Source organism: Tachyglossus aculeatus, chromosome 5 (genome assembly GCF_015852505.1).
Source record: "Tachyglossus aculeatus isolate mTacAcu1 chromosome 5, mTacAcu1.pri, whole genome shotgun sequence".
NCBI classification, from domain to species: domain Eukaryota; kingdom Metazoa; phylum Chordata; class Mammalia; order Monotremata; family Tachyglossidae; genus Tachyglossus; species Tachyglossus aculeatus.
The window spans coordinates 39,873,940-39,945,716 of NC_052070.1; the positions used below are offsets into that span (position 1 = coordinate 39,873,940).

Consider the following 71,777-nt stretch of genomic DNA (forward strand, 5'->3'; position numbering starts at 1 on the left):
TGTGACTTCGGGCAAGTCACTTAACCTCTCTGGGCCTCAGTTACCTCATCTGTAAAATAGAGATTAAGACTGTGAGCCCCCCGTGCGACAACCTGATCACCTTGTATCCTCCCCAGTGCTCAGAACAGTGCTTGGCACATAGTAAGTGCTTAACAAATACCATCAATATTATTATTATATACATATATATGTATATATGCATATTTATAGATATGTATGCATACATATACATACATATGTATATACATATGTATATATTTACCTCCTGAGGTTATATATGTCTGAGATATATGCGTGTGTGTGAAAAACCCACAGAGACACACACACACACATCAGCAGGCTGAAACAGCTTGCAATAAGCCCTTGACACCATCCGTGCACTGAGCCATGAGAAAAACTCTCCAAAACAGCCATAATTACTCATTTACACTTCAGCCCCTTGGCTTCCGGACAGCGTTCCGAGCGGGTCCTTCAAGATAGGGTTGTGTAATAATTCACAGCAACTTTTAATCGGCCCTAGGGGTCAGCGAGCCTCCAAGAGGGGCCAGAAAGCTAAATCAACATGACCAGTCACTCCACCACATCACACTGAGTCCAGGCAGCCTAATCCAGGAGACTTAACACCTGGGGGGGGCCCACAGGTGGATGGAGCTCTCCAGACTAGACTGGGGGATGAACCAGCCCTCGGGGCCCTAATACTGCAGCTGAGCCCCGGGGCTTTCAGCGGTGTGGGTTGGGGGTGGCTGCTGTGGACACCCCTGCCACCCCAGACCTCTATGCCCTGCAACTCTGCTAGGGGAAAGCTTCAAGAGAGTGAGAGAGGTTGTCAAACTCTGAATAACGGTCAATGTTCCAGCACTACTGAGATCACATCTAAGACCTTCTTCCATTAAGCCCTTATTTCCCCTATTCCCTCTCCCTTCTGCATTGCCTATGCACGGAGATCTGAGTCCTTTAAGCACTTGATAGTCATTCATTCGTATTTATTGAGCCCTTACTGTGTGCAGCGCACTGTACTAAGCATTTGGAAAGTACAATACAGCAATTAAGAGAGACAATCATTCCCGCAACTGGCTCACAGTCTAGAGGTGGGGGAAGACAGACATCAATACAAGTAAAACAGGCATCAATATAAATAAATAGAACTATAGATATATACATAAGTGCTGTGAGGTGGGGAGAGGGGGAAGAGTAAGGGGAGTGTGTCATGGTGATGTGGAAGGGAGTGGGAGCTGAGGAAAAGTGGGCTTTTGTCTGGGAAGGCCTCTTGGCAGAGGTGTGCCTTCAGTAGGGCTTTGAAGAGGAGAAGAGTGATTATCTGGAGGATCTGAGGAGGGAGGGCATTCCAGGACAGAGGGAGGATTTGGGTCAGGGGTCGGCAGCGAGACAGGCGAGATTGAGGCATGGTGAGAAGTGATAATCACCCCACCCTCAGCCCAACAACACCTGTGTATATATCCATAATTGATTCTTTATGCCTGCCTCTCTTTCTAGACTGTAAGCTTCTTGTGGGCAGGGACTGCATCTACCAACTCTATTGTACTTTCCCAAGCACTTGGTTCAGAGCTCTGCACACAGTGAGTTCGATAAATATCACTGATCAACTGAGAAGGCCATGCTGAGAGTGTTATTTTGTTTTCAAACCTCGGCTTCACAGACTCTGTCCTCCCCACTTCTAGGGACATCTCTTCTTTATGATCCGTCTGGCTTTATCATCAGAAATGTCTTATCAGACTCTATCCTCAGTCACTATCAACCAAAGTCCAGGGAAAGCAGCTAGATGGATAGAGACCATACCAATTATAATGGAAGAATCTTTAGAAAGGTTAAGGAAAATGGCAGAAGACAGGATGTTCTGGAGAAAATATATCCATAGAGTCACTATGAATCGGAAACGACTCAACAGCAATGATAATAATAATAATGTGGCCCCTCTTCTGGCTTTGTAGCACTCATGGGGAAGGGAGTGGAAGTGAGTCACTTTGGACCATTCCACCTCCCCCATCCCTTTCTTTCCCTTCCTTTAAAGTCCATAACATCCACCTCTACCACCCACTCCAGATTCTAGTAGCTGTCATCCACTACCCGCCAGGTCCCACCACAACTTCTTTAACCATTCTTCCTCTATTCCATCCTAATCCTTCTTGACCTCTCAGCTGCCTTCGACACTGTGGACCACTCCCTTCTACTGGAAATGTTAACCGACATTGGCTTCACTTACTCTGTCCTCTCCTGGTTCTCCTCTTATCGTCTCTGGCCACTCATTCTCAGTCTCCTTCGAGAGCTCCTCCTCTGCCTTCCCCCCTACTAACTGTGGGGGTCCCTCAGGGTTCAGCTTTGGGTCCCCTTCGATTCTCCATCTATACCCAGTTCCTTGGAAAACTCATTCACTCCCATGGCTTCAACTACTACCGCCACGTGGATGATACTCAAATCTACATCTCCAGCTCTCCAGTCTCGCATTTCCTCTTGCCTTCAAGACATCTCTACTTGGATGTCCTCCTGTCCCCTCAAGCTTAGTATGTCCAAAACAGAACTCCCTATCTTCCCACCCAAACCCTGTCCTCCCTTAGACTTTCTCATCCTTCCTGTCTCACAAGCCCGTACCTTGGCATTATCCTTGACTCCTGTCTCACATTCAACTCACATATTCAATCCATCACTAAATCCTGTTGGTCCCACCTTCACAACATCACTAAAATCTGCTTTTTCCTCTCCAACCAAACTGCTACCACATTAATACAATCAATCAATCAATCAATCATGTTTATTGAGCGCTTACTGTGTGCAGAGCACTGTACTAAGCACTTGGGAAGTACAAGTTGGCAACATATAGAGACAGTCCCTACCCAACAGTGGGCTCACAGTCTAAAAGGGGGAGACAGAGAACAAAACCAAACATACTAACACAATAAAATAAATAGAATAGATATGTACAAGTAAAATAAATAAATAAATAAATAGAGTAATAAATATGTACAAACATATATACATACTAACAAAATAAAATAAATAGAATAGATATGTACAAGTAAAATAATAAATAAATAAATAAATAGAGTAATAAATATGTACAAACATATATACATATATACAGGTATACAGCTGCTGTGGGGAAGGGAAGGAGGTAAGATGGGGGGATGAAGAGGGGGCGAGGGGGGGAGGAAGGAAGGGGCTCAGTCTGGGAAGACCTCCTGGAGGAGGTGAGCTCTCAGTAGGGCCTTGAAGGGAGGAAGAGAGCTAGCTTGGCGGATGGGCAGAGGGAGGGCATTCCAGGCCCCGGGGGATGACGTGGGTCGGGGGTCGATGGCGGGACAGGCGAGAATGAGGTACGATGAGGAGATTAGTGGCAGAGGGGCAGAGGGTGCGGGGTGGGCTGTAGAAGGAGAGAAGGGAGGTGAGGTAGGAGGGAGCAAGGTGATGGAGAGCCTTGAAGCCCAGGGTGAGGAGTTTCTGCCTGATGTGCACATTGATTGGTAGCCACTGGAGATTTTTGAGGAAAATCGCAATCACTCATCCTATCCCACCTAGATTACTGTATCAGCTTCCTTGCTTACCTCCCTGCCTCCTGCCTCTCCCCACTCCATTCTGGATCATTTTTCTACAGAAACATTCAGTACATGTCACCACACTCCTCAAAAAACTCCAGGGGTTGCCCACCCAACTCCGCATCAAACACTCCATCACCTTCTCCACTCCTACCTCACCTTGCTACTCTCCTACAACAATCCTGTCCACACACTTCGCTCCTCTAATGCTAATCTCCTCACTATGCCTCCATCTCATCTATCTCACTGCCGACCCCTTGCCCGCATCCTGCCACTTGCTTGAAATGCTCTCCCTCCTCAAACCTGGCAATTACTCTTCCCCCTCTTCAAAGCCTTATTGAAGATAAATCCCCTCCAGCAGGCCTTCCCTAGCTAAACCCCTCTTTTCCTCTTCTCCCACTCCCCGCATCTTTCCTGCATCTCCCTGACTTGCTCCCTTTGTTCTCCCCTCTCTCCACATTACTACTACTACTAATAATAATAATGGCATTTATTAAGCACTTACTATGTGTAAAGCACTGTTCTAAGTGCTGGGGAGGTTACAAAGTGATCAAGTTGTCCCACGGGGTCTCACAGTCTTAATCCCCATTTTACAGGTGAGGTAGCTGAAGCCAGAGAAGTTAAGTGACTTGCCCAAAGTCACACAGCTGACAATTGGTGGAGCCGGACTTTGACCCATGACTATTGACTCCAAAGCCTGTGCTCTTTCCACTAAGCCACACTGCTTCTCAGATGTACCTCAGATGTATAGATGTACCTATCTGTAATTTATTTTTTATATTAATGTCTGTCTCCTCCCCCTCTAGACTGCAAGCTTGTTTTGGGCAGGGAATATGTCTGTTTATTGTTGCATTGTACTCTCACATGTGCTTAATTCAGTGCTTTGCACACAGTAAGCACTCAATAAATATTTTTGAATGAATGAATGAATGAGAGTCTGCAGGTGAAGGGGTTTTGCAAACAATTTCTGTCCACTGGTTTCCTGCATTAGATTGCTGTTTACTTGCCAGCAGGTACTGTCTATCAAATCTATTTTAGTCTCCCGTGTCCTGTCCCCAGGAGATATGCAGTACAATCAGCTGCATCCAAAGAGTCCCATTATATATTATTAATTGATTTAGGTTTTAAATAGGAGGAAGACCTTCCCGATCACCACTATTACCAATGAGGTCTTGAAGTACAGGGTAGATTCTCATCTGCTTGGATGAAATTTGGTGTGACAATGCCTGAAGGCAGGAAGTTGCACCTAATGACCCCTCAAAGTCCTCCCAGATCAAGAAAGAGGAATAAACCAGTAAGCTTATAATGGGCAGTAAACGTGTCTGCTGATTCTGTTGTACTGTACTCTCCCACACACTTAGTATAGTGTTTAGTAATAATTATAATAATAATAATGTTGGTATTTGTTAAGCACTTACTATGTGCCAAGCACTGTTCTAAGCACTGGGGGGGGATACAAGGAAATCAGTGTTGTCCCACATGGGGCTCACAGTCTTAATCCCCATTTTACAGATGAGGTAACTGAGGCACAGAGAAGTTAAGTAACTTGCCCAAAGTCACACAGCTGACAAGTGGTGGAGCCGGGGTTTGAACCTCTGACTCCTAAGCCCATTCTCTTTCCATAGAGCTACACTGCTTCGTATGATTGATTGATTGATCTGAGCATTTTCAAAGGAGTTGAGCTCACTGGAGAAATGTGTGTTCTTTCTTTCTGTCTCTGTTTCTTAGGTGAAGTCTGAACATTCTGTTCCATCCCATTTTTATTGAAAATTATTTTTTAGTATCTATTCAAACAGTAATTACAGTATTGGGTTTTTTTATGGTATTCAACAGCTTACGGAGTTCCAGGCACTGTACTGGGGTAGACACAATCCAATCAGACACAGTCCATGTGCTACATGGGGCTCACAGTCTTAATTTCCATTTTAAAGATCGGGTAAATGAGGCACAGAGAAATAAAGTGACTTGTTTAATGTCACACAAGCAGACAAGTGTTGGAGCCAGGATTAGAATTTGTTAATCCCTTCCTATGTGCCAAGTACTGCACCAAGCACCAGGGTGGATTTAATATAATCAATGGTATTTACTGAGCACTTACTGGATGCAAAGCATTATGGCAAGCACTTAGGAGAGTACAGTATAGTAGACTTAGTAGGCACAGTCCCTGCTCTCAAGGAGTTTGCAATCCAATGGGGGAGATAGACGTAAAAATAAAGTTCAGATGGAAAAGCAGCAAGGTATGACTGGATACGTTCGTAAATGCAGTTTACAGTTGGGGATCAATCAGTACAATCAGATTAGACACAATCCTTGTCCCAAATAGGACTTGAAGTCTATATGGGGAGAGAACAGGCATTTTATCTCCATTTTACAAGTGAGATGCAGAAAAATTAAGTGGCTTGCCCATGCTTACACAGTGGGCAAGTGACAAAGGTGGGATTAGAAGCCAGCCCAGTCCAGTGCTCTTTCAATTAGGCCATTCTGTTTCCTTCCTTTCATTATCCATTGTGAATGTAATGCTAATGCATGGAATTTTAAGTAGTTACAAACACTAAAAGGCAGGACATCAATTCCTGCAAAATCAGTCAGTGGCATTTACTGAGCGTTGACTAAAAGCAGTGTGGCTTAGTGGAAAGAGCATGGGTTTGGGAGTCAGAGGTCATGGATTCTAATCCCCGCTCCACCACTAATCAGCTGTGTGGCTTTGGGCAAATTGCTTAACTTCTCTGTGCCTCAGTTACCTCATCTGTAAAATGGGGATTAAGATTATGAGCCCCATGTGGGATGACCTGATTACCTTATATCTACCCAGCGCTTCAAACAAATACCATCATTATTATTATTATTATTATTATTATTTGCAGAGCAAAAGAACACATTATTTCCCCTCTAGACTGTCAGCTCCCCTCTAGACTGTAAGCTTGCTGTGGGCAGGGAATGTGCCTGTTGTACTGTTGTGTTCTACTCTCCCAAGGGCTTAGTACAGTGCCCTGCTCATTAGTAAGTGTTCAATAAATATGATTGATTGATTTCAAACAGATGAACTATTCCAGCCCTGAGTTAGCTGTATTGAAGCAATAGTCCTGTCAGGGGTGGGAGCCAGCAGTTGTTATTCTAGTCTGCAGGCAGGAGCTTGGTATCCATGACCCGGAGAGGTTGAAAACACATCGCCATGTGTGATTGGTGGGAAGCTAAACAGAACACCCCTGCCTCTGGCCTTTCCTTTGGTTTGCTCCCCAAATCAGGTTTAAAGCACGAGCTCTGAAAGAGCTGATGCATTTGGCACAATTAATCATAAAATCTCAAACTTGTCTAATGCTAATTTTTCCTTATTGCTTTCACATTAGCTCATTTTGTTCTCTCAGCACCCCTGTGAGAGGTAGTACCATCCTCATTTTACAATGCCGAAACTGAGTCACAGGCACATTACGTGATTTGTCTGAGGCCACACAACAGCCTAGTGACAGGACTAGAACCTGGGTCTCCAGACTCACAGACCTGCTCAGAAAGGAGGGGGAGATGAGCACTGTGTCTGATATATGCTGAGCACCTAGGACCAACTATTGATCCAGTTGTATTTTCCCAGAGGGTTGCAAAAGAAAACTTATGGAGGGAACAAAGGCTGAGGGAAAAATCTAATTAATTTATCACGGGAGACAGGTGGTGATGAGAACTCTACTTTCACCACCTGTAGTGGGGAGAGGCCCCCCAACCCCAAAGAGGATTTTGGAGAGTATTTCAGGTGAACCCTGATGGTAATGGGTTTTCTGAAAGCAGATGATCTGAGCAGACTTCTGTTTCCTTTTAGAATCCACAACTGTAAGTCTGGAGGTGGCTTAGTAGTAGAGCCTACACTTAAGATTCCAGGAAGGGATAATTCAGCAGTTTGGGAGAAAACTGTGCACACAGACCTAGTGGGCATGGATTGGAAGAGAAGCTCCAGCTGACTAGTTGAACTAAACCTTGGACAAATTCATTTGTGGGAAAAAAAAGAACGAATTCCTTTGCCGAGAGTCCAATTTCTTCATATCCTACATATAAGGCATTAGTCTTAAATGGTCTGTGACCCAATCAACCCTCCTCTTATCCTCTTTAAATTGCAAGATCTGCCTTACTTCCAGAACTGAGGAAGAAAACAGACTCAGAAGGAGAAGGGACTCAATCCTAGAGCTACTGAAAGGTGCAAGACCATGAATTGCCCACTGGATGGTCAATTACAGAATTTATTTTTCAGGATTCTGGCAGCATTCTCTTGCTTTGCACTTCTTTCCAATCCCCCTGTAAAGTAGAATATAACTGGTGGAAAATGCTGTTTGGTTTTCGATCCTTATTTAGCCTTGCAATGATGGGTTTCCAAGGTCTAACCCCACAACTCACTAGAAGCAACAGTGAGAAGCAACACGGCCCAGTGGAAAGAGCCCGGGCTTTGGAGTCAGAGGTCATGGGTTCAAATTCTGGCTCTGCCACTTGTCAGCTGTGTGACTTTGGGCAAGTCACTTCACTTCTCTGTGCCTCAGTTACCTCATCTGGAAAATGGGGATTAAGACTGTGAGCCCCCGTGGGACAACCTGATCACCTTGTAACCTCCCAGAGCTTAGAACAGTGCTTTGCACATAGTAAGCGCTTAATAAATGCCATCATTATTGTTATTATTACGGTTCAAAGGTGAAGCACCGAGAAGTAAGGGAGAGGCTATCAGCATCAAAGTTTCCTGATGAAAGAACCACCAACGGTGTTCTACGAGGTGGAGGGACCCAACAGGAATCCTGAGCTTTGCTCCCTCAGTGCTGCTTCCAATATCCCAGCACCGCTTTTTTCTGCTCCCCTTTCTTCTCTCCTTTCCCTCTCCTCCCAAGAGCATGAGCTGAACAACACCCAGTCTCCCTTTGTGCCCTCTGCTGCTGATGTTGCTACAGATGGGCAGGGGCTGAGTGTGAGGTGAATCTGCCAGTTTTCGTCACCGATTTAAAAAGAAAAGAGGGGAATTGGGGAGAAGGCAGAGGAGAAAGGGGGCAAAATTAGGAATCGGGGTGGGGAGGAAAACCGTTCAGGAGATGATGGGGTGGGAACTGAGCAATGCAAGGAGAGGCAGGAGAGGAAGGTGATTTTGCCACGTGGATTCAACATAATGTCAGACGGGGCTTTCAGATTCTGTGCTGCGCAACAATTGGCACAAAATGTATCTGTATATTTTGTGCATCATTTTGAACTGGAGGTACACCTGTTCTCTCCCAAGTGCTTGGTGCAGTGCTCTGCACACAATAGGTGCTCAGTACATATGATTAGTTGATTAAAGGAATCAAAATTTCAAAAGATCACAGCATTTTGCTTTTTTAAGGAGCCTCTCACCTATAAAGGGAGTCTGTATGTTTAGACTGAGGCAGAGTTGTGGGCTGAGTCTGATCAGTGGGATTGTGTTTATGCCAGCACCACAAGGCACACTGTCCATATGTGCAAAGTGTAGTCATAACCATCAATCTCTTCAGCAACACTCCTCCAGTCAGTGGCACCATCTTCAAATGTGAAGGTTAATATGAAATGTACACACAAACATATAAATTGACTTCTTTACTTCCCCCTCTTACTCAGTGGCCTTGAATGAAACCTGCACCTCTCTGGGTCTCAATTTCCTTATCTGTGAAAAGGGAAGAGTAAATCCAAGGCTGACCCACCCCATTGGCAGAACAGTTAAGAATGTACTTTAAGTGGGTCCCGAGAACTCAGTGAAGGCAGGGGTTTGTTGAGCAGTATTCTCTACCCCTAGAGGACAGACCTCTCCTGATTGCTCCTTCCCCTGCAGTCTGGAGATAAGAGGGATGTGAAGCTGGGGAGGAAAGAGTTACAGGGGTGAGTGAGTGAGTGCAGCTGGGGTTGTGTCTTCCATGGAGAAAGGGCCAAGTGAGAGGCAGCAGGAAACTGAAGTCCTGGGCTGCCTGTTCTCCCTGAACCACCTGGATGAAGAGAAGCTGGGGGATCCTGGTGAGAGAACTTAACTTTTGTTCAAATCTCAGAGGGGGCGAACCCTGACTTAAACCCTTTCCTGAGTTGGGGGTGGTGGAGTGAATGAGTGAGAATGAGACAGAGTGAAAGAATTAGGCAGTTAGGAAGATGGAGAGAAAGGGAGAGTGGGGGGAAAAAGGCAGGAGGAGAGAAACAGAGAAGAGAGCCAGAGTGAGTTGGGGAGAGAATGAGATTGAGATGGAGAATCCACAGAGTGAGTAAAGCTCAAAGGCTAGTTCCAGGAAGTATCTAGAGATCCCCAAAGAGGTTCCTCGGTTTTGCAGTTTGCCCGTCACCAAGAGTGGTGTGTTCCTTTGTCAATGTACTGCCCCAGAACAGTTGTAATGATGTACTGAGAAGTAGCTGAACTGGGTTAAACCGAAACAGCTGAGCTGCGTCTGGATCCCCTCCGTTGAACTTTAAAGGTTTGCCTTAATCAAACGGAATTAGAAGTGGTTCCTTCCCCATGTGCAGAAACAAAAACGATCTGGGGTTGAGAAGGAAACAGGATTAAGGAAGGCCTCTCAGAGGGATTCTTGGCTTCAGCAGAGAAAATGTTTTCACCTCACAGAGCTCCCTTACTACTCTGGAGTTCCTGATGCCTCCTTTTGATGTTTCCATTCTCAGTGTTGGCTAGAGAACTGTTCTTGTTTGAGAGTTCCATCTTGCATGGGGTCATCTGTGACATTCCCTCACATACACCCTGCCCCCCGCCACTGTCCTGAGAGCCTAATTGCATTTTTTCTTGTGGTGAGGTAGTTGTCACTGCGTTGATCCTCTTACCTCCTCCCCAGTTTCCATTTCTCCCCAACCAAAGGAGCAGCACTGTTCCCCTCCCTGTGCTTCCAAGAAAGTCGATGGTTCCAGCTGACTGAACCAGGAGTGAAAATTCCTTGTCCTCTTTGGCCCCATGCTTTAGCTTGGCTTTGGATCTCGCTAAGGTGGAAAATCAGAGTCCTGATTGGTTTACTATAGGTGCTTGTGGAGGGCAGGGAGACTCTCTGCTTGGTTCATGAGGTTGCCACAGGTCTTATTCCATAAGGGCCACTAGCTCTGCAGAGGTGATGGGGACTGTTTTCCCCCAGTTTCCAGCTGTGGGGATGAAACCATTGTTTCTCCTTACAGCTGTCTGGGCTGGACTCCCAGACTCACTCATCCCAGGTTTCCAATAAGGTCAGACAGCCTCCGAGCAGCTGGAAAGAGCCAACTGTTTCTGAGGAGGGCTGAAAAGACCCCCCAGAACAGATCTTTCTGTCTCATTAGCTCTTTGAGATCTGTCTACTATTCCCAAACCCAACTGTACTTGCTCCACCCCTGCATACACACATGCGCGCACACACACACACACACACCCCACCCCACCCACCCCAAAGTCCCAACCTCACCTAATCCCAGGATCCACAATGAACAGTTGACCCCTATACCACAGCCTTGCAAATAACTGAAAATGTACCAGCCCACCCTGAGGTAACCAACACTCTTTTTTCATTGCCTCATATGAAATGGTACTCTGCCTAGTTTGTTGTCAATGGTCAAGGTCTGATGTTTGCAAAGGAATGTGGGCCTGGAAATCAGCAGAACCGGATTCTAGTCCTGGTTCTGGTATGGGTCTGTTGCATGACCTTGGGCATGCCATTGAACTTCTCTGGTCCTCAGCTTCCTCTTCTAAAAACTGAGGATAGTAATATCTGCCTCTACTTACCTCACCGAGATGTTAGGATAAAATGAAAGCATTAGTGTGCAAACTCTTGTGGAAAAATAAGAGCATTCTACAAAAAGCAAGGTGGTATTAGTATTTGGAGTGAGAAATGAAAATATATAAGGGCTCAAATGTGTGAGCCAGGTGCAGACATTCTGCAATCTGAAGCTGAATGTTTTGAGCACTCCCCTGTCAGACTTTACAAGCAGTTGGGAGGGAAACAGTTATTTCAACTTTTATAGCTGGATGGGCATGAAATGATTCTTTTGCAGTCTATCAATTTGAATAAAGGTTTTTTTGTTTTATTTCATTTTTTAAAAAATATAGCAACTCCATCTACTTAGGGTCAGTAGTAGGGGGTTTGGCTCAGGTGTTAACAATGATTTTAGGGGGAGATATAAGTCTTGCCATTGTAATGTAGCTGAAAAACAGAAGCTTTTTGTGTTGATGGCTTGTGGGGTGGGAAAAAAAATACAGGGACAGAGATGTACTGCATTCACCAAAAAAACTATTCCTTTCTAACGGCCTAAGTGATACCAGAGAAAATAAACAATTTTCACGCCAAAGAGTGTTTTTCTTATTTTTTTTATATAAAACTGTAGCAGAGAGGCAAATTGTTAAATGCTGGTTTGATTGGGAAATGGGGCTTCAATGAATGACATCACTCCAGGAACATAAATCTTGTTGTGTAGGATTTATTTATGTTAAGAAATCCACATATGATACTGAGTTCTGAATGGTTTTGTTTAAGTGATAGCTTTTCCTCTTTAGTGAAAGTTGAGCTGGGATAAACAGGTCCAGCTGTAAAAATTAAAGGCAGGGTGAAGCCAAGGTGATTACTAGACAGAAATGCCATGCGGGGAGAGAAGACAGTTCCCTTGCCCCCACCCCACCAAGAAGGCCACACTCACCTCTTTGCCAGCTCTAGCCATCTCCAAAGGAAACTGTTGCTTCTCCTTTTGTAAAAATGGGTTTTCTTATATGTTTGTTATAACAACTGAGTTCTTCGCCATCTGGTTTCTGAGCAGATGATGTTGAAAACACTGTAAATGGCTTCAGAAGAGCCGAACCAGTCTAGAAGTCAGGGGCATGTAGTGTGCTTTTGAGAGCTACTTTCTGGGGTTGGACAGCAGAAGCATGGGGTACCTGAGATTGGAGACAGCTGTGACTGATAATCTAATAATAATAATGATGAGTATGATATTGAGCACTTGCTATGTGCCAAGTACTGGGAGACATGCAAAATAATCAGAACAGACATAGATCCTGTCCCAGAGGGGTTCACAATCATAGGGAATGAGAGAGCAGGTATCCTGTGACACCCATTTTACATTTGGAAAAAAAAAAAAACTGTGGCCCAGAGAAGGTAAATGGACTTAAAACCAGTTTTAGAGCTGAAACTAGAACCTCAGTCTCCTGGTGCCCAGACCCATGGTCTTTCCACACTGCCTTCCTATTACTTACATTTAGGAAAGATTCTTTGGAGCCGCTGGCTGCTAGGGAGAGGGATAGGGACATTCTCAAGATAACCGTGATCCCCTATTATCAACGGCTCTGCTACCATTGTCCTTCACATACCCCTGTTGGTGAAGTTTGCCCAAGTGTATGGGAGCAGCTGGTTGACATTCTCATTGCACAGTGTCCACACACTCTGTGCTATGTTGTGTTGGAGTATATAATAATGATAATAATAATAGTGGTATTTGTTAAGCTGTTACTATGTGCCAGGCACTGTATTAAGCGCTGAGGTGGATACAAATAAATCAGGTTGGACACAGTCCCTCTCCCATTTGGGACTCATAGTTTCAATCCCCATTTTAGGAATGAGGTCACTGAGGGTCAGAGAAGTAAAGTGACTTGTCTCAGGTCACACAGCAGACAAGTGGTGGAGCCAGGATTAAAACCCAAGACCTTCTGGCTCCCAGGCCCATGCTCTATCCAATATGCCATGCTGCTTCTGCCATTTTCAGTACCAGGCACTGTTTTCACTTTTGCCCCTTGAGCTCATGATGCTCCCAGAGGTTCTGCTCACCAAGAGCCACTTCTTTCTGGATTGCAGCACACCAGGCTGTGGTGTGTGCCACTGTGGTCTCCCAGCTTTTAACTGTGATGCCCCAATGCCCGATGCTGTTTTTCACTGCATCTTTAGGCATTTCTGCCACCCTCATCCCCACCTCTTATCTTCAGTCATCCAGAGACAATTCAGCAGCTGTTTGAGGTTGTGACCGCTGTTCATGTACCACAAACACCCTACCCAGCAACTAGGTTGAGGTGAGCATAGTTTTGATGCTAAGAGACTGACTCCATGCCAAGGACTCTATAGCCCAAATCTATCTCCTGGTTTGCACCAGGAGTACCTAGGTAACTAGTTCTGAATGATCTATATCAATGGATACTACAGAAAGTGTATACTCTATACTGATGTTTTCTCACTCACTCTCAGCTTCAAGGCTCTCCATCATCTCGCCTCCTCCTACCTCACCTCCCTTCTCTCCTTCTACAGCCCAGCCCGCACCCTCCTCTCCTCTGCCGCTACCTTGCTCTCACCTGTCCCGCCATCGACCCCCAGCCCACATCCTTCCCTTGGCCTGGAATGCCCTCCCTCTGCACATCCACCAAGCTAACTCTCTTCCTCCCTTCAAAGCCCTACTGAGAGCTCATCTCCTCCAAGAGGCCTTCCCAGACTAAGCCCCCTTTCTCCTCTCCTCCTCCCCATCTCCCCCTCCTACCTCCTTCCCCTGCCCACAGCACTTTTATATAGTTGTACAGATTTATTACTCTATTTATTTTACTTGTACATATTTACTATTCTATTTAATTAATGATGTGCATTTAGCTTTAATTCTGTTTGTTCTGATGACTTTGACGCCTGTCTACATGTTTTGTTCTGTTGTCTGTCTCCCCCTTCTAGACTGTGAGCCCATTTTTGGGTAGGGGCCATCTTTATATATTACCAACTTGTACCTCTCAAGCGCTTAGTACAGTGCTGTGCGCACAGTAAGCACTCAGTAAATATGATTGAATGAATGAATGTTTTGTCACCATAGAATTGGCAGGGAACACATCTGTTTATTGTTGCATCGGACTTTCCCAGGAGGTTAGTATAGTCCTCTGCAAACAATATGTGCTCAATAAATGCTATTGAATGAATGAATTGAGTAAGTAGGTACTTTGGGTCAAGCACTGGGGTAGAAACAAGATAATCTGATCAGTCACGGTCCCTACCTCACATGAGGCTTGCAATCTAAGAGGTGGAGAGAGCAGGCATTTTATCCCCATTTTACAGAGGAGAAAACTGAGGCCGAAAAAGGCTAAGTGACTTGCCCAAGATCATACAGAATATGATCTTGTACATGTTTGTACATATTTATTACTCTATTTATTTATTTATTTATTTTATTTGTACATATCTATTCTATTTATTTTATTTTGTTAGTATGTTTGGTTTTGTTCTCTGTCTCCCCCTTTTAAGCTGTGAGCCCACTGTTGGGTAGGGACTGCCTCTATATGTTGCCAATTTGTACTTCCCAAGTGCTTAGTACAGTGCTCTGCACATAGTAAGCGCTCAATAAATACGATTGATGATGATGATACAGAAGATCATTAGTAGAACTAGGGTTCGAATCCAGTCCTTGACTCCCAGGCCTACGCTGTCCCTTAGGCCACACTCCCTCTGGAGACCCTAGTGAGCAGTCTCTACTTGACCTGTGGGATCTGTAGCGTGTCCAGCCCCCATGAGCTTATTATAAATCTTAAGTAATCCCTCAGTGAAGAGGTTTGTCACAATGCTGGTCAAGGGAAATGGAGATAACTGCAGAGGAGATGCTTCAGGACCTGAGTGGGTCAGTGTACCTTTAAGTGGCCAGAGTACTGATTGGTTTAGGATGTCCTCAATAACATCTGATTCTCTTGGGGTCTTCCTCAGGACTGGGTGTTCTCTATTTACTGAAAGGTGGCTCCACTATGTGGAAATTTCTACTGAGCAGAGGTTGTAATAGTAGATATGTGTCTGCAGGGTGACATTGTTTATGTCTACCTGGGCTGTATTCCATGTGAAATTAGGCCAGCAGTCTCATTGCTAAAAAAATGGACAATCCACTGGCCTCTGGAGTTAGAACTTCAGGGACTGCTGTGTCCCAATGTCTGGAACATGGGCTCACTTCCTTGCTTCAACCCAGACTTCAGGACTGATCCCCAGGTACCCGGGGAACCAGAGAGAGGTCCTCCCCACCCCACACCAGGTCTAGAGAAGGTCACAGCCTTGCTTCCCTAAACTCCTTGGGGAGAGGCAGAGGAAAAAGTATCTCATCCATCATCATCATCAATCGTATTTATTGAGCGCTTACTATGTGCAGAGCACTGTGCTAAGCACTTGGGAAGTACAAATTGGCAACATATAGAGACAGTCCCTACCCAACAGTGGGCTCACAGTCTAAAAGGGGGAGACAGAGAACAAAACCAAACATACGAACAAAATAAAATAAATAGGATGGATAAGTACAAGTAAAATAAATAAATAAATAAATCGAGTAATAAATATGTACAACCATATATACAGGTGCTGTGGGGAAGGGTAGGAGGTAAGATGGGGGGGATGGAGAGGGGGACGAGGGGGAGAGGAAGGAAGGGGCTCAGTCTGGGAAGGCCTCCTGGAGGAGGTGAGCTCTCAGCAGGGCCTTTAAGGGAGGAAGAGAGCTAGCTTGGCGGATGGGCAGAGGGAGGGCATTCCAGGCCCGAGGGATGACGTGGGCCGGGGGTCGATGGCGGGACAGGCGAGAACGAGGTACGGTGAGGAGATTAGCGGCGGAGGAGCGGAGGGTGCAGGCTGGGCAGTAGAAGGAGAGAAGGGAGGTGAGGTAGGAGGGGGCGAGGTGATGGACAGCCTTGAAGCCCAGGGTGAGGAGTTTCTGCCTGATGCACAGATTGATTGGTAGCCACTGGAGATTTTTGAGGCGGGGAGTAATATGCCCAGAGCGTTTCTGGACAAAGATAATCCGGGCAGCAGCATGAAGTATGGATTGAAGTGGAGAGAGACACGAGGATGGGAGATCAGAGAGAAGGCTGGTGCAGTAGTCCAGATGGGATAGGATGAGAGCTTGAATGAGCAGGGTAGCAGTTTGGATGGAGAGGACAGGGCGGATCTTGGCAATGTTGCGGAGCTGAGACCGGCAGGTTTTGGTGACGGCTTGGATGTGAGGGGTGAATGAGAGAGCGGAGTCGAGGATGACACCAAGGTTGCGGGCTTGTGAGATGGGAAGGGTGGTAGTGCTGTCAACAGAGATGGGAAAGTCAGGGAGAGGACAAGGTTTGGGAGGGAAGACAAGGAGTTCAGTCTTCGACATGTTGAGTTTTAGGTGGCGGGCAGGCATCCAGATGGAGATGTCCTGAAGGCAGGAGGAGATGCGAGCCTGGAGAGAGGGGGAGAGAGCAGGGACAGAGATGTAGATCTGGGTGTCATCAGCGTAGAGATGATAGTTGAAGCCGTGGGAGCGAATGAGGTCACCAAGGGAGTGAGTGTAGATTGAGAACAGAAGGGGACCAAGCACTGAACCTTGGGGAACCCCCACCGTAAGAGGATGGGAGGGGGAGGAGGAGCCTGCAAAAGAGTCTGAGAAAGAACGACCGGAGAGATAAGAGGAGAACCAGGAGAGCACGGAGTCTGTGAAGCCAAGGTCAGATAGCATGTTGAGGAGAAGGGGATGGTCCACAGTGTCAAAGGCAGCTGAGAGGTCGAGGAGGATTAGGCAGAGTATGAGCCGTTGGATTTGGCAAGCAGGAGGTCATTGGTGACGTTTGAGAGGGCAGTTTCTGTGGAATGAAGGGGACGGAAGCCAGACTGGAGGGGGTCGAGGAGAGAGTTGTCGTTGAGGAATTCTAGGCAGCACGTGCAGACAACTCGTTCAAGAACACGAGTCCTTCTTTAAAGGGCTCCAGATCAACAATGATCCACAGTCAATTAAAATTATTTATTGAGTGCCTCATGTTCTAAGTTTTTTGGGAGAGTAAAATTGATTGAGAAGATAAGATCTCTGCCCCAGTAGAGCTTACAATGCAGTGGAGAGAAAGACCCAAAATAATTTACAGATAGGAGGAAGAGAATGGAAGGGTGAATACATGGATAAGTGCTTAAAGACAGATTTTAATTATGTACAGAAATGCCACAGGCAATTGTTAATGCATAAATGCATAGATGACATTAAGGTGCTGAAGTGGTAGTGGGAAGGATGTGACTTGGAGAGAAGAGAGATTAAATAAGGATGGCCTCTTGGAGGAGGTGAGATTTTAGAAATATTTGGAAGATGGAAACAGCTGTAAGCCTGGTAGATGTGAATGAGAAGGGCCTTCCTGACAGGAGGAAGGATGTGAGCAAGGGGTTGGAGGTAGGTGGATCATGAACAAGGCCCAGTGAACAGGCAAAACTAAATTTGGCAGGCAGTGGCCATGGTTGGGGTTCAGGAAGGCTTTTGGGGGATCCAGAGGCAATCCGGGTTCCAAGGAACTGCAGGCTTTACTAGCAGATTGCCCCAACCAAATAGCTAACAAGCTCTCTTCACTCACTCAAAAGCCCAGACCCAACTGCCTCACCTGACTTTCCTGGTGATAGCTCTGGTCCATCCTTGATCCTGGAAAGCAGTGAGGTCCCAAGTGAGTGGGCAAGGGACTCAATTATAAACAAGCAATTTTACTCACCAATTTACATACATGCTAAGGGTGGAGAAAATGTAAAAGCACAAGGACAATCAGTCTTATTTATGGAGCACTTACTATGTGCACTGCACTGTCCCGAGAACTTGGGAGAGTACAATATAATATTACAGACACGTTCCCTTCCCACAATGAGCTTACAGTCTAGAGGGGGCAAGGGAACGAGAAGCAGTTGAAAGATTGACCAAATTCCAACTACTGATAATCATTGGGTAGAGGTCGTGGGATTTGAGGAGGGCTTTGAAGGTAGGAGGTTTGAGGTGTGGTGGATTTGCATGGGGAAGGGAATTCCAGGTCCTGGGGTCAATGTGAGCAAGGACTCAGAGCCAGGCAAAAGGAGAGGAGGATACAGTTAGGAGGTCATAATAATAGAAGCATATATTGAGCAACCACTTGAAATGCAGAATAACAAAATAGCAAGTTCCCTCTAGACTGTAACCTTCCTGTGGGCGGGAAATGTCTGCCAACTCTGTTGTATTGTGCTCTCCCAAGTTCTTAGTATAGTCCTATGGTAAGGTTCAATAAATGCCACAGATTGAGTCCATGTCTATATTAATGAAGCTTATATTCTAATGGGAGAGACAAACATAATGATACATACAGCTAGAGAGGAGAAAAATAAAGTGGAGTGGAGCTTGGGAGGAGAAAAGAGAATGAGTAGGGGAATCGTGCCTGAGGAAAGCTGATAAAGCGGAGTATACTGGGGGAGAAGTTTGACCACTGGAGTGTATACTTGATGAAGAGGGAGAGGGGCAACCATTGGAAGGTTTTGAGGAGAGAGGAGATGTATGATGAATGGTGTTTCAGGAAGATAATCTAGGCAGCAGCATAAAGTATGTCCTGAAAGGAAGGGAGGCCAAAGGCAGGGAGATCAATAAGTGAATCATTAACATGGTGAGTGCTTGAATCATCAATGATATTTATTGAAGCAATAGAAAATAATATGTATGTAAGTGCAACAGTGTGCAGAAGTGTGAGACCCCAAACACTTAGGGAACACTCAGAAGCATTGTAGTTGTAGTAGTGGGGGAAATAGGGTGGAATTTGTGAAAAAATCAGGGAAGGCCTCCTGGAGGAGATGTGTTTTCAGAAGGACCTTGAAGATGGAAAGAGCAATGGTCTGTGGGATGAGAAGGGAGAGAGAGTTTCAGGCAGGAGGGAGGGGGTGAGCGAGAGAGACTATAAGGAGACACAGTGTGTAGATTGGCTTGAGAGGAGAGAAGTGTATGAGCTGGAATGTAGTGAGAGACAAGTAAGGATAAGAAGTGGGGAGAGAACCATAAAGCAAATGGTCAGATGCTTCTGACTGATCTGAAGATGAATGGGCAACTATTGGAGATTTTTGAGGAGTGGGCAGAATCATGTTTTAGAAAAACAACCCGGGCAACAGAGTGAAGTATGGACTGGAGGCCCCTCTAGATTGTAAACTTGTTGTGGGTAGGGTATATGTCTACCAATTCTGCTATACTCTCCCAAACACTTAGTACAGTGTTCTGCACTGATTGGCAAGGGGAGGGACTGGGGTGGGAAGACCTGTGAGGAGACTGATGCAGTTGTCCAGACAGTCAGTAGTATTTATTGAGCACTTACTGTGTGCAGAGCCCTGTACTAAGGGCTAGGGAGAGTACAATATAACAATACACAGACACAGTCCCTACTCACAACAAGCTTACAATCTAGAGTGGGGGAAACAGACAACAGTACAAAAAAAAAATTACAGGTATTTACATAAGTGTTGTGGAGTTGTGGGGTGGGGAGAGCAAAGGGAGCAAGTCAGGGTGAAAGCAGAAAGGAGTGGGAGAAGAGGAAAGGAGCGCTTAATCAGGGAGGAGATGTGCATTCAATAAAGCTTTGAAGTGGGGAAGAGTAACTTTCTGCTGGTTACAAGGAGGGAGGTACAGTGAGAAGTTTAGCATTAGAGGAGTGAAGTGGTAGTAGCTGTATCAATCAATCAGTCATATTTATTGGGCACTTCCTGTGTGCGGCACTTGGGAAATTACAATATGATGATTGGTAGATGTTCCCTGTCCACAACAAGTTTATGATCTAGAGGGAGCTTACAAGAGGGGGCAGTTTTTGAGGAAAAATCACCAACGTTTAAAATTAGATAGGAGGTAAGGGCAGAATGACAATGAGGAATTGAAGATAATCAATCAATCTTCATTCATTCATTCAATCGTATTTATTGAGCGCTTACTGTGTGCAGAGCACTGTACTAAGAACTTTTGAGAGTACAATAAAACAGAGTTGTTAGACATGGCCCTGCCCACAAGGAGCTTACAGTCAGAAAGGTAATACCCTGGGTCACAGGGAGGGTGGTGGCACAATCAACAGAGATGGGGAAGTTGGGATGATGGGAGGTGTAGGAGGGGGACAGTCGATTCAATAGTGAACATGTTGATTTGGAGGTCCAAGTGAGCCATCCAAGTGGAGATGCCCTGGAGGCAAGAGGAGATGTGAGCTTGGATGGTGTAAAAGAGGTCGATTTGTGGGTCATTCATATTCATTCATTCGTGCATTCATTCAGTCGTATTTATTGAGCGCTTACTGTGTGCAGAGCACTGGACTAAGCGCTTGGGAAGTACTAGTTGGCAACATATAACATAGAGATGATAGCTGATGCCAGCTGAACCGCTGAACTCCCCAAAAGCAAGTTTCGAGCACAGAGCCTGGCAGGGCACCCACAGTTAGAGGACGAGAGACGGAAGCAGAACTAACAAAAGAAACAAGTGAACAGTTGGGTAGGATGGTAGGTAGGTCTTCCCCTCTAGACTGTAAGCTCCTTATCGGCAGGAAATGTGTCTACTAACTCTATTACAATATACTCTCCCAAAAACTTAGTACAATGCTCTGTACATAGTGAGCACTCAATAAATATGATCAATTGATTGAGAAGCACTTATGCCCCGCCACCTAGGGCTTTTGATCATATCTTTAAACTACTGCTGCTTTCCTCCTACCCATAATTAGATTGTAAAATCCTTGTGGGAAAGAACCTGTATACCAGCTCTGTTATATAGCACTTAGTACAGTGCTCTGCACACAGTAAGTGCTCAGTAGAGAAGCAGCTTGGCTTATGGAAAGAGCCGCAGCTTGGGAGTCAGAGGACGTGGGTTCTAATCCCAGATCCACCAATTTTCTGCTGTGTGACCTTGGGCAAGTTACTTCACTTCTCTGTGCCTCAGTTCCCTCCCCACATCCACAGGTACCACACATGGGCCTGTGATGCCATGGTAGGGTGGATGAGAAGGGACTGGGTAGAAGACTCATCCAGATAGGTAAGGGAGGATGATTTCCCTCAGATTTTCCTTAGGGAATGATCCTACCTCCACCCCAAAGCAGAGCTAGAGCAGAGGACACGGCATGTATTCACACACACAATCCCCCAATCCCCCTCTCCATGCCCCCATCTTACCTCTTTCTCTTCCCCACAGCACCTGTATATACGGATATATGTTTATACTTATTTATTACTCTATTTATTTATTTATTTTACTAGTACATATCTATTCCATTTATTTTTTTTTGTTAGTATGTTTGGTTTTGTTCTCTGTCTCCCCCTTTTAGACTGTGAGCCCACTGTTGGGTAGGGACTGTCTCTAAATGTTGCCAACTTGTACTTCCCAAGCGCTTAGTTCAGTGCTCTGCACACAGTAAGCAGTCAATAAATAAATACGATTGATTGATTATGCACCATGGTGTTTGGGGACCTATATGGTGTCGTGGATAGAGCATGGGCTTGGGAGTCAGAAGGTCATGGGTTCTAATCTTGACTCTGCCAGTTGTCTGCTGTGTGACCTTGGGAAAATCACTTTACTTTGCTAGGCCTCAGTTACCTCATCTGTAAAATGGGGATTGAGACTGTGAGCCCCTTGTAGGACAGGGACTGTGTCCAGCCTGATTTGCTTGTATCCACTCCAGCACTTAGTACCGTGCCTGGGACATAGTGAACACTTAACAAATACCACAATTATCCTTATTATTACTATTATATATCTCAAGTCACTCCAAGGGCCCTGGGAGACCTGAAAGGACCCAACCCCAACCTCGGTCCCGGCCACCTCCCCCAACCAATTTGGCCTTTTAATAGGTTTGGGGAGAAGCAGCGTGGCTTAGTGGAAAGAGCCGGGACTTGGGAGTCAGAGGACGAGGGTTCTAATCCTGATTCCACCAGTTGTCTGCTGTGTGACCTTGGGCAAACCACTTAACTTCTCTGGGCCTCAGTTACCTCAGCTGTAAAATGGAGATTAAGATGTAAGCCCCACGTGGGGCAATCTGATTACCTTGTATCTACCCCAGCGCTTAGAAGAGTGCTTGGCACATAATAGGCTCTTAATAAATACCATCATTATTAGATGCTAGTCTTTCTGATTCTGACCCCTACCCCAGAAACATTAAGGTTTACTGGAAAGAGCAGCTGAGGACAGGAGTCAGGAGAGCCAGATTTTAACCCCAGCTGTGCCAGGAGCCTGCTATGGGTGAGCCTGTTGTTGGTTAGGGATTGTCTCTATCTGCTGCCGACTTGTACTTTTCAAGCCCTTAGTACACTTCATCATTGTCAATCATATTTATTGAGCGCTTACTATGTGCAGAGCACTGTACTAAGCGCTTGGGAAGTACAAATTGGCAACATACAGTACAAATTGGCAACATACACTTAGAGAAGCAGCATTGCTTAGTGGAAAGATCCTGGGCTTAGGAGTCAGAAGTCATGGGTTCTAATTCCGACTCCACCACTTGTCAGCTGTATGACTTTGGGAAAGTCACTTCCCTTCTCTGGGCCTCAGTTCCCTCATCTGTAAAATGGGGGTTAAGATTGTGAGCCCCACGTGGGACAACCTGATCACCTTGTATCCCCCCAGCGCTTAGAACAGTGCTTTGCACATAATAAGCGCTTAACAAATACCATCATTATTATTACAGTGCCCTGCACACAGTAAGCGCTGAATAAACACGAATGAATGAATGACCTGGGACAAGTCACTGAACCTCAGTTTCCTCCCCTGTAAAAGGGAGCAAAGACACCTTCTCGCCCCATGTATGAGACCGTGAGCTCTGCCTGGGACAGGGATCGTGTTCAATCTGATTAGCCGACATCCGCTGCTTAGCGTTCGGCGCAGTGCCGGGCGAATAGCAGGCGTCTAGCAAGTAGCGGGGGGAGGAAAGGGGCCGCCCGGCTCCCGCGGCCTGCTGCTGCCACCTTCCGTGGAGGCTCGGCCCTCCCGGAGCAGCTGGACCCGGGAGAGCGGGGGGCGGCTGCGATGACTGCTGCGGGGCTCCCGCATCCCGCACCCCGAGGCAGGGACCCCGGGACCGCAGGGGCGGGGCCGCGTTGCCAGGCAACCTGCGGGGGAGGGAGGAGCATCCCCGAGGTCACACCCTCTGGTTCGAGGCCACACGCCCCTCAATTCGAGGCCGCGCCCCCATTTCGAGGCCACACGCCCCCTTCCCGCGCTGCCCTCGGCCCGGAGGCCCATCCCCGCCGTTGGGAAGCCCAACGGGCTCTTCCTGACTTGGACTCGCGGTCAACGAGCCCGGGCGAATTGAGGGGCTCCTCTGGGCTCGGTCTACTCGGGCGGGATGCGGCAAGTCCCTGGATCCTGCCCGCCCCGGAGCTTGTCTCTCCGGGTGAAGCAGATGAGAAAGCCGGTTTCATTTTGGTTGGCACACACCGGGAAGGGGTTGGGAAATGACCCCTTCCCGCCCTGCCCCTGGCATCCCCGCCCCCACCACCAATTATCCATTCATTCATTCAATTGTATTTATTCAGCGCTTACTGCGTGCAGAGCATTGTACTAAGCGCTTGGGAAGTACAAATCGGCAACCTATAGAGACGGTACCTACCCAACAACGGGCTCACAGTCTAGAAATCCAGATAACCACCTCAACAGGGGGTCATGCCTGAATCTGCCCTCCTGAGAGTTGGTGTCCCAGGGCGCGGCCGGCTTGGCACCCCGTTTTACAGTTTCCCGGTCCGGACTAAAGTGGGCAGAAGCGGGTAGCCGAAACTTCTGCCTCACTGCCCGGGAAACCGGGTCTATCCCGGATCCATCGCGGGCCTAATGGGTCTTGGGGTCTGCCGCTCTGGGGGATGGGGGCGGGATGCTGGGGATGGGACAGTCTGGGGGGAGGGGAATGGACAGGGATGGGGGCCGCCATCTCGTCTACCTCGCCCCCCAACTTTTTCTCCACGTCCAACCTCTGGCCTGGAATACTCTCTCCCTCTTCCTATTCGACCATTACACTCCCCAACTTCAAATCCTTATTGAAGGCACATCTCCTCCAAGAGCCCTCTTTTCCTCTTCTCCCGCTCCCTTCTGTGTCGTCCTAACTTGCTTCCTTTATTCATTCCCCCCCCCCAACCCCACAGCACTTATGTCCATATCTGTAATTTTATTCATATTAATATCTGTCTCCCCCTCTAGACTCTGAGCTCGTTGTGGGCAGGGAATGTCACTGTTAACTGTTTTACTTTCCCAAGCTCTTAGTACAGTGCTCTGCACACTGTAAACGCTTCATAAATGCAGTTGAATATTGTGCTCACCCATGCACTTACAATGCTCTGCACACTGTAAGCGCTTAGTAAATACGATTGAATGAATGAATATTGTACTCGCCCTTGCGCTTATAGTGTTCTACACACAGTAAGCGCTTAATAAATAGGATTGAATGAATGAATATTGTGCTCATCCATGCGTTTACAGTGCTCTGCACACAGTAAGTGCTCAGTAAATACGACTGACTGATAGTCTGTGTAGAGGGGGATGAATCGGAGTGAGGATGGGACAGTCTAAGGGAACGGGAAGGGGGTGGACAGGAATGGGGATGGGACAGTTTGTAGATGGGATAGTTTTTTGGGGGGAGAGGGTGAGGTGAGATGGGGATGGGACAGTCTGAGGGAGCGGGGGCGGACAGGGATGGAGATGGAGGGAGAAGGGGATAGGTTCGGTGGTCTCATCTAGGAAAATTGGGAATAGGCAGCAGGGACGCAGTTATCCCCGTTACCGAATCCCCCAAGGTCCTTTCCGAGCTCATTCCCGGGGGCGGGGGGAAGGGCAATGCCCTTCGGCCTCTGCGCGCCCTCCTCGCCATCTGGAGTGGTGGTCCGCGGGGGAGAAGGCCCCCTCCCTGCTCCATCTTTAGGATGATTTCGTCTGAAGGGCCTCGGCGGGGATCGCAGAAACGCACCCTTCTCCTCCCGCTTTTCTGTTAACCCCTCGGAAATAATCATTAGAGATTCGCTGGTGGAGATGTCGAGGGTGGTGGGGATTGATGGGTTTTCTCGAAAAGTTTTGAATCGCGATGCACTTCTCGGTTATCTTGGTTTTTTTCGTTTTTATTTTAGTTTTGATTTGGGGTAGGGGACGGGAGAGAGGCTTCCAGGAGGTTCGATCTTCTAGGAATTCGGATCCGGGACTTTTTCGCTCGGGGATGGAGGGAAAACCGTCTCAGCTGCCAAGAGAGAGAGAGAAAAAAAAAGGGACGGTTAAAACGACCCCCCATAAAAAAATTAAAATCCCCAAAAGTTCCTCAATCAGAGACTGGGTCTCTCCCAATATGAGGGGGGTCTGGATTCCGAATTCCCCTCCTAGAGGTGCTATCCGTGTCCCCGCAGGTTCTCCTCCCTCTTCTCCTCTTGGGGAGTTCAGGGCTGCTGGGGTTTGTCTGGAACCGATTCGATTCGATTTGAGGATTTCCGAGATGATACCGCCTCTGCTTCCTGCCTAAGCCTTCCTCCTCTCTCTGCACCCGCCCCCCCCCCCATAAAAAAAAAACAACAAAACCCTCCGACCCGGGACAGAAGGGCTCCGGACAGAATGACCGCAAAGGGTGGACACCCGAGTCATTGGGGCGAGAGAAGCCCGATTCTGGGTGCGCGTGGACCCGTCTCTTTCGTGTTCGTTCGCTTAGTGTGTCTCACTTTTTCTCTTTCACTCTTCTCTCCCTCCACCTCTACACACCGCCCGGTCGCCACGAGTGGTCACAATTCCCATTTTCCCCGGCCACCACAGGTCCTGAACTCAATTAACGACCAATAATGATCCGGCGCAGTCATCCGGCCCCGGGCCGTCGGGGGAACCGGGAAAGAAGTGGGCCACGGGAGAGGGAGATCTCGGCTCTCTCAGCCCAACCGGGAATCCACCAGGGTCGCCCCTCATCCCACGACCCCTCACCATCCCAGGGGGTCCGGAACAGAGTCGCCTCGGGGCTGGACACTCTCCCCATTGTCCGGGGCCGCGACGGGAATGGGGCAGGGGGACCCCCTGATTTTTTTCTTCCCCTCTGGTCTTGGCTTTCTCCCAGTTAGAACCACTCCGAGGGTCGTTGTCGAACACCTCGGATCTTTTCCGGCGAGAACCGAAATGCCCTGTTTCGTGTCCCCTGAGTTTGGCCGCAAAACTCTCCGAAAGAATTCCCCCGGGGGGGATTCGAACCCCGGATCGGGGGTCCAAAGGGAAGGGTGAAATCAAGAAAACGCCCCGCAAGCCCCCTGCCTCCGCATAACGCGGGGCAGGATTCTGCATCTTCGAGGGGGCTGGCAGGTTTCAAGGGCCGCCTCCCCCAGCCCCAATTACATGAAGATCAGCGAGACCCCCGTTTCCCATTTAGCCTTTTCTCCAAATGGGGAAGAGATTCCGTTAGGGACCCCCAATCTCTCGCTTCTTTCTGCCCCCCCCCCCACCCCAACCCGCACCTGTCAGGCGCTGGAAACAACTCAGACTTCGTTTCTGGGGGTGGAAGGAGAGGGACGGTTTCTCGGGGTTCAGTGCTGTACAGGAGTAAGGACGGTTTGGATTTGGGGGCTCGGGGTAGTCCGAATGCGGGGGGCCGCGGTATAAGCATTCTGCGGTATGATGGGTTGGCCATCCCGCCCAACACATGCCCCGAGCCCCCGAGCCGAGGGCTCATTCGTTGAGCAGAAGCGGGAGAGAGCTCGGGACGAGAGGGTCCTGGTGGTCTGGGATAATAATAATAGTACTAATGGTATTTTTTAAGCGCTTACTATGTGCCAAGCTGAAGCCCGAAACCATCGAAGGGCCGGGTCCCGGGGGGCCTGATCTCTCGTGGGGTCGGGGGCCGGGAAGAGGGAAGGAGACCCAAGGGGCAGGGGTCTAGGGGCAACACCTGATTGGGGCGGGTCGGATAGGGGGGAATGGGGTTCTGGTTAGAGTCCCCTCTCCTCCCCTCGAGTTCATACGCCAGGAAATCCGGTGCCGAATCGATTTGGGGTACGGGTTGGCCATAGCTCGATTCCGATAGGGGTTAGTTTTCTCGCCCCCTCCCTCTATACCTCTTCTCCTCCGCCTCCCCACCAAGCCCTCATCTTAAAATTCAACAAAAAAGAAAATATCCCTTTGCCCCCGAACAGATTAACAAAATTTAACCTGCTCGGCGTGAGGGAGGGTAAGGTGGGGAGGTGTTGAAATCCTCCATCCCCCCCCCTCCTCCTGGGGAAAATGGGTGTGGGGCGGCATGGACCAGGGGAAGGTGTGGAGGTTCCTGTAAGCGTCCCCCTCCCCACCCTCCATCGCCCCCTTCTTCTCCCCGCCCCGCCGCAATCCCCGTCTGCAGCGAAAGATCCACTCGGTTGCTTGGCCGGCCGGCCGAGCGATTAGGCCGCCCGGAAATTATGTTTTTGGGGTGCCCTCGGCTACTGAGGGCGGAGGGTGAGAGGGTGCTTCCCTCTCCCACCAATCCCCACCCCCAGTGAAGAACTGGTGCCCTTGCCCCTTCTCTGCCGAGGCCTCCCCCCGCCGGGAATTTCCCGGAGTGACGAAGCCCTCCGTCGGGGCTGGACCCTCTAAAGAGGAAGGCAGAGAAGCGAGGAGGGAGGAAGGAGAGTGTCCCTTCTCTTTGCCTCCCAACCCATGTTGAGCAGAGTTCCATTTTGAATCGCGTCTCCACGATTTCGTGTCGGTTTATGACTGTTTTCTTCTTTGGTTTGACTTTGAAAATGTCACCCGTCTTTTCCTCCTGGCCTTCAACGACGCTAATCGGGAGGTGACCCCCTCCACTCCCCCGAGTTTCCCCTCAGATTAGTTCCCCACCCGAAGGGACCCGAGCTGGGGAGGGAGGGATGGGGATCCTGGGCCGGGCTTGTGGGAAGGGTCCGGGAGTGGAAGAGCGGGGGGGATTCGGAGCAAGGAACCCCTTAAAGGCCCCAGAGGGAGAGGCCCCACAGGCCCGGCTCTGTGGAATCGGTTTGGCGTTAGAACCATCTCCATCCGTCGGCTCTTTTTTTTTGGGGGGGGGGTGAGGGGGTTGCACAGAAGGGGGTGACTCGAAGCAGGACCGTTTCCCCTGGCGTGCCTCTTTGCAGGTGGAGACGAATAGGGGGCCGACTCAACCTTTCATCTCCGCCCCCCTTCTCTCTGCCCTCCCGTGGGGAGGGAGAGAGAGGAATAACTGGGGAGGGGGGACCCCCCCAGAGCTCAGAGTCCTCGAGAAACGGGAAAGAGAGGCGGGCTCCCCTAGCTGCAGCCCCCTCCTCCTCAAATTAAGCTTCCTTTGGCTGCGAGATCTATGAGGATGATAGGGGTATTGGGGAGGGGGCGGGGGACGAGACAGCTCTCCCCACAACCCACATGGCCCCACTCCACTCGAAATCAGCCCCGGAGGGGGTCACGGGGCCCCGGCCGAGGGGATTTCGTTTGCCACCGAAGCCTCCCGCGGCAGGGAAGAGTTCCGAAGTGGAGCTAGAAAGGGCTCTGGTCTGGGCTTCTGCGGTGGTGGCCGTGGTGGCCGGGAGGGGGGTAGGGGGGCGAGCTCCTTCTCCCTCCTTGAATATAAATTCCTCAGCTCAGGAGCCGAGGGGGTCGGTCCTAAATCAAAACCGCGACGGATGCCATTTCCCGCCTCCAGCTCTTGGGGCAGGGGCAGGGGCTCCGCTGGGGCGTGGAGAGGGGGCAGAAGAAGAGGGCGAGGGAAGAAAGGGGGTAGAAGAAGAGGGCGAGGGAGGAGAGGGGGCGGAAGGGGCTCACGCGCCTGCAGACAGGACTCCAGTTCTTTAAAAAAAATCATTTTAAACGTTGGATCTCCTCCGTTCTGAAGTGTAACTGCTTGAATTACACGAGCACTTCCTAAACTCTCCCGCTGAGTTCCTGCTTAGGCCAACCTTCCGTCAGTCTGTCTGTCTGTGCCCTCGCCCCCGCCTCTGGGCTTCCCGGCGAAGGAAGAGGAGGAATTCCCGCTTTTCCCCGCCGTCCCCACCTCCGGGAGGCTATCCACCTGCAGGGCCAAGGGGCGCCCCCCCACCCCCCTCCTCCTTGGGGCAAGGGAGAAGAGGGACTTCTCCACCCCGAATTTTGCGCCGTCACTTGAGGCCTGGAGGTCCGGTGACCTCAACGCTGCTCCCAACACATCCCCTGCCTCCTTATCATGCCCTCGATGCCCCCTTTTTCCCCTACCCTCTGCCCCCAACACACCGGGAGAGCGGTACTCACCTGAACCCGGCCTGTTGGGTGTCCGGAGTGGACAAGCGAGGGGGCCGCGGGGAGAGCAGCGCCCCTGATGCCCCCAATCTCTTTCCCCAGAAAGGAGAAGCACAGGCCTCCGAGGGCGGCTGAGATGGGGGGCCGGGGGTGGGGAGGGGGATTGCAGGGCCGAAGCGAACGCCTTTGCCCTCCCGAGGAAAAAAGTGAAGAGGTCAAGTGAACCCCCACCCATGTCTCCTTGGCGGGGAGTCTCCGTCCCCAATCGTCCCCTCGGGGGGGAGAAGTGCCCGCGTACTACACTCAGGGGGACCTAGGCCAGGACCCAAATCTTGCCCCCTGCCCCCTGCCCCCTGCCCCCTGCAGGAGGGCCGGGTCGGACTCGCTCAGGTCTCGGGAGAGAAATCCAAGCCCGGGGCAGCCCAGGGGAGGGGGACGGAATGGAGAAATTAGGGGGGCGTGTGTATCTGTGTGTGTGCTTGTGTATGTGTGTCTAAGGAGAGGCAGGGCAGCCTAGGGAGGGCAGGGAGCGGAGGGGGTAGGGGAGGGTGGTTAGGGTCACCTGGTTCGGAAAACCCGGGTTCGGGCCCCCAGTCCCGGCCTGGGCGCCGGAGAAGCCAAACCGGCGCCCGCAAGGGCAGAGGGCGAAGATGAAGGTTTTGGGGGGGGGGGGGAGTTAAGGTGGGAGACCTGGGGGAGGGAGGTATTTAAAATTCTGAAACCAAAGTTCCCATGTCAGGTTCGTGACAACCCGGTTGAGATTCCTATCATCCTAGCACTTGGCGACAGGGGGCAGGGGGAGGAAAAAAAAAAAAAACAAAACACAACAGGAAAATAACTCGAACCCCACCGACACCCCCAAAGCATTCCCAAACGGGGCCAGCTCCAGCTTTAGGTTGGAAAAGATGCGTGAACCCGACGACCACCCCACTCCCGTCCCCCGAAAACACTCCTCGCACCCACGACATTGGCCCAGCCGTCCACCGCCTCGAGAGCAGTCACCTCGTTCACAGCGTGGACTCCGGCTCTCGCTCTGCTCGACTCGTCCAGGGGGTCGGGTGGGGGCTGGGGTGGGGGCTCAAATGGGTCTTAAAGGCGCCGAACCCTTGCGGAGCGTGGGGAAGGGAGGGTGGTGGGGGGGGGGGAGTGGGAGGGAGAGATAAGGAAGGTGAAGAAGAGAACCAAAAAAAAAAAAGGAAAACGCCCCCTTCCCCTTCCCCCCCAAAAAAAGAGAGAGAGAGAGAAAGTCACCTCTCCAGCGCCCACCCCGCCGCGCCGACGATGATGATGGTGATGATGAATACATTGGAAAGTTTTTTTGGCCCTGGCGAGGGGTGTCAGATTGAAGGCTCTGTGCGCATGTGCGAAGGTGTCCAAACTGACAATGCTGGGGAGATGAAGATAGTGTGTAGCTGCTTCTGGACTCAAGGAGGAGGAGAGGGATCCGCCGGGCGAAAACATGCGATCCAAGGCGCGGGCCAGAAAGCTAGCCAAAAGTAAGGTCTCCCTCGTCCCGGGCTGACGCTCCCGGCCGCGTCTCCGGCCGCGTCTCCCCCACCCCCCCACCCCTTCCCCGTCCCTCCGCGCCCCCCTCCCCTCAAACTCCCCCCGCGGAGGGTCCAGGCTGGACTGGGTCGATGCTGGGGGGGGGAGGCACCTTTCGGCGGGTGGCTGCGCGCCCTGGAGTCCGGGAAGCGAGAGGTTCTGGTTCCCCATGATGGGGAAGGAAGGGGGGGGGGGACCGCCTCTGGGTCCTCCCTCTCTCGGGGCGGGGGGCGCAAGGGCCGCGGACCCCCCACTCCGCGGCCGCCCCCCGGGCCGGGTCAGGCGCTCCGGACCGGCCGGACCCCGGACCAGGAGCCCCGGCCCAGCGCGGAGCGGGGCTGGAGGGGGCCCGGCGGGGAGGGGGAGGAGGGATGGGGGGGGGGCGAGAAAGAAAAACGAAAGTTAACGAAAACTTGACGAAAGGGGTTAGCAACTTTTTTTTTTCCCCTCCTCTTCCCTCTCTCCCTCTTTCTGCGACTCCGAGTCCCGGCCGGTCCTGGGGAAATCGTATTCCGGGCTGTTGGAATAGTGGGCGCTAGAGGTCTGCGCAGCTTCGCCAGGGGCGCCCGGCGCAAGGAGAGAGGGGCTGGGGGCGGGGGGCGGAGGGGGAGGGGGCGGGGGACACAGCCAGGCAGAGACACAGAGCCGGAGAGAGACACACACACAGATACACAGACAGCAATCCAGCCCGGTCCCCGGGACCATTATTGAGGAAGGAGAGAGGACAGAGGCGGAGACCAAAATGGACACTTTGGCCCGGGTCTGACTTGAGAGGCAACTGAAAATCTCAGACCAAAACATCGTTCCTAGCATTTCTGCGCCTCCAACTGCAGACCCCGAAAGTCCCAGGCCGCGCCTCTGGCTTTTGCGGGGTGCGGGGAGGGATTTGAGGGGGGGGCGGGTGTTAGGATCCTGGTGAGATTCTCCCTTCCCTCCATCTACCTCTCACTGTCTCGAGGTCTCGCTGGGTCCCGGGGTCCCGGTGTGTCTTTCGGGGACCCTCCCCCACCAGCCTGGGGGGAGGGGGGAAGTTTAATTGTTGGGGGGGGGGGGGTCCGCTGGCAGGTGTCCTGTCACAGGCTCCCTTAGTTTCTGTTTCACTTTGGCCCTCTGAGGACTGGGCTTTGGGGCCAGGATTCTCCCGCTCGCCCCTCTTTTATATCGCTCTCGTCCTTCCTGGGGTGGGGGGTCTTCTCCTCCAGCCCCAATCCGTTCCCGGCTGGGGCGAAGCGGCCATCAAGCCAGCTTGGGGGCTCCGCCCCGGGACAAACTTCCCAACGAATTCAGGCGGTGCAGGAGGGCGACTTTCCGCTGTTTTTTAAAGACGGGGAAAAAAATCTCCAGAAAAAAAGATATGGGAGGGGAAGGAAGGAGATCCCAGGCCCGAGCCGGCTGGCTCTCGGATCCCGGGGATCCCGGTTTTCCTCCGCTTTTCCGCTCTTTCCCTTGCCCTCCAGACCCCTGATATCTAGGGAGAGGTGGGGGTGACAATGTGGGGAACGGACCCTGACCGCCTGATTTCCAGCCAGGGGTGGCCGAGGGTCAGGAGCCGGGAGCCGCCGGTGATGGGTCTTTCCCGCCGCCCCCCTCCTGCCCTCCTTTCGGCCTCTGCCTCCCGAATGTCCCTCGCCCCTTTCCGTTTTTCTTTTGTTATTTTTGTTTGTTTGTTTTCTTCTTTCCGTTTCTTTTATTTTGTTTTGTGGCCGTTGTCGTTTCCCTCGGCTTGGAAGCACGAAACGGAGCCGGCCTTCCCAGGCCGCGGGGGCGACCGCCCCGACCTCCGTGGGTCTCGGCCCTCGAATCGAAAAGGGAAAAATTAAAACAAACAAACAAACAAACAGACCCAAAACCGCGTCCTTCCATCGGGCTCGGTCCCTCCCTCCCCAGCCCCTGCGGGAAGGGGGGGAGAAGGGGAGAAGTGGACGAAGATGCGGCCCACGGGGCGTGAGGGGGAAAGAGAGTGGGTGCATGTTGTGTGTGTGTGTGTGTGTGTGTGTGTGTGTGCGTGTGTGTGAGAGCCGAAACTTTCCAGACTTTGTCCACTGTGGCCGACAGGACGGGGGTCGCCTCTTCTCCCCTGGGGCCCCGCCGCGATGGAAGGAAGCAACCTCTCAGCGACAACGGCAGCCGAGTCCCGCGTCCGGGAAGGTGGCGGGGGTGTGCATGTGTGTGTTTGTGTGTGCATGTGTGTGCACGCGTGTGTGCACGCGCGGGGGGGGTGGTGGTGGTTAGCTGAGGTTGGAGGATCCGTGGAGTCGCCCCGGGGGACCGGGAAATCCCCCCCGCCCCCGCACGCGGGCGGCACACATTCACCTGGCAGTGGCGGGCGGTAGGTAGGGGGGCCCGGGGACGGGGGAGGATGGGGCAGTGGGGGGCGCCGCCTCCGGGCTGGCCTCCCCCCGCCGGGATCCTGGATGGATCCTGGATGGCTCCCGGGCGGAGGCGTGGCCCCCGGCGGCAGTCCGGCCGGCCGGGATCTGGGCCCGGCTTTGGCCTCCGGCCTGTGCGGTGCGCGGGCCCCGGGAGCGGGAAAGGGGAGATCCGCGGGGCCCCGGGGCGTCCCGACCGCCCAGCCTCGGGCCGCGTCCCCGGGGAAGGGTCCGTCCCGGCCGCTGCTCTCTGACGATAATAAGAATAATAACGATGGCATTTGTTAAGCGCTTACTCTGTGCCAAGCACTGTTCTGACGGACCGCCAGGTCTGGAGGTCAGGCCAGGCCCGCTGCTTTTGGGAGCCTCACTTGAGCGCCCAAACAGTAGCACACACCGAAGGGTATCCTCTCTCCGGGGCTTTTTTATTAAGGGAAAAGAGACTGTGGACGCGGGGGTGTGTGTGTGTAGACGTCGATAGTGCGATGCTTATGCATGTACGCGAGCACAGGTACCTGTTTGCCCAGGCGAGGGCACAGACCACGAAGCTCCCCCCGGCCCGGACGGCCGGCCGCCCCGTCGGAGGAGGAGGAGGAGGAGGAGGAGGCGGTGATGTCGGAGTCCGCCGCCCGTGGGGAGAGTTTCCAGCAGCTGCCAGGGTCCCCGGGGAGGCGGCTCCCGCTACCTGATTTGGAGAGAGGTTGAGAGATGGGGGCGGGGGGACACACTCTTCGCCGGAATTGTGGCTTGGACGCAGGAGGGAGAGGGGAAAGGAAAAGGGGGGGAGGAAGTATGCTTGTATTCGTGTGTGTGTTTGGGGAAATGTGTGTGTGGGGGGGGGGGGTTAACTTTGTATGAATAGGTGTTTGTGAGCTCCTATGTATGTCGGTGTGTCTACTTTTGTGTGTGTCCACTTCCCGGTCTTGCTCCAGATCCAGGTTCTTTGGGGATCTCAGACCTAACCGGGAGGTTGCAATGTCGTGAGCGAGAACGCGGGACTGATCAAGGAAAAACCGCTGTAACGGGGAAGAGTGCGTAGGTGTGTATGTGTGTGTGTGTGTGTGTACGTGCACGGCTCAGCCCGAACCCCTTGGCCAACCCCCGACATCCAGCTCCCCTCTTCTCCTAGCCGAGTCCGGCCGGACCGGCCTCTCCGACGGCTTTCAATATGATTTCGGACTGATTGGGGGGACAAATTATTCGGGATTAAAAATCGTTCGAATCATTTAGCTTTTTTAAAAAAAAAAACCAAACATTGCCAAATAGCGTTAAATACAATTTATCAGGTTTTGAATTAAACCAGTATAACAAGTCTGGAACAGCATCTCAAATAACAGACAAACAGAAACAGCTCCAGACCTACTCCCCCCTCTTTCTCACTCAATTCAAGCAAGAAACTTTTAAAAGTTAATGAAACCTTGATTATCTGGTTCTCGGTTGAGCGTACCCAGAGGTTGGGCTGATTTCACAGCGCGGGGAAATAGAATTTATTTTGTGAAGGAAAACAAAATGCAATAAAAAAACAGTCACCCTAATAACCAGGCTTTACAATTTTATTTATCGAAACGGAGGGGAAAACACGAAACCGCCTCGTGCACCTGGACTGAAATATTGTCTGCACAAAGCCACCAGGCCCATTGCTGCCCCCACAACTTAAATGTGCTGCAGATATTCGTCTGCCTCCCCCCACACACCGAACACCCGTGTTCAAACACGGTCTAATTTGTAAAATAGAGTTTAAATATACCCGGACTTAATGTGAATTTTTAACAAAAGTTTTCCTTCCCCCTTTTCTTTATATTTCCTGCTTGAATCTGTGGAATAAAACTCCAACCAAATTTATTAGGAGAAAAAGGGGAAATTCAGAAGTGTGTGTCTGCGGGGACGAGGTTTACTTTGTTTAAAAACAGGAGATGCACCCAAACTCCCAACTCGGAGCGGAGGCAGAAGAAGCAGCCTCAGACCTCTCTTTCTCCAAAGGAGAATCGCTAAATTCAAAAATATCCTCGCTCTCCTCTTCCTCCTTACCCTGAAAGCAAATGGATCGCCAAGACTGAAGGGCACCTAAATAACGTGTGCAAATGTTCGTTAGCAACGAGCCGCGCATACTGGCCGTATTCCAACCGTCCACTCGGTCCTAGGCAGAACGTTTCGCGTATTCATTGCTGTGGTCCTCGGTAATTATATCCCAGCTCCTTCCTTGGATGTAACTATTACGTGGAAGGGAAGGCAAGGAACGCTGCATCCTGCAGACGGTTCGGACGTTACACCTGCTCAGGGAGCCCAGAAAATTGTTGGCACCAATCGGTTATTTTTTGTTGCGGGGTGAGGGGGGGAGGTTTGAAAACAAATACTTAGGAACAAGGACCTTTGGGGTTGCCCGGAGAGGGAAGTGTGGGAGAGAAGGGCAAGAGGGCTGATTTTGAATTTTGGGGGACCGAGAATATTCAACAGTTCCGGGCTGAAAAGCCTAGGCTAATCCAAGCGGTCTGTCCCTCTGCCCTCTGCCGCTCAGGTGCAGCCAAGGGTGGAGAGGGAATCCCAAGGGAGAAGGATTTTCCTGAGGGTGCCCGACTGGCTGGGGGGCTGCCAGGGGAACCCATCAGGGTGCCAGGGAGCCAGGGCAGGGCAGGGGGATTTTTATGCCCCTTGAGTCCCCTGCCTTTTTGTAACAGGATCGTTGCCCTTCTGTCGGCCCTCCGGGCACTAGGTACAGAAGGCCTAGCGCTTTGGGTTGGGTATGGTGTCCCCGCTAGGGTTGTGCTGTGTGTGTGTGTATGGTGTGTTGGTGTATGACTGCATGACAGTGTGTGTAGGTGTGTGTGTGTTTGTGTGCTCACGCTGTGCCCACCACGCCTCTGCACTGACCAGTTTCTCTGCCACCTGGCACCTCTTCCCCCGCGCTCCCCATTTCCCCCGACTCGTTGCTGCTTTCCAACGGAGCGGGCCTAATTGCGGTCTAAAACGCATTACAATCCCAAATGAACGGGCCGGCCCAGTTCAACGAGGGGGCGGCCCAGTTCAACAAGGTGGCGGCGGCCGCCCTCGGTGTGCCGATTTGTACTCTTCTAAGCGCTTAGTCTAGTGCTCTGCACACAGTTAGCGCTCAATAAATACGACTGAATGAATGAAAGAAGCGTCCCTTTCGGGTGCGCTTTCCTACCCTCCGGCCCCCCAGCGGCCCCGAGCCGGACAAAGGAGGGGGGTCCAGTTGGGGGTGCGGAGAAGTGCCTATCCTCCCCCAACGCCCCTTCACCCCCCAAGCCCCCGGGCCCGGCCGGAGCTGGAAGCAGGGGGCTCCAAGGTCCTCGACCTGGACTCCCGAGGCCCGACCTGACCCCGAGGTCTCGTTCTCTACACCCTGGTTGTTCTGTGTCGGAGGAAGGGGGCAGCCCTCTGGCTGGCCCCCTCCTTTAGATCCCCTCCTCAAACTCTCCTCCTCCTGCTGAAAACTCCACGCGGAACAGCCAGAAACGGGGCACGTGGAGGAGGCGGTAGAGACGCGGGAAATTGCGGGGCTTTCCAGGTGCTTCGGAGCCGGTGGTGGGTCGGGGGTAGGCGATGTTTGCGGGGCCCGGTCCTGGCCTGGGTCTCCTATTTCGATCCGCCTGTCTGCCCCTTCCAACTTCTTCCTCTGCCCTGAATCGGGGGTCTGGCGGGGCGAGGGGAAAGGGATCGGGGTGCGTTTTGTAAAAAAAAAAACGCGCAAGGGGTGCGGTTGATAGATATGCCGCAGGGAGACCCCTTCGAGAATTGGGGACCCGCGTCGTCTTATCCTCCCCCATTCCTCCAGCCAGGGACACGGTAACTCGTCCCCCAACTCCCCCAAAAAATCTCCCAGAATAAAGAGAAAACAGGATCCGGAGCCACGGGGCGATGACGAATACACGTCTTACTTTTCGTCCCTGGTGGCGCTCAGAGAATAGACTGTGAGCCCATTGTTGGGTCTCTAATTTGTTGCCGGATTGCACTTTCCAAGCGCTTAGTACAGTGCTCTGCCCACAGTAAGCGCTCAATAAATACGATTAAATGAATCAATGAATGATGCTAGGCTGCGCCAACCCTGTCCGTGGGACTTGGTTTCGGGGGCACAATCGAGGTCGGGGCAGTTGGAAAGGTTCGGGGGTCGACCCCTGGACCGACCCCTGGACAAGCCAGGCCTGGGCCTCGGAGCCTCCTTTGTGCAGGCGGCCGGGCTGGTTCTCAGGGACCCTTCTCCAGCTTCGCCCTCACTCCATCTCCAATCAGCCCCCTCCAGGGAAACCTCGCCAATATCTCTCTTTCTACTCCTTCCATGGCGCCTATTAACCCCCTGTTTTATTCAATTAGGCAATTAGGGATCCTTGGGGGGTTCTGATCTGGTAATTAAGGTGATGTATAATTAGAGTTTCAACAAAAATTATCCAGGATTAAAAATCTTTTGAACAATTTAGGTGTTTTTTTTTTCATTTCAAATAGCGTTAAATACAATTTATCAGGTTTTGATTCAAACCTGTATAACAAGTCTGGAAACAGCATCTCAAATAACAGACAGAGAAACAGAAACAAATCCAGACTCTTTCTCTCTCTTTTTTCTCCATCTAAGCAAGAAACTTTTAAAAGTTAATGAAACCTTGATTATCTGGCTTCAGGCTTTCTCTGTTGAGTTTACCCAAAGGCTGGACCAGTTTTGTGGTGTGGGGAAATATAATTTATATTCTGAAAGAGAACAAAAATGCAACAAGAGTGGAAATCTGACTAGCCAGGCTCTACAATTTTATTTATCAAAATGGATGGGAAAACACAAAACTACCACATACACCTGGGCTGAAATATTGTCTGCATATGTCCCTAGAAACCAATGGCTCTCACAGCTTATATGCACTGCAGGTATAAGTCTGCTTACACATATACGCATAGCACCCATATTCAACACACTTAATTCAGGGTGAAAATAGAGTCTAAAACATCTGTATAAAAAAAATTAAGGTTCCCTTCATCTTTTCTATTTTTTGTTTGAATTTGTAGGGGGAAAAAAAACCCCACGGAACTTATCAGGAGAAACTGGGACAATTAAAATGGTTAAGAAGGAAAATAAATAGTGGTCATTAAAAAAAAAACAGACTCTAACAATTCCCAACTCAGAGTGCAGCCAGAACAAGCAGCCTCATCCAGTCTCTCCTCTCTCTAAAGGAGAAACACTGAATTCTAAATATCCTCTCTCTCCTCTTCCTCCTTCCCCTGCAATTGAAGCACACCTAAATAAGATTTACAAACACTCATTAGCAATGAGCCAGGCATACCTGCCATATTCAAACTGTCCACTCGGTCCTAAGCAGAATGTATCGCAAAAGCTAGGATTTCACAACCCAGAAGTGGTGAACGTAATTCATTGCTGTCACCCTCTACAATGATATCCCAGCTCCTTCACTGGATGTAACCATTACGTGGTGGGCAGGCAAGAAACACTGCATTCTGAGACGGTTTGGATGCTACACCTGCTCAGAGAGCCCAGAAAATTGTTGGCACCAATCCGTTTTGGGGGATTTGAAGACAAATACTTAGGAACAACGGGTGTGTGGAGTTGCCTGGAGAGGGAAGTGTGTGTGTGTGTGTGTGTGTGTGTGTGTGTGTGTGCGCGCGCGCGCGTGTGTGCATGTGTGTTGTTGGGGGGGGTTGAATTTTGTGGAGCTGAGAATATTCAACAGTTCCACGTTGAAAAAGCAAGGACAATCAGCGTGGCCTCTCCTTGTGTGCTCTGCAGCATCTGTGCACACACAAGCAGGTCAGGAGTGTGCACGGGCTGTGGAGATTGTCCAGCAGGGGCTGTGGATGGCCCGGGAGTCTGGGCAATGGGCAGAGCCAACGGCCCGTCCCTCTGCCCTCTGCCACTCAGGTGCAGCCAAGGGTGGAGTGGGAGTCCCAGGGGAGAAGGATTTTCCTGTGGGTGCCTTGCTGGTTGGGGGCCTGGGGGCTGTGAAGGTATAAGGCAGAGGGAGCAGGGCAGAGCAGGGTAGCGGTTTTTTATGTCCTTTGAATCTCCTGTCTTTTTGTAACAGTATCATTGCCCTTCTATTAGGTCTTTTTTCCAGGCACTAGATGCAGGAGGCCTTTACGCAGTCAGCTGGGTATGGTATGGCCTCTAGGATTTCTGTGTGTGTTTGTATGTGTGTGTGTGTGTGTGTGTGTGTGTGTATGAGATGAGTTTATGTGTGTGTGTGTTTGTGTATGAGTGTGTGTGTGTGTGTGTGTGTGTGTGTGTGTGTGTGTGTGTGCATGTGAATGACTGAAAAGTCTTAACGAGGGACTTGTGGCCTGTCCCAAGAGGAATTGGGCCTTTAGTTCCTGCTGTTCCCAGGGCCTGTCATTGTTCATAGCCCTTTCTCTTGGCTTCTCAGACTGCATTATGTCTTTTTTCCAAATGACCACCCCTTCCCTCTTAACCCACTAATTTCTCCTTCCCAATCGTTGGTGATGCATTCGCCTGCCCACTGGTGTTACTTTCCAGTGATCTATGGTCACGGAGCATGGCGTGAGCTTCCTCCATTTGCATCCGTTCGTCCCCAGGACCAACTCAGTTTTAGAAATGAGGAATTCAGCATCCAGAGAGGTCAAGTACCTAGCCTCAGGCCATGCTGCAAGTCAGAAGAGGAGCCAGGTGTGAGTTGCGTAAAGATATTTGAGGAGTTGTGCCCACCAAAGCATCCAGTCCCTTCCCAGACCTCATGGAAGCCCTTTGACATTAATGTTATTTTTATTTGGTTTTGAGATGTTTGGTTTCAATCCAAAATTCCCATTATAATTTATCTGTTCTTTTTGGAAAAGAGTTGAAAATACCTTAAATCACATGCATTCTGCAAGCAAAGGCTCTGGCTTTTTTGTGTAATATTTTTCCTGCCACTCAAGCCCGTGCTTTGTGCTCTGTGATCATCACCCCTCAATGGCCTATCTCATCCCACTTTCAAGAGGACACTGTGATCTCTCACCCCAGCAGGCTTGACCCCCTTACTGCCCAGTTCCCTCTGCTTCTGCATGCTGGTCTTTTCACTAGTCTGGTTTTTAAGGAGCAATGTTTCTCAAGGTCATGCAATATCATGCAGTTAAGTTGCTCCTACCCAAATGAAGAGGGCACGTGAGGAGGAGGTGATGGGGAAAGATTTCTCTTGCAGGAACCTCAGCTCAGCTGCCCTCCACCCCCACACCCCCTCTTCCCACCTCCCCAGGCAATGAGGAGAACAGGCCAGCTCAGGATGTAGTATGTAATGGATAGTGTCCAGTCTTCTCTCTGTTCCACGGCAGAGACCTCAGACCTCCCCAGGGACAACCGTAGAGGCAACCGTTTTCATCCTGACACTCTCTGCCAATATGGTTCATGTCCTACAGTGGTGCTGTTCAGGATAAGGGGATGCCATTGGCTCAGTAATCAGCAATCAGCTGCTTTGAGATCCTTTCCTATGGCATCAAGATATAAAAGGGAATGATCAACTGGGATGAAAATGTGCTTGTGTGTGTGTGTGTTTGTGTGTGTGTGGTGTGCGTTTGGTTGGGGAGGAGGTGCGTGTACTCTTCAAAGCAGAGCAGTGACAGATAGCGGAGAAGTCAGAAAAAAATGAACTAGACGGTGATGTATTCTCTTTGTGACAGGTTTAAATATTTCAGGTGTTTTTGCTTTCAAGAAACATAATATTTAGAGGGCTCTTTTTCCCTTCCTGTCAAGCCTATCACCAAGATCCTGGGAGACAATAGGCTGGCGTTAGATACCATGAACAATTTCTCCATCACTATACGATAAAGCTGCCAGCTTCGCCAGATCCATATTTATTTAATAGTTAACGTTCTGTTCAAAAAATCCGGGGGGAAACCAGACATTGGTGAACGCTCTGTTTATTTTATATCCACTATAACTATTTCTGTCCATGAAAATTGGCTTAATTATATCAATGGAATGTTTCTTTTTCAATTCTGAATGCAATTAGTCCATCTTGCCGGCTGCGATTTATTTTAATAAAAAAATAAACCAGTGGTGTGTTCAGTTCCTCGTCCCCTGGGGCACCCGCGATTGGTGTGTTTAATTTCATTAACTACAATGCGACCTACTGGAAAAATGTATAAAATCAGCTTTATACAGCTTAAACACTGGCATTTGAAACAAATCATTATTGCATTAGCTGTCACACTGGTAATTCTAGAATCCAAGAAAAAAAAATATATTATGGCTGTTTTTATAACCCTTTGCAAATGTACTGCTAAAATAATTTATAATCATTTTAAAACATGGCTCAGTACTAGAGAATATTTTATCTTCCCTAAATAAGGTTATACATTATCACATGCACATTTTATATATTGATTCATGTGCTGTTTTCAATTCAGAAAATTCATGCTTTCCAAATTTGGGATAGTAAAAGTTGGTCTTGAAACAAATGGGATTAGTATGTAGCTGTATTTTCTACTTTTTTTGTTCAGTTCATTCAGAGATCTCACAGACTGAATAAAGACAAAAGTGCTTGTCTTTGAGAGAAACGGAGGCTCAGAGAGGTTGTGATTTGCTGAAGATCACACAGCAAGTCAATGGTCGACTTGAAAGGAAACTCTAACCTACTAAAGATGTCCTACTCTGTGTCAAAATCCCCTCCTATCTTACAAAATTCTAAGTTTTTTTCTGCGATGGAGACTTGTACACTTTCTCTTGCACAGTTTATGAGGGTTCTGTTCCCTCACTATCCATCCACTGAATAAAGAAATATCCAATTCTAGGGAATGGGGAAGTTCAAACATCATTCAAAATGGAAATCATTCTCCTCTGATGTGTCTTCCTGTGGTACACACTTTTTTTTTTTGCTAATTAAGCTTCTGAGATGGCTTCAGCACCTTTGCCTGGTTCTTAATTTTTGCACATTAAAAGAGATAGTGCCTTTATTCTGCAATGAAAGAGCATCTTGCTTCTGGCTGGGTAATGAATTGCCAGGAAATGCATGTGGATTTTGCCCTTTGCCTCTTACCCGTACCCACCTAGTTGAATTGCCACCAAACCCCTGGGTATTCTAGGCCCTGAGTAGCAATGAATCTACGAAGAGTTATGTAGCAGAGGGCATCTGCAGTGTGGAGACAATTACTCTCCCCAGCTTTCGAGCCATATTGAAGACACATCTCCTCCAAGAGGCCATCCCCTGACCAAGCTCTCATTTCCTTTTTCCCCACTCCCTTCTGCGTTGCCCTGATTTGCTCCCTTTATTCACCCTTCCCTCAGCCCCATAGCACTTATTTACATATCCACAATTTATATATTTATATTAATGTCTGTCTCCCCCTCTAGACCCTGAGCTCGTTGTAGGCAGGGAATGTACGCACGAACTCTGTTATATTGTACTCTCCCAAGTGCTTAGTACAGTGCTCTCCACACAGTAAGTGCTCAATAAATATGATTGAATGAAATTCGATTGAATGGATACGATTGATTGATTAGTGAACTCAGTTCAGGCATGGGTGATTGGAGAGAGGGGCTTAAACACCTTTAAGCATAATAAGCTCACTGCCAACTTCTTTTTCTCGGGGGGAAAAAATAAAAAGATTTGCTCTGGGGTTCTTGGATGGGTGTGTCGGTCAGTGGGCTGGGGACCCCTTTCAGGAGGATCTGGGCCATGACGCTCATGCACCTGCTTTATTGACCCAGAAATGTTGTTGTTTTTTTGGGGGGGGGGATTGCTGCCGGGTCTAGAAGTCAATGGGGGAAATGAAGTCAAGGGACATCCATCATGGAGTCCCGGGCAGGAACACTCGAGAACCACGATGTGGCCGGGAGGTGGGGGTAGTTTGAGCTGCCTTCTCTGGGCAAAGGCTAAGTTGTGTGGTAGGAAGGAGGCTTCCCTTAGGCCCATCCAGCCCCCTCCACTTCCATCTACTTGTACCCTGAGGTCAAGTCGGCCTGGCAGGGCCAAACATCAGGCGGATGGGTCACTTGGGAATTCAGCATGAAAATAGCCTTTCTGTCAGGGGAACTTAGGCCAAAATGGATCGATTCCCCTCCCTCTCCCCCCTGCCCCCCGCCCCCCTTCAGACTACAAAAAGTCCTCAACTAAAGGCAGTTTGAGTTAAGACCGACGGCATTTATGGCATTTCTAAATTGACACCATTTCGGCTTTACAACACATCGATTTCGACTTTTCAACACCAGCCCCCTTTACGGCACAAAACTGGGGATGGGAGGCCGCAGGCAGTCAGCAGGGGAGGGAAGCTGCAGGGAGATGGGGAAATGGTTGTAAAAAACTGCAACTCTGGGAGAAGTAATGAGAGCGAAAGTTTAAAGAGTTTGGAAGAGGGTAGGGGGAGACAGGAGGAGAAGGAGAGGTGGGTGATGGGGCAGCTGGGTGGGAGATCCTACCTAATCATCAGGCTGAGCCGACATGTCCATTTTACCTCTGATGAAGTAGAATCTAAAAGTAGAAACTTTCTGACTATTTTTTAATGATTTTGTTAAGCGCTTACTATTTGCCAGGCATTGTTCTAGGCACTGGGGTAGATACAATCTAATCAGCTTGGACCCAGTCCATGTCCCATTTGGACTCCTAGTCTTAATCCCCATTTTACAGAAGAGGGCACTGAGGCACAGAGAAGTTAAATGGCTTGCCTAAGGTCACACAGCAGACAAGTGGCAGAGCCGGGGTTGGAACCCAGGCCTTTGACTCTCAGGCCTGTGCTCTTTCCACTAGGCCGTGCTGCTTTCCACACTCATTTTAATATTATATTACTCACCTCTAATTGAGTACACATTTCTGAGTAATTTTGGTAAAACTAGGGTAGCTGAGGTTGGTTTCAGGAACAGATCTTTCATTTATAATATCACTTGGTTGAGAAAATTGATTCTGACTTAAAACGTCTCCAGTTAAGGCGCAGATTCCATGACCCAATTGTGTCAAAAGTCAGAGCACTGCCCAGTCTCTGGTCCAGGCTGGGGGACAGTCCTAGAAAGTTCCTTGTCTTTTAAATGGTACACATGTTGATGTCCTAAACGTTATACATTTTAAAGATTTGTGGGGGGAAGGGGAAGGGGGAGGAGTGAGGAAGCAGAACAAAGCAAACTCTGTGCTGGGTGGTGGGATTGGGGGACTCTGAAAAATCAGTCTGAGAGGGTCAGCTAGAGGGAAGTGACATTTACTAGTGGCAGGGCAGGAGTGGACCCCGTTAAGCAATCTAGTAAGTCAAGGTGGGAGTAGTGAAGTGCATGTATTTGTTTGTGTGCATGTACGAGCCTGTTTTTTTGTATTTTTTTAATGATGATTTTTAAGTGCTAACTATGTATCAGGCACCGTTCTCAGCGCTGGGGTTGATACATGATAATCAGGTTGGACACAGTCCTGGTCCCACATGGAGCTCACAGTCTAAGTCAAAAGGAGAAGGAGGATTTAATACCCATTTTACAGAGGATTAGAACCCAGATCCTCTGACTCCCAGGCTCTGGCTCTTACACTGCTCCTCAGCCTTAAGGCTCCAGGTGGATGACCCAAACAGAGGTGATGTTTATGTTTATAACAGCCTGGTTGGTTTGACTTTTAATTTTTTATCTGGCATTGAGAAGAGGACGAACAGCTTGGTCCCATTTCCAAGTAGAGCCGGAGTCACCAAGCCCAGGCAGGCAATCCCGATTCTCTGTTAGGAGGTTGTTGGGACCCAGATGATGGATCTCCAGACCCAAGACAGGCGGTCTCTGGCCCTGGATTGAGGCTCTGGACATTTGACCAGTCTCCAGCAGGGTTTTGGAGCTGGCTAGTATGTCCACTCTGGCCAAGAACTCCCTCTTCACCCTATTCGAACAGCAAGCAAGAGCTTTGGGAGTGTCAAAATAATGATTTTATTCTGATGCTTTTCCATAGTGGCCCTGCAAGTGGCCTCTCTAGTGCATTTTTTTCTTTAAGTGGTATTTGTTAAGTGCTTATTATGTGCCAGGCACTGTACTAAGTGCTGGGATAGATACAAGCTTAATCAAGTTAGACACAGCCCATGTACCACATGGGGCTCACATTTAATCCCCATTTTACAGATGAGCTAACTGAGGCACAGAGAAGTTAAGTGGCTTGCCCAAGGTCACATTGCTAACAATATCAAAGATGGAATTAGGATACAGTTCCTTCTGAATCCCAGGTCCATTCTGTATCCACTAGGCCAAACTGTTTCTCATTCTCCTCCAGCACTTAGTACACTGCTCTGCACACAATGTGTTCAATAATTACTTTTCCTAGTGGAATAGTTGGCTAGCCCATCATATTGTTGTTCCCCTTTTGCACCCCAGGCCTAAACCTGCGAGTGGGCCCATTCTCTTCATCTTAGACTCTCTTACTCTCTCTCAGCCTCTCACATTCAGTGTCTGTCTACCTGTGTGTTCACCCCACCCAACCAATCTCTCCATGTGTCTCTTTTTCTCTCCCTCTAACTCTGACTCTGATTTCTCTCCTGTTTCCTCTCAGTCTCTCACTTTCCCTCTTTCTCTTCCTTTGACCTGTCTGCCTGTCTCTCCTCTGCTTCTCTCTCTCTACGTGTCTGCCTTTCCCTTTCTGAGTTTCTCACTCTCCTTTCTCTCCCTTTTACTGTCTTTTGTCTCTGAATTTCCTTCACCCTCCCCAACCCTCCAACCCCCCTGTACACAACACACACACACACACACACACACACACACACACACACACACACTTTCACATGTTCTCTCTCATTCACTCAGTGCTGAAGGACAGGACTAACTGCCCTTTACTATTCCGGGTCACTTTGGAGATTCCCCATCTCTTTTGAGCAGTAAAAAGGGCTGTCCAGGGAAACTAGAGGCACTGACGTGGGCGTGGATGTCAGGCTGAATATTTTAGGGCTGGGGAAAGGGGGGAGGCTGTGAGACCTTTGAACATCAATGCAGAAAGGAGGAGAGGTTGAAGAGGATGATGATGATGGTATTTGTTAAGTGCTTACTATGTGCCAAGCACTGTTCTAAGCACTGGGGTAGATATAAGGTAATCAGTTTGTCCCTTGTGGGGCTCATAGTCTTAATCCCCATTTGACAGATGAGATAACTGAGGCCCAGAGAATAATAACAATAATAATGATGGTATTTGTTAAGCGCTTACTATGTGAAAAGCATTGTTCTAAGCGCTGGAACTGAAGTGACTTGTCCAAAGTTACACAGCTGACAAGTGGTGGAGCCAGGATAATAATAATAATAATGATGGCATTTATTAAGTGCTTACTATGTGCAAAGCACTGTTCTAAACGCTGGGGAGGATACAAGGTGATCAGGTTGTCCCACAGGGGGCTCACAGTCTTAACCCCCATTTTACAGATGAGGGAACTGAGGCACAGAGAGGTTAAGTGACTTGCCCAAAGTCACACAGCTGACAATTGGCGGAGCCAGGATTTGAACCCGTGACCTCTGACTCCAAAGCCCAGGCTCTTTCCACTGAGCCACGCTGCTTCTCTATGCCAGGATGCCAGGAGAAGGACAAGGAACCCCCCAGCTCATCTCTGAACTCTTATGGGGGTGGTGCTTGTATATGTCTCTGTGTGGGTATGTGGACTTTCATTCATTCAATCATTCAATCATATTTATGGAGCACTTATTGTGTGCAGACCACTAAACTAAGCACTTGGAAAGTACACTCCAGCAATAAAGAGAGACATTCCCCGCCCACAGTGGGCTTGCAACCTAGAGGGGGAGACAGATGTCAAAACAAGTAAACAGGTATCAATCTAAATACATAGAATTATAGATATATGCATATATACATAAGTGCCATGGGGTGGGGAGAGGAGAGGAAGAGCAAAGGGAGTGAGTGAGCATGACATGGAAGGGAGGGGGAGCTGAGGAAAAGGGAGCGTGTGTGTGTGTGTGTGTGTGCACACACGCACACACATGTGCATGTGTCCCTGACTGACCCTCTTTACACTAAAGGACCTTGAACAATGGCCGAGAAAGGCAGGTCAAATCCCCAAGTTGGAGAGGGGCTTAAGTGGCTGGCATGTTTCAGAGGGAAGATGGGGCAGGAGCTTGACTTCTTGCATATCACTCTCGTCCCCACTCAGCCCTTTGGAGTACTCACCCCTCATCATCTCTTTCCAGACGTTCCTGCCCCTAACCTATCCTCTGCGCCTTCTCGGATTTTATGGACCTTTTCCACAGTTTGCTTTCATTTGCACCTTCCCGGAGAACGTGCCATTGTGTTTACCCCCTTCCCTCCACCTCCCTGCCTCTGGAGCAGGCAAGCAGTGCTCCCACATGTAAATTAAATACCACAAATCACCCAAACTGCTGTAGTTAAGGTTCAGAGCCTGCTATAAAACAGTACTGTCCCCCCAAATCCCTCTGCTGCTCTTGAAGCTTGATGCCTCCTGCCATCAAGCCAAATTGTGAAATAGGACAGGTCAGTGTGATCATTTTGCTTACTGGGTTGTTTTATTTTAAAAATAAGAAAAGGGAAACACGATCATCTATTCTTTGGCCCAACCCCGGAGGCTAGGAGATCCTTATTTAAAGCCCTCTGCCTGAGTCACTGCTTGGACAAAAGACGAGTGATTTTCCACTGGCCTTTTCCATTTTAATTCCTGCTCACATGGATGGGGATACTAACTTTAAAGAGCCCTCAACCACCTTGCCTGCATGCCCTGGGCTGTCAGGACAGAATAGATCACTCTGCTTATGATGACACATGCTCTTCTGGAGGTAACTGACAGCAAAAGCAGAGATTCAGAGAAAGTGACCTGGAGGAGTGTGTCTACCACTAGCTTTTGGGGTTTTTAGATGGGAGAAAATGGAGTAATAATGGTATTCATTATGTGCCAAGCATTAGGGAGAGATACAAGATAATCAGATTAGACACAGTCCCTACCTGGAGCCCACAGTCTCAGTAGGAGAGAGAGCGGAGACCTTATCCCCATTTTGCAGAGGAGGAAACTGAGGCCCAGAGACATTAAGGAAGTTAGTTGCCCATGGTCACGTGGCAGAGCAGCGGCAGAGCTGGTATTTGAACCTGGGCTCTCCCGAGTCTCAATCTGGTGTCCTTTCCTCTAGGCCATGCTGCCTCCTGTTCCCTTACTGACTTTTAATGGATGGGGCTGAGAATTGAGGAGCCAAACCAGCCTCTGGAAGGTGGGAACAGGGTCTACAAGAGACCAGTTTGGTGCAATTTAAATTTGCCTCACTTAATATCCAGACTTCTGTCCTGGAACCAAGGACTGAGAGGGGCTGCCCCCCTGTGCATGGGGTCCAGAAGAACAGCAAAGGAGGATCTTAGTTTGATAGCAATTTTCCCTGAATCTACAGACATTTTCCTGCTCATCCCTCCTGGCACCACTATTCACTCCCGCCCCTCGGGCTGCCTGTCCCTCTCTCTGAGTGAGACTTCTGTGGAAAAACAGTGATGGCAACAGGCCCCTGATTAGTCTGCTATGTTTCAAATGAGAAAAGTGAAATAGGGGAGGGAGGGGGTAGGAGAGAGGACGTTTACTGATTTCTGATATGTTTTTCTTTGCTTCTATGAGCATCAATATAAATGGTTCAATTATTCCAAAGGAAAATTTGCAGACTTCTGTCGGGGGCGGGTGGGAGATGAGCAACATGGTTTCTCTGGCCTTTTCAATACTGAAAGTAAATAGAAAAGTTGGCCCTGACCACCTGATGAATGGGCCAGCAGTACATGCTCAGAAACTCTTTCCTGTGTGCATTCTAATGCACATATCAATAATCAGAATCTGACAGCCAATATGATACCTAAATACGGATTTACATAATAGACTTCCAAAGCTCCTTCTGTTCCAGTCTCTGAGGGAAAAGAGTGTACATTTGAAAAATACTTATACATTCGTAGCTGCCCAATTGACTATAACAACAGCTCTTCAGAGAAACTCGGTCCTATCAGGTCCATAAAACATTTAAACAAAAGCTGAAAATTGTATTAGCCAGAGAAACTCAAATGATTATCGTAGGAAAACCATTTCGTTCAGTGGGGTAAGCGGGGTGACTTTATGAAACTCTCTGGGAAAACATTTTGCATTAATACTCCTAATATTTTTCGCTATTTCCTCTTCTCCCCAGTGAAACCCACATCATTCCCAGAGCTGATGTTTTTTCCAATGTACATTGGTCAAGTCTCATGAAACAATTTTTCCCTATGCTGAATGGTTTCCCAGTCTAATGGCATTTTCTATCCCCAGCCTCATGAAAATCAAAATGATAATAATGCCACCTTGAATTTGTCAAGCATTTTTGTTTCCCTAAAACATGTTCACAGCAGTCACTGTGAACGCATTGTTGGGTAGGGACCATCTCTATATGTTGCCAACTTGTACTTCCCAAGCACTTAGTACAGTGCTCTGCACACGGTAAGCGCTCAATAAATACGATTGAATGAATGAATGAATGAATCTCAACTTGTTCTCACAACATACCCATGCGGTAAGGAGAAAAGGCAGATTCACAGATTTCACAGATTTGGAAACAGAGGCCCAGAGGGGTTAAATGATTTCTCCAAGTTCCCACAGCAGGCCAGCGGTAGAGCTGGGACGGGATCCTGGATTCTCCTGCACTCTTCTTACCATGCTACCTAAGGGGAGCCTAAAGAAATCTCATTCAAACCCGGGCTTATAATCCTTATATTTTAATATCTGACTCCTCTATTGGACCGACTCCTCTATGGGACCGTTAGCTCTTGGAGAGTGGGGATCGTGTCTACTGACTGTATTGTTCTCTCACAAGTGGTTAGTACAGTACTCTGTACAAAGTGCTCAATAGATACCATTGATTGATTGATGAAGTTGGCCCTCTCTTTCCTGCTTTCTTTCTCCTATTCTTAATGAATGCCCCGGCCCTGAATGAGTTTATATCACAAAAACCCTGCTCCTTGCACGCCCAAGAGAAGTATTGTAACATATCTGGGAAGTGGCAAGGAAGGAAAAACCATACTAGCATATATCATTTGGTGAAGGAAATATTTATGGGACAGAGTTTTCGAAAGCACAGTAAAATGTATGTGGTTTGATGAGCTGCTTGTATATAGGGCTAATACGACTTAAGGCAGCAAATATTTCATCCCACGCTCTTGAGTTTTCAAAAGGGCTCTTCTTTAGAGCCCATTGTGATCTCACTGATCTGTTATAGAGAATGACTTCATTTCTCTCGCATGGCCTAGTGAAAAGGGCATGCAACTGGGAGTCAGAAGAGCCAGATTCTAGTTCCTGCTCTGCCACTGGCCACTAGGTAACCATGAGCATTTCACAACCTCTCTGGGCCTCAGTTTCCTCCTCTGAAAAATGTCTGAGATTGTGAGACCCATATACTTTGTCCAGTTTGCATCCTAGCACAGCACTTTGGCACATAATAAGTACTTAATAAATATTGTGATCATCTTCATAATTATGCTTACTACAACAATACCTTCTGAGGTGAAGATGGAACGCTGACTTTTTCAAGTGGGTGGGCTGTTATGTTTTAAAAACTTATTTGCAAGGATACACCCCCCCCACCCCCACACTCGCATACTGTTATTCCCAAATCTCAACCTAGACAAATGTAAATCCATTCACTAGGTTTATGTATGGGCTCAAATACTCAGATAAATTGTTGGAGGGGGAAAATTGTGTGAATTGCAGTAAAGCAAAGTAATCCAAATGTTGAAAGAAAACAGAGAGAAAGGGTTAGTGTGATTTAAACATCCAGAATATTTCATTCACCAGAAGTTCACTAGCTTTAGACAGTAAGCTCCTTGTGGGCAGGGAACGTGTTTACCAACTCTGTTGTATTGTACTCTCCCAAGCATCTAGTACAGTGCTGTGCACAGAGTAAGCACTTAATAAATACAATTGATTGATGAAGAGGGAATGCTGTGAGAGAGCCAGAGTTGTTTCATCCAGATCTTGCAACAATCCCTATATGAAGAGAGTTACATTATGGGTGTGTGTATAGTAAACACATACACACACATAATGTCATCTGAATGTTTATGATAGGTTCTCTCTCCTTTTCTTTTCCTTCATTCCCTCAGTGGAATTATATCTGTAGAAAATTGCATCCACATATTGCTTTTGGAAACAGCACAAAACTTTTAACATGCCACTGATGCCACTTGGCTGCTTGTTTAAAGAGTGACCATAGGGGACACAGGCAGAATTTGGGGGAAGGAGACTGGGACATCACAACTTCCTCCAGATACATAGATTCTGAAATGGTTTGGTCCTGGATGAAAATAGTACAGGGTGCAACGAGAGGAATATAGGGGAGAACACAGAGGACTGTATCCATAAACTGTGTGCGTGTGTGTGTGTGTGTGTGTGTGTGTGTGTGTGTGTACCATCAGAAATGCAGAAACAGAGGAAGAGGGAGGAGAGTAAGATGGTTAAGATTAACCTTGTGCCTCTCAGGTCATATTTAGAAAAATTACCAAATTATCCTTGCAGGGTCCGATTCCAAGATAATGATGTGTCTGTGTGTGAAAATATTAAATTGCCATAACATGCTGCGTGAATGCCTTTCTGGGTAGGATATTCAGTTCCCAGCCTGGCCTATACAAAAAGTCAGTGAGTGATAGAATGCAAATGGTGTCATAAAACATTGGACCAGTTTACAACCAGTCTCTGTCTTTTTGATCTGTTTTTCTCTCTCTCCACATCTCTAACCACCTTCGCTAGGGAACAGCTAAACAAATAATTAGCTGTATCATTGCAAAAGCTATCAAATGAGGCTAATAGCCTCATTTTGGGCTGGAGATTACTTTTATGATGGTACATCTTGAAACTTGGGAGGTGTTAACTAAAAATCCTCTCAATGGGATCATAATGTTCAAGTCTTCCAATGCTGTCCTTGAAAAGTGGAAGTATCCCTTTTCTTCTTGACCACTTAAATGGAAATATAAAAATTGTGCTGGTATGGTCAGTGACCCTTTTGGTAAAATGCTTTGGGTGCTGAGTGAGACAACCTACTGTCCTCTAAGTGGTTTTTTGTTTGTTTGTTTGTTTATTACATTTGTTAAGTGCTTACTATGTGCCAAGCACTGTACCAGCTTGGCTCAGTGGAAAGAGCATGGGCTTTGGAGTTAGAGGTCATGGGTTCATATCGTGACTCTGCCAATTGTTAGCTGTGTGACTTTGGGCAAATCACTTAACTTCTCTGGGCCTCAGTTACCTCATCTGTAAAATGGGGATTAAGACTGTGAGCCCCCTGTGGGACAACCTGATCGCCTTGTAACCTTGCCACTGCTTAGAACAGTGCTTTGCACATAATAAGTGCTTGATAATAAATGCCATTATTATTATCATTATTATTATTATTATTATTATTATTATTATTATTACTAAGCACTGTAGAAGCTAATCAGGTCGGACAAAGTCCATGTCCAATCTGGGGCTCAGAGCCTTAATCCCCATTTTACAGATACTTTTTGTGAACAGGGAACGTGTCTGTTAACTCTTTTGTATTGCATTCTCCCAAGCTCCTAGTATAGTCCTTTCTATATAGTAAGCATTTAATAAATACCATTGATTGATTGATGAGGTAGCTGAAGCACAGAGAAGTTAAGTGACTTGCCCAAGGTTGCACAGCAGGCAAGTGGCAGAGCTAGAATTAGAACCCAGGTCCTTCTTACTCCCAGATCCATGCTTTATCCATTGGGTCATGCTGCTTATAGATCTGTTCTCTTTCTGACTGGAGGGAGTTCTTGTACTTTCCAGGCAGAGGAAACAGTTTTCTTGTTGCCTCTGGGTTTGCGACATCTAAGAAGTAAAAACCAGAGAGGGGACATTTGCAATATTTTGTATTAGGACCTGCAGATTCTGATCTGGAAATTAGCACCCCTCCCTTTCTGCGGAGGTGGGACACCCCTTTTTGTTAACATCTTGAAAACTCTATACCTTTTCAAGATCTAAAGATCTAAAACGCGTACTAGAGGAAACCTAAAGGATTCAGAAATTCCGGGTGTAGATTGTATAGCTCAGAGGACAGCTCCTGTTTCATAGATGGGAATTCCTGAATTGTATAGTCTAAAGAGCTCTCTCAGGTCTAACTTTCCACCCATCGAGGTGTTAATCTTACCCTGGAAAGGTTAGATGGAGCTGCTAAAAGCTGCTGTTTGTTATTGAATCGCATCTGCTAATTATGGGGTAGGACCGAGGGCTGCTGGACCCATCCCGGCCATACCACCTGGGTCTTCTCCACTGACAGCTTTGATAAGAAATCTTTCTTTCCCCGGTACCTACGTTCTCCCTTTACCAGGGGTTTTAAATTGCCTGCCAGTCCTGACAGACTACCCTCGTTCAAAGAGAAGCGGGGAGGGGGCTGATGGTTATAGTGAGAATTAGAACTCCATTACCACAAGACTGAATCCTGCCAACCCCCCTGAGAGAACCCCCTTCTTGGCTCACCAAACAGAGAATTGCATTGTGAGAAAAGAAGCAGGAGCAAAAAAACCCCCCAAAAAACAAAAAAAAAACCTCGCAGTCTCACTTTCTTCGACAAAGAATCCTCAATACTCGATTCAATAGAAGATGGAATAATATTTCTCCTTGACTTTGGGGGTTTGCTAAAAGCTGGTTTCTCCTGGCTGGTTTTGACCTGCATTCTGGAAGATTTCAGTCTGGGGAAGTGGCTGATGTAGCCAGAGGATAAGAGCCTTACATGGGTCTTTCTAAAGCAGGCTGGTGCTGCAGAAACCGGTGGCAGTACTGATCAATCGATCAATCAATTGTATTCATTGAATGCTTACTGTGTGATGAGTACTGTACTAAGCACTGCTGTACAATACAACAGAGTTGAAAGACATGCTCTCTGCCCACAACAAGCTTCCAGTCTAGAGGAAAGATAACGTACCTGAGTCAAGCCAATAATCCAGCATTGAGGACTGAAATGAATATTTTCCTAACTGACCTCGTCTTCTGTCCCAAGTAAAGAATATTTTGGTGCAAAATTTTGGGGGTGAAATTAACCCATAACCTCATGGTCCTGACTTGGGAGGACTCTGGGAGAGAGTTCTGTGTCTACTTGCATTTGGGACTTCAGAAAAAAGGCTTAAAAAAAAGCACACTTTTTTCCCAGGTTACCCTGAATAAGGACTCCATTAATAGACCTTTGCCCTTAACAACAGTGGTGTTTGTTATGCACTTATTATGTGCCAAACACTGCTCTAAGCTCTGGGGTAGGTATACGGTAATCAGGTCAGACACGAGTCCTGTCTCATAGGAAGCTCAGATTAAGTAGGAGGGCAAACAGGTATTGAATCCCCATTTTACAGATGAGGAAACTAAGGGACTGAAAATTTAAGTGACTTGGCCAAGGTCACAAAGCAGGCAAGTGGCAGGTCTGGAATTAGAACTCAAGTCCTCTGACTTCGAGGCCTGTGTTCTTTCCACTAGGTCATGTTGTATTAATATAACCCAATCTCTAATGTCTTTTAATGCCTGTATCCCCCTCTAAACTGTAAACTCCTGTGGCTGAGGATGGTGTCTAGCAATTCCGTTGTATTATACTTTCCCAAGCATGTAGTACGGTGTTCTGCACACAGTAAACCCTCAATAGATGTAACATTGACTGTAGGTCTTTCAGGACTCACCCTAGGCCTGTCTCTGAAGCCCTTTCCTAGCCTTTGAAGGTGGAGGGAAACCGGCCCAGACTGGATGGGGAGAATGAAGTCCTGAACAGCAGTAACCCAGTAATGCATTGACTTGTCCCAAGTAAATCAGAATGGCCAGACTCTTGAGGGTGGGCAAGGGCCAACCTTGAAGTTAGCCAGGATGCAGGGGCAATTTGGGTAGGGTAAAATTAAGATGACCAGTCATCCACTTTTATACTGGAAAGCTTGATTTCCAGCTGGACAGTCCTCTGGTACTTTTACAAATTTTCAGTTCATTCATTCATTCACTCATTCAATCACATTTATTGAACACATTGTGTGCAAAGCACTGTACTAAGTGTTTGGGAGAGTATATTTTAAGAATAAACAGTCACATTCCCTGCCCACTATAAGCTTAGAGTCTAGGAGGGGAGACAGACATTAATATAAATAAATAAACAAACAAATAAATAAATAAATAAATAAATAAATAAATAAATAAATAATGGCTATTAAGTGCCCAGACCCCCTCCACCATCAATCTTGTGTCTGAGTTCTCCATCTCAGTTACAGCAGCAGAGCTCAAACAGACTCAAGCGGGGAGCCCAGCGGCCCTGGAGTAGATGTGAAGTTTCAGGGCCCCGCAGGAGAGATGCTCTAGGATTGCACTAAATTGGCATTCTTCCACAAAACCGCAGCTATGATGGCATGATAGTTATACTCTGTGCTCGGTTTAACTCTTAGACTATGTCACTTAATTTCTCTGTGCCTCAGTTTCCTCAACTGTAAAATGGAGATTCAGTACCTGTTCTCCCTCCACTTCAGACTGTGAGCCCCATTGCAGGGCAGGGACTGTGTATGACTTAATTGACTTGTATGCACCCCAGCACTGAGAAAAGTGTTTGACACATAGTAAGCGCTTAAGAAATGCCATAAAACAAACATATTATGTATCTGACCCCTGCTTGTGTTTCAGATGCTTGGGAGCATATTAAAGGAGACTCAGTCTCTGTCCTTGAGGGTTTTATAATCTAATGGGGGAGAGAATTGACATTTATTGACTGATAAGCCACAGTTGCAAGAGAGAGGCTGGATTAAATCAGGGAGCAAGGAAATAAAAATACTCTAGACTGTGAGCTAGTTGTGGGCAGGGAATGTCACTGTTTATTGCTGTATTGTACTTTCCCAAGCATTTAGTACTGGACTAGGCACACAGTAAGTTCTCAATAAATACGATTGAATAAATGAATGAATATGCTCCTCCTTGTCCAGAATCTGGGAGCCCTGTCAGAGGCCCTTCTCCCTAAGCATGTGGAGGGAGGGAGGGAGGGAGGGAGAGAGGAGAGAGAGAGAGAGAGAGAGAGAGAGAGAGAGAGAGAGAGAGAGAGGAGAGAGAGAGAGAGAAAGTGTGGGTGTGTGGGTGTTAAGGTGGCCATTCATCTCATTTCGTACGGACAATCTGGTTTTCAGCTGGCATGTCCTCAGTCCAGTACCCTATAAGTAGTCAGGATTCAGCAAAGGGGTGAATTGAATCTAGTAGCCTTGAGTGCCATCAGTGATCACCGTATTGTGTGGGCCATTCTGAATGAGTAGAAGGGGAACTCAGGTAAATGATTTTTGCCCCAGCACAAACTTGTTTCTGGCAAAAACAGTATGCCCTTCTCCATACCCAATTTGAGATCAGATGTGATCCTTGACTTGTTTGGGGGACAAAGCCCAAACCATCAAAGGAGACAGGGTGTGAGAGATGCAAGGTAGCTGTGGACAGAACCTGGAATCCTGGGCATCTCTTTGCAGTCTTCCCCCGGCCACCACCCCTACAGCACCAGACAGTCCAGGATAAATCCAGACAAAAGGGTCACCCTAGGTAGAGGCTGCTCTGACTGACACTGGGGCAAGGAATGAGTCTATTGTTATAATGTACTCTCCCAAGTGCTTACTACAGTGCTTTGCACCGATTAAGTGCTCAGTAAATAAGATTGAATGAATAATCAGTGATAAACAGGGAAGGGTAATCAGGGAGACTCCATTCTCCTCATTCAGTCTAGGCCCATCTCCCTCTGCCTTCACAGGCTGAGAAAGGGCTTCAGAGCCAGGCCTAGGTTGACTCCTGAAAGACCTACAGTCAGTCGGTGACATCTATGGAGGGTTTACTGTGTGCAGAACACTTTACTGAATAATCAATGGCAAACAGACTGTAAGCCCACTGTTGGGTAGGGACCGTCTCTATATTTTGCCAACTTGCACTTCCCAAGCACTTAGTACAGTGCTCTGCACACAGTAAGCACTCAATAAATACGACTGAATGAATGAATGAATGAAACAGGGTCCTGCAGACCAGGGATTCTTGGTCCGCACATACCAGGTTTATGGAGGGGTCTCGGCCCAAACCGTGCAGGAGCGTGAAGTTGCGTGGAGTCGGAAAGCTGGCCCCAAGTGTTGCGCAGGAGCTCTGAGGACAAGGCCTTCATGGTCTCCAAGGGGGAACTCCTTAAACAAACAGGCCCATAGGGCCAGTGCCAGGAGCAGTTTCAGGGTGGTCGTTGGGCTAGCCCTGAGTTGAGGGCTTTCTGCCCGGAGGTCTGGAGTCGTGAGGGAGAGGTCCTGACATCATGGAAAACCCCTGCAGTCAGAAGTGACTACAAGTCCCCAAACAAAAGATAGATTGAAACGAGCAACTTCCCACCCCACGAGAAAATCTGTTCCATTCCTGTCTGGGAATATTGTAGGGGGTAGCCCAAGCCTCCAATTTGACCCTGTTCCTCCAGTGCTAGCACTCCACATCTTACCCCACTCTGGACTCAAGAGACTTTTCCAAACAGGGGTGGTTAGAGAGAGAGAGAGAGAGAGATTGAGAGAGCAAGAGAGAGAGAGAGAGTGAGAATGAGAACTGTATTCTCATTGTGTCTCTTGGGCACCAAACTTGATGATGTGAGCATTCAATTCTATTCACACCTGAAGACTGAAAGCTCCTCATGGGCGGAATCCCATCTACCACCTCTGTTGTATTGTACTTCCCCAGTGCTTAGTACAGTACTCTGCACACAGTAAGCCCTCAAGAAATACCTATAATTGATTGATTGATTGTTTGTTGTGAGCACAGCTAATGGGACCATGATCCAGACAGCAAATAAGATTCCTAGCATCACCTCTTCTGGGCTCCTGACTCCAGGTCCCAGCCACAACTGGCTCTTTTTTAATGGTATTTGCTAAGTGCTTCCTAGGTGTCAGGCACTGTACTAAGAGCTGGGGGAGATACAAGGTAATCAAGTGGGACATGGACTGTGTTCCATCCACGCCCCACATGAGATGCCACAGTCTTAATCCCCATTTCATAGATTAGGTAACTGAGGCACAGAAAAGTGAAGTGACTTTTCTGAGGTCACATGGCAGACAAGTAGTGGAGCCAGGATTAGAACCCAGGTCCCCCAACTCCCAGGCTCATGCTCTTTGCAGTAGGCTATAGTCCTTCTCTCACAGCGAACATGGTCATCCCCTTAACTGTTGAATGGAGGCTCTTTTTACCTCCTTTCTCCCTCTCCTTCCACCGCTCTTTATCTTCTTGTTTCACTTCTCTCTCCCTCTTGCTCCTTTCCCTTCTCTATTTCCCCCCATTTTTCTTTTTGAAGAGAAAGTCTCTTTGGGCCCTTTTCTTCATTCTCATAGCTCCATAACTGCTTTAAAAGTCCTGCAATGCTTTGTTCCATTCTGTCCTTTGGCCAGGAGAAGAAGTGAAGCCCAGTGGCTGTATAATAATAATAATTATGGTGTTAAGCGCCTACTATGTGCCAGGCACTGTACTAAGCACTGGGGTAGATACAAGCAAATCAGATTGGACAGAGCCCCTGTCCCTCGTGGGGATCACAGTCTCAATCCCCATTTTACAGATGAGGTAACTGAGGCACAGAGAAGTGAAGCAACTTGCCCAAGGTCACACAGCAGACAAGTGGCAGAGGCTGGATTAGAACCCAAGTCCTCCGTTTCCCAAGCCTATGCTCTTGCTGTTAGGCCATGATGACTCCAGGCCTGTGCTCTTATCCACTAAGTTACACTGCTTCCCATTTTGGAACTGGTTCACTTATGGTGCTGGTAATAATGAACCTCATGGGGGACAGAGGACTCTTTCAAATCTGTTTATATTGTATCTGCCCCAGCACTTAGTTCGCTGCTTAGCACAAGGTAAGCGATTAAGAAATTCCATAATAATTATAATAATAGCAGCAATTCTAATAATAATATATTACTATCTGATAAGCTATGAATAGACAGGACATAATCAGATCAGACCCAGGTCCTGTCCCACATGGGATTTCCAATCTGAAAGGCAAGGTGAGTAAATATTTTATCTTCTTTTACAGATTAGGAAACTGAACCCTGAAAGTGTTGAATGACTTCCCCAAAGTCCCACAGCAGGACAGTAATGGATCTGGGATTAGAACCCAGATCTCCTGACTCCCAGCCCCATGCTCTCCCCACTAAGCCACCTTGCCTCATAAAGAGCGGGTGTTTTCTGCGTGTGAGAGCAGTGTCTCAGCAGGACTCCTAAACTAGTGCCCGCCCACAGCAATATTTCGATGAATGTGCCACAATCAGAAACATATGGATTAAGTTTCCTTGAAATCCACAATGGTCTGAAAGCTTCCAGGAAAAGGTGTTTGGCCCAAAACACCACAGGCTGTTGCAGAAACCCCAGAATCCAAGAAACCACGTGAAACACTTGATGAGTTCAGAGTCACAGTCAGGTTGCTTCTCCTGGAGAAAGGGTCCCCTGTCCAGATCTCTGTTCTCTAGGCACTTGGGTCCTGTACTGATTCCTGGAATTGTTGACATTTTGGGCCGCCTCCAGCTGTCCCCACCTACCCCTGACTGGGATCACCTTGTCCTAGTTAGATCTCAATCCTGGGAAAGTCACCATTTGCTACTGGAAAGATAAAAAAGGAACTCTTCCCCAAAGGAGTAGGGCAGGGGATCAGATGTTTCGGAGAAGCTGCAGTTTCCCTTCTTAGGCTCAAAGATGTTTAGTGGAGGCAGATGATGTCTCAAAGAGTTGGATATGTGTGTATTCAGTGCATACTTTCCCCCCTACCCTCTCCACCCCTAGAGATGAAGTTAAATCAAATCAGTCAGTCAATCAGTTGTGTTCACTGAGCACCTACTAAGTGCAAAACACTGTACTGGACATCTACTCTGTAGAGCACAGTATGAAGTGCTTGGGGATGTACATATTCAGAATCAGCCAATCTGTAATATTTATTGAGTGCTTACTATGTGCAGAGTACTACTAATTGCTTGGGAGAGTATAAAATAACAGGGTTGGTAGAAACATTCCCGGCCAGAATCATTTATAATGACTAAGAGCAGGGGCTAGAACTAGGACTTCACAGACAGATGAGAAAATATGCCAAGATGAGATATCTAAATAAATAAATGACAGTACAATGGTATATATGCATATACATAAAAAACCTAAAGGGTACATAAAAAAACCTAAAAGTTAAGGGTGACTATGCGTTGGTAGGATATGTGGTGCTGTGAATTAATTGGGGAATGTTTTCTGGAGAAAGTGAGTTTCTAGGAGGACTTTGAAGATGGGGAGAGCAGGGGACTGGCAGATTTTGGGGAGGAGGGAGTTCCACACCAGACTAATGGCATGAGCAGAGAGCTGGGGGCTGGAGGGTTGAGAGCAGGGTAAAGAAGCAGAGTGGCCTGGTGGATAGAGCAGGAGCTTGGCGTCAGAAGGAGCTGGGTTCTAATCCTGGCTACACCACTTGCTTTGTGGACTTGGGCAAGTCACTTAACTTCTCGGTGCCTCAGTTACCTCATCTGTAAAATGGGGATTGAGACCGTGAGCCCCATGTGGGACAGGGACTGTGTCCAACCCAATTTTTTTATATCCACCCCATCGCTTTGTACACTGCCTGACACATAGTAAGTGCTTAAAAAATACCACAGTTATTATTATTACAGTTAGGCAAAGGGCTTGGGAGGAGCCAGGAGTGTGGGTTGGGGACTAAGGCTTTTGAGGGGTGATCACAAATTCACCAGGCACTGAGTCTTGTAAGCAATCCCTTTGCACTACTTAAAAGACCAGACATACGGAGCCCATATACAGAGCCACCAGACAATGAGATTATATCATTCAGAGCTTTTTCACCAAAACTTATATACAGTGGAGGATTAGCTCTGTTGAAAGCAGGGACATGGAGATACCATCCCAAACCTGTGGGACTTTGCTCTTGGAAGGGAGGGGCCACATGGGGTGAAAATTCCCCAGCATTCTGGGACATCCAGACTTGAGTCCCAGAATGCTGCGGGATAATAATAATGATCTTGGTATTTGTTAAGTGCTTACTATGTGCCAAGCACTGTTTTAAGCACTGGGGGGGGGGGGGATACAAGGTAATCAAGGTTGTCCCACGTGGGGCTCACATTCTTAATTCCCATTTTACAGGTGAGGGAACTGAGGCACAGAGAAGTTAAGTGACTTGTTCAAAGTCACACAACTGACAAGTGGTGGAGACGGGATTAGAACCCATGACCTTCTGACTCCTAAGCCTGTGCTCTTTCCACTGAGCCATGCTGCTTCTCAATGCTATGCTAGGCATGGACAGAGCATGCTTCAGCCAGGATGTAAAAGTTCTGGCAAAGAGTTGAGTGAGAACAGGGAAAAACCCAAGACGGAGAAGTCTCATTTATACCTGCAAATTATAAACTCATCAAGGGGTTGAGAATGAGTCTGAGGTCTATTGTGAACCAGTATAGGAAGCGTGATTAGCTAAAGGCCAGCAGTCATTTATGGTAGCAATAGCCTCTGTTGAGCACCCACTAGATGCAGTGCACTGTACTAAGCACTTGGGAAGTACAAATCAAAAAAGTGACACATTCTCTACTTACAGAGAGCTTTCATTGTAATGGGAAAGGAGGACTTAAACGTATTTGCCTGTGGAGTATCAAAATAAATAATTAAATCTGCAATTGAATAAACAAATACACTTAACTGAGGAGGATGGATATAAATATGTACACAAGTGTGGTTAAAGTGTTTAAACAACTTGGGGTTCTGAGAATTAATTGGTGAAGTCTTGGAGGAAATGGATTTTCAGTAGGGCTTTGAATATGGGTAGTGCTAGGGTCAGATTTGGGGAAGGAGGGCGTTCCCAGCTGAGTTCCCAGCTGACATCTATCTACATGCTTTGTTTTGTTGTCTGTCTCCCCCTTCTAGACTGTGAGCCCATTGTTGGATAGGGACCGTCTCTATATGTTGCCGACTTGTACTTCCCAAGCACTTAGTACAGTGCTCTGCACACAGTAAGCACTCAATAAATACAATTGAATGAATGAATGAATGAATGAGTAGGGACTGCTACTTGTCTTGTGAGTGGCTTGCTCTGAGTGTGAGTGTTCCACTGTTCATTTATTTATTCATTCATTCAATCATATTTATTGAGCTCATACTATGAGCAAAGTACTGTACTAACATAGCACTTGGAGAGTACAGTGCAATGACAGACACACACATTCCCTGCCCACAATGAACTCAGAGTCTAGAGGGAGAGACAGACAGGGAATAAGATACCTGTTCTCCCTATCTCTTATACTATAAGCTCCTTAGGGGCAGAGATCATGTCTACCAACTCTATTGTATTGTACTTTCCCAAGCACCTAGGTCTGTGTTCAGCAATCAATCAATTAGTGGTATTTAATGAGTGTTTAGTATGTGCAGAGCACTATACTAAATGCTTGGGAAGGGTACATTCAACAGAATTATTAGTTGCATTTTCTGCCCATAACAAACTTACAGTCTAGAGGGAATGAGCTAAGGGCTCAATAAATACATTTGATTGATTAATTGATCAGAATGTGAATCTGTTGTGGGTATGATCTGATTCTCTTGTACTTACCCCAGCGTTTAGCCCAGTGCTTGGCATATAATAAGTGGGTAAGAAATACTGTAATTATGAACTGAAGGGCCTGTCCTTCCCCTCCCCACCTCCTCTGGCTTTCTCTCTTTGCTTCCAGTCACATCATAAAATCTGGGCACCTCCGTCACAGCTGGGATAGGTTCCAGCATTTCACAAAGAATCTCAACTCAACTGCTCAACCCTGCAAGCTGGTCTGCCTTTTCTCCCACCACCCCCCTGCCCCATCTCCCTGAGATGTAGTTATTCTTTTTATATTTGGGGGACTTCTTTTGAGTCTTTCATCCCAGCTCAGCAATGGTTCAGAAAGCCAACCCCAACCGTTCTTCCTGAATAGTTGGGGTTGACTTTGATCCCCTCTCTGCCCTCTCAGCAATGGGAAGGATTTCCCTGGGATGGATAGTTCATTTGGGAGAGAGTAACTCTCTCCCCAGTTTCCTTGATACTGATGTCTTTCAAGCTTTCACTGTAAAAATTGGAATGGGCACCTTTTCTTGAGGCTAGAAATACTGGCTTCACGTTTCCCCATTCTCTCCCATCCCTTTCCGTCTTCTTACTACTACTACTAATAATAATGGAATTTGTTAAGTACTTACTATGTGCCATGCACTGAGCGCTAGAGTAGATACAAGATAGTCACACTGGACATAGTCCTTGTAACACAAGGGGCTAAAGAGTGTGAGTAACAGGAAATAGGTTTTAATCCCCCTTTTACAGATGAGGAAACTGAGTCACAGAGAAGTTAAGTGACTGGCCCTAGGTCACACAGCAGACAAGTGGCAGAGATGGGATTAGAATATGGGTCCTCTGAACCCCAGGGTTGGGCTCTTTCCACTGGCCACACTGCTTCCCAAACTCAAACCCTATCTCTATCCAAACCCAACCCCAAAACTTCTGAGGTTCAAATCCTTGGAAAACCCCTCCCTTATAGACACTGGCCTTGGCAGGACGTATCCATTTCTTAATTTCATGGCTGAGAGTAAAGAGACCCATGTTTCAATCCTGGTTCTGTTCCTGGTCTGCTTATGTGACCCTGGGATTATTGTTTTTTTTTAATGGTATTTGTTAAATGCTTACAACGCACAAGGCACTGTACTAAGCGCTGGGGTAGATACAAGCTAATCAGATTGGACACAGTCTATATCCCACATGGGGCTCATGTTCTTAATCCCCATTTTACAGATGAGGTAACCGAGGGCCAGAGAAGTGAAGTGATTTGCCCAAGGCTGCAGAACAGATCAGTGGTGGAGCTGGGATTAGCACCAAGGTCCTTCTGACTCCTAGCCCCATGCTCTGTCCACTAGGCCACGCTGATTCTCACTGTTACTTGAAATCTCTGTACCTCAGTTTCCTCATCTGTAAAATGGGGGATCAGAACAACTGATTGTCCCTACCTCAGGCATGTTGTAAGGATCATGTGAAATTGCTTTGGGAACATGAAAGCATTGTACAAAAAACAAGGTAATATTGTTATTATTTGGTCTCAGCACACATCTCCACTGGATTTGCCTGGGTTGGCCATTTTTACGAAGTATGCAGTTAATTAGGGAAAAGCACTGCAGCAATATGCACTCTCCTCCAGATTTATGTGAAAGCTGAGAACCCTACTGAAATGTCCAGTAGTGAAGCAATTAAGTAATGGAATTCCACCGTCTAAACACAGGCCACTTCCAAGCCAAAAAAATGATGCTGAAGCCATTTAATGAGCTGAAGGAAAGTCACGGAAGCAGAGAACTTCACCGTGGTACTTGAGAAATCTAGTTTGTTCAGTGCCTGGGAGGTAAGAGACTCTACAGCCAACTTGGTCAACTAAGGTCTTGATTCCCTTCAGTGATCCATAACAGTCAATAATCAATCAGTTAATTAATCAATGGGTTTTATTGAGTACTTACTGTGTGCAGAGCACTGTACTAAGCACTTGGGAGAGTAGAATATACTAAGCCTGTTCTTTTAAAGTGCTTTGCCCACATCCTGCCTCTTGTCTGGAATGCCCTCCCTCTTTATATTCCACACCCCACCTTCAAAGCCTTATCAAAATCTCATCTCCTCCAAGAGGCCTTCCCCAACTAAGCCCTCATTTCCTCTTCTCCCACTCCCTTCTCTGTCACCTTTATATGCACATATGTACCATATATGCACCATACATATGGTGCACATGGTGCATCAAAATCAAAATCAAAATCTCATCTCCTCCAAGAGGCCTTCCCCAACTAAGCCCTCATTTCCTCTTCTCCCACTCCTTTCTCTGTCACCTTTATATGCACATATGCACCATATATGCACATATGTACACATCCATAATTTATTTATTTATATTCACATCTGTAGCCTCCTCTATACTGTAAGCTTGTTGTGGGAAGGGAATGAGTCTACCAACTCTGTTATATTAAACTCTTCCAAGCGCTCAGTGCACTACACACAGTAAGTGCTCCATAAATATGATTGATTGATTAATTGATTGATTGACTAATTGGTTGATTCTGCTGTAGCACAGGCTTTCGTTATATGATTCCCGTGGATCATGAAGGAAGAATTAGTGAGTGTTCTTCCCATAACCTCCATCTGTTCTGGTCGAACATGATCTGCATGTCGACACATGTAGATTCCACGTGGGAAGAGTGGATTACACACCTGCCTGAGGCACCGATAAAGGCGTGATGTTGCCACACTTCCCCGCCCATGCTTCAGCCTCACTGTCCTGGAGCACATGTAGCTTCCCTTGATTTTCTTTACAATGTTAAAATATTTAATACTGTTGTATCATCATCATCATCCTCATCAACAATGGTATTTATTGAGCGCTTACCACATACAGAACACTGCTCTAAGCATTTGGGAGAATATAATGCAACAGAGTTGATAGACATATCTCTTGCCCACAACCAGCTTACAGCCTAGAGGGAGAGACAGACATTACCATAAATAGCACTTAGTACAGTGGCCTGTACAAAGTAAGAGCTCAATAAATACCATTGATGATAAAATGACAATTAGTAATAGAGGTGAAGAGCATTTGGCTAGTGGTGTGCATGACAATTATAAGAGACGTTTATTTAAGAATGCCAGTCCTGGAGGTATCTGCAAACCATCTCCTGCCTAAACCGCTAATTCCCATGGAATCAATGGTCACTTGAACACAATTTTCCTGCAATATAACATTCCTCAAGGACTTCCCACACCCATGTTTGAGCTGAAATGGCTGATGTTGAGAGGGCATTCTCGTGGGAGAAGGTCTGGAAATGGAATGTCACCATTCCAGGAAGAAACTCACAAGGTCCCGGTGGCTAGAAGGACATAACCAGAATCTTCATTTCCATTTCTATTTCCAATTCTAGTATTGCCTTTCTGGAAATTCTCTCCCCAAAACACAGCATTTTGGGAGAAGATTTATGTTGTACCTTTGAATCAACTTAATGTCAGCTAATCCTAAGAGTTCAAGTCCAAAATTCTGGTTGGACATCCTTGGCATCCCTATTGGTCACTTCCTGCGGATGGAGAAGGAAAATATTTATCCCGATCAGGGGAGGGAGAATCAGGTCCTACAGGCCCCAAAGGAGTTCAATGCTCGATGTAAAACTGAGAGCATTTCTTGTTTTGGTTTAGGTTGGATTTGGGAAGTCAAACACATGATCAGATGACTTGAGTTCTAATCCCATCTCTGATGTTTGACTACTGGATGACCATGGGCAAGTCACTTGACTTCTCTGGGCATCAGGTCCCTCATTTGTAAAATGGGGATTCAATTCCTTTTCTCCTTCCTACTTACACTGCGAGCCTTATGTGGGATAGGGATTCTGTCTGGTCTGATTATCTTGTATCTTCCCAAGTGCTTGGTGTACAGTAAGCACATAAGAAATACTGCAGTTTATTATTATTATATGTAATAAAATGTGTATATACATTATATAATGAACCATTTTCAAGTCATTTATTGTAGGTAATAATGAAACAATAATGATAAAATAATAATCATATCTAGAATTTGATCAGAGTTTTTACTTTCCCAGAGGACTTTCACATCATCCATCTAATTATAATTTTCCAAGATCGTTGTGAGGTAGGAAAATCAAGCAGTGATTATTAACTTCATTTTGTAGATAAAGTAAACTGAGATCCAGGGATGTTAAGTGACTTCCCCAAGGTCACACAGCAGACCACTGCCAGAGCAAAGACTGGAACTAGGTCTCCTGATTAAGCCCTTCCCATCAGGCCACACTGCCTTGTTTTATCTCATGTCATCCTTGTGACATTCCTGCAAGGGGGGGAGAGGCATTTTACAGATGAGGAAACTGAGGCGATTTGCTTGTGGTCACGCAGAAAATCACATAGTGGCTGGAATCTTAATCTTCCAACTCCTAGACCACAGGCTCTTTCTACCAGACTGTGCTGTCTCCCCCTCTCCGCACCCCCCCCCACCCCAATATTATTTTACCCCTGCACGTGCTTGTCAACCATTAACTGGGCAAAAGTAGACTGGTCTGCCAAGACAACCGTATCCCGATTAGTTCCTGTCGTTAACATTCCACAGTTGGGCCGGCAATTGCTGACAAGATTTTAATTTTTCTTTTCTTTCCTTTTTTTTCTCTAAACACTATCTCACACTGTCTTGGGGTAACAAGTTCCCGGGTTGTTGACAAATCAGCTTTCTGTGGAGTGAAACACATTTCTGTGTTATGGAATCAGAGAACACATTCTCCTGGATAGGGTTGTGCAAAGACCAGACTAACATTTTTCTAAAAAATTGGGACAAATCCCCAGTGAATTTGCTGCCCTTTGACTCCCATGCTCCAATTTTTTTTCTTTCCTCATTCTGCTTCATAATGTTGTTTCTGTCACCTTCTCACACCAGCCCAGGGAGCGGAGGAGAGACATTGACACTGAGACACTGTAATTCCACTGACACGCCCTGGGGCCCTGTCGTGGCTGTGTCGCTGCCCTTGACCGACTCTGGATGGTTGTTGTACTGTGCTCCACGTCCTAGGGAGGATGAGAAAACAGGCGATGCCCTCCAAGCCTCCTGCGATATTAGGATGGGGAATCGAGGGGTGAGGCTCAGCTTCTTAAAACAGAGCTCAGAAAACTCAACAGCCTTTGCCCTGGTTTGTGGCTTTATGTTTTTGAACATGGCTCAAATCTAAGTCACTTCCCCGAGGACACGCAGCGGACCACTGTCAGAACCATGCCTGGAACCCAGAGATCCTGACTGTACTCTTCCTATTGGACCATACTTCCTCGTTTTATCTCATTTCACCCTTGTAACATTCCTGCCTTCTGTTATCGTTATTAAGTGCCATCGAGTTGTTTCTGATTCATAGTGACTCCACAGATATACTTTCTCCAGAAAGTCCTGTCCTCTGCCATAATCTGCAACCTTTCTAATGGTTCTTCCATAATCATTGTCATGGTCTCTAGTCATCTAGCTGCTGGTCTGCCTCTTCCATATTTTCCCTGGACTTTACTTTGCATTAATGTCTTCTCCAGAGAACTAGTACTCCTGATTATGTGTCCAAAATATGATAATCTGAGTCATTTGGCCTTCCAAAGACCACTTTTATAGATGAGGAAACTGAGGCAATTTGCTTGAGGTCATCCATCATTTGATTTTGAGGATCACAGAAATTTATGGATTGTTCTCTCCATGAGCCCTCCTCTCTGCTCACCTCCGATCTCCCTCTTAGATTTCACTTTCCCACGTTGTTATTAATAATAATAATAATAATAATAATAATGATAACAAATGTGGTATTTTTTAAGTGCTTACTATGTGCCAGCCACTTTACTAAGCACTGGAATGGATACAAGCAAATTGGGTTGGGGACAGTCCCTGTCCCACATGGGGCTCACAATCTCAGTCCCCGTTTTACAGAAAGGGAACTGAGGCACTGAGAAGTGAAATGGCTTGCCCAAGGCCACACAACAGACAAGTGGCCAAGCTGGGATTAGAACTCTTGACCTTCTGACTCCCAGCCCATGCTCTGTCCACTGTGCCGGACCTGGGGTTGGCATGTCTGCTTTGGGCAACTCCAGAACCCTTATAAATGTCTTTCTCTGCCAATGACCCTGGAAAGGTTAACCAGCCCAAAGAAAGTACTCATGTGCAGTCCTCATTTGTTTATCTGCCAGCATAAGTTTATAAAAGTTGACAATTTATGGCCTTTTTTGCCATGTATGTGTTCTGTCTGCCTAAACTGTAAGCTTCTAGAGGACAGGCCACAGGTAGGATTAATTCTGCTGTATAGTGCCCAGCCCAGTTATAATAATAATAATAATGATGATGGCATTTATTAAGTGCTTACTATGTGCAAAGCACTGTTCTAAGCACTGGGGAGGTTACAAGGTGATCAGGTTGTCCCACGTGGGGCTCACAGTCTTAATCCCCATTTTACAGATGAGGTAACTGAGGCACCGAGAAGTTAAGTTACTTGCCCAAAGTCACACAACTGACAATTTGCGGAACCGGGATTTGAACCCATGACCTCTGACTCCAAAGCCCGTGCCCTTTCCACTAAGCCACGCTGCTTCTCTCGGTTATGTAATGGTATGCACCTTTTCTTCTTTATGGTATTTGTTAAGAACTTCATTCATTCAATCGTATTTATTGAGAACTTACTGTGTGCAGAGCACTGCATTAAGCACTTGGAAAGTACAATTCAGCAATAGAGACAATTCCTACCCAACAAAGGGCTCACAAGCTATAAGGGGGGAGACAAAACAAAACAAAACAAGTAGATGGGCATCAATAGCATGAGTGTAAATAAATAGAATTATAGCTATGTATACATCACTAATAAAATTAATAGAATAATAAATATGTACATATATACACAAGTGTTGTGGGACGGGGAGGGGCGTAGAGCAGAGGGAAGGAGTCAGGGCACTGGGGAGGGGAGGAGGAGCAGAGAAAAAGAGGAGCTTAGTCTGGGAAGGCCTCCTGGAGGAGGTGAGCTTTTAGTAGGGCTTTGAAGGGGGGAAGTGTGCTAGTTTGACAGGTGTGAGGAGGGAGGGCATTTCAGGACAGAGGTAGGACGTGGGCCATGGGTCAATGGCGGAACAGGTGAGAACGAGGCACTTAGGAAGAACTTACTATGTTTCCAGCATTGTTCTAAGTGCTAGGGTAGATGCAAGTTTATCTATCCCACATGGTCCCTGTCCCACATGGGGCTCACAGTCTAAGTAGGAGGGAGGAAGATTTAATCCCCATTTTACAGATGAGGTAACTGAGGCACAGAGAAGTGAAGTGACATGCCCAAGGTAACTCATCAAACAGTCAGAAGAGCTGAGATTGGAACCCAGGTCCTCTGAGTCCCCGGCCCGTGCACTTTCCACTGGGCTACATTGCTTCAGGCTGCATTTGGTAAATGCTTTAGAAGAGGAAGGTCGTTTTGGTGCAGCCATTTGGAGAATGCTTAAAATACTTTTAAGTTCCAGTTCATCTTTAGGGATGCTTTTCATTTTAGCTGAGTCACTAGCAAAATCTCCCCTGTCCCTGTAGGGTTAACTGTCTGATCACCTGTCACCTCCCGGGTGGCTGCCGCTGAGCAGGAGAACGGATTTGGAAAAGTGAACTGAGTGTGTTTGGTGTTGAAGGGTGTTCTGGGTGAAATACTTTCAGGAGAGGGAAGGAGTGTAAAAAAGCCCCTGAAGCATGTTTGTATGCCAGTTCTCTTAAAGTAAAAATAAAACTGGCATCAAGACACAAACTGGGTCATAAAAAATGTATTGTTAAATCGGTCTCTTTATCCGGCAGAATTTCCTAATTTAAAGGCGAAGGCACCTGGACCCGGTCACAGAAACAGATTTCTCCGTCTTGATCTGGAGCTCTGCCCTGAGGGCACGGTTCATTGGTGGTGCCGGTGGCCCAGTGCGGAGAAATACAAGGGAGACCAGCTCCCTACGTCTTCCACAATTCCCATTTTACGATGCCTCTGCTGGGCCCTGCCGTCTGTCTAACCCCGCTCGACGTTGGGCCCGGAGGCGTGGGGCTCAGAAATCCATATGCTTCTGAATCTGGAGGGCTCTGCTCTTTTCAGCTTGGAGAAAACAGATGTGGTGAAGAAAGCTAGCTTGGCCACCCTGTCTCACTCCCAGCCGCTGGGAGAACTGGAGAGGTAGAGCTGGCAGTGGATGCTCCAGGACTGAGAATCTGGAGGTGAAATTGCAGCAGCTTAATAGTAATAATAATGGCATTTATTAAGCACTTACTTTGTGCAAAGCACTGTTCTAAGTGCTGGGGAGGTTACCAGGTGATCAGGTTGTCCCACGGGGGCCTCACAATCTTAATCCCCATTTTACAGATGAGGTAACTGAGGCACAGAGAAGTTAAGTGACTTGTCCAAAGTGACACAGCTGACAACTGGCGCAGCTGGGATTTGAACCCATGAACTCTGACTCCAAAACCTGTGCTCTTTCCACTGAGCCATGCTGCTTCTCCGGTGCTTAAGCACCGGGGCCCCAAAGTGGCGGCTAAGGGAGATTTTATTCAGATTAATGTGTGTCTCTTCATACTGTAAGCTCCTTAGGGGTAGGGAACGCGTCTGCTAATTCTACTGTATTGTATTTTTCCAAATGCTTAGTAAAGTGCTCTGCACATAGTATAAGCGCTCAATAAAGAAGAAGCAGCATGGCCTAGTGGATAGAGCACGGACCTGAGCTTCAGAAGGATCTGGGTTCTAATCCCGGCTCCACCGCTTATCTGCTGTATGGCCTAGAGCGAGACACTTCACCTCCCTGTGCCTCAGTTCCCTCATCTGGAAAATGGGGATCAAGACTGTGAGTCCTATAAGAGACTGTGTCCAACTTGATTATCTTAAATCTACCTCTGTGCTTAGAACAGTGCCTGGCACATAGTAAGCGCTTAACAAGTACCATAAAAAAATACCATTGATTGATTGATTACAATGTGCAATTGTAACTGTGGCCAACCCAGATCGGTGAAAGTCCTCTAGAGTAGTAGCTTTTGGATCATCCTCAGTCAGTCTGTCATATTTATTGAGCATTTACTCTGTGCAGAGCACT

General features: G+C 47.8%; 1 protein-coding gene across 1 annotated transcript; it reads right to left on the bottom strand.

Annotated features, from left to right (window-relative positions):
* Nucleotides 1-25,276: 25,276 nt before the first annotated feature.
* On the bottom strand, nt 25,277-36,209 carry LOC119928766 (protein transport protein SEC31-like). The gene is made up of 11 exons (XM_038747281.1): nt 36,189-36,209; nt 35,231-35,327; nt 34,197-34,256; nt 33,814-33,983; nt 33,243-33,430; nt 31,872-31,942; nt 31,042-31,267; nt 30,636-30,870; nt 30,387-30,449; nt 29,397-29,575; nt 25,277-25,404 (listed from the first exon to the last, which is right to left on the bottom strand). The coding sequence occupies exons 1-11, from the start codon at nt 36,207-36,209 to the stop codon at nt 25,401-25,403; spliced, it is 1,314 nt and encodes a 437-aa protein (XP_038603209.1). The 3' UTR covers nt 25,277-25,400.
* Nucleotides 36,210-71,777: the final 35,568 nt, after the last annotated feature.

Coding starts and splice junctions, on each gene's coding strand:
- LOC119928766 (XM_038747281.1), bottom strand. CDS start 36,209: ATGGGGAGCGCGGGGGAAGAG. Junction 33,431..33,813: donor GCCCTCGCCTGGGCAAACAG/GTACCTGTGCTC, acceptor CGCACCGCACAG/GCCGGAGGCCAAAGCCGGGC. Junction 29,576..30,386: donor GAGTCCACGCTGTGAACGAG/GTGACTGCTCTC, acceptor TTTCCTCGGGAG/GGCAAAGGCGTTCGCTTCGG.